The sequence below is a fragment of the Gambusia affinis genome, linkage group LG03 (genome assembly GCF_019740435.1).
Source record: "Gambusia affinis linkage group LG03, SWU_Gaff_1.0, whole genome shotgun sequence".
NCBI classification, from domain to species: domain Eukaryota; kingdom Metazoa; phylum Chordata; class Actinopteri; order Cyprinodontiformes; family Poeciliidae; genus Gambusia; species Gambusia affinis.
This window is the reverse complement of record NC_057870.1, coordinates 10,761,537-10,815,817: the sequence shown is the minus strand read 5'-3', so window position 1 is coordinate 10,815,817 and position 54,281 is coordinate 10,761,537. Positions and strand designations below refer to the sequence as shown.

Below are 54,281 nucleotides of genomic sequence, written 5' to 3'. Positions count from 1 at the left end.
TTTTTAGTTGATTTCAGTTGTCACTGGTTCGCTTTCATGAACTTCAGTTCCCCTTTTGTGCCAAATGCATTGAGGTAAAGGAAGCAATGGGTTTATGTCTCACTCTGTAGACATGGCATGTGTGTGTTTATCTGCACAATTAACTTTTACGAAATACATATGTGGTGTTTGTGAAAGAGTCTAAAGGTCTGTCTGCAAATGTCGTATCCTCCTGCATTTGAACTCTTCTGCAGACTTACCCTGCACTGCATTAGGGTTCCTATGCTGTTGAATATTGATGAGCTGAATGGCTGACTTTGACACAACTGTCAAAGGAGATAGATGGTACTCTATAACTAATCAGAGAGCTAGTTATGCCGTGATGACACATGTATCTACTTATTTGGAAGACATTACTACAAAAGAGATCTGATTTACACAGTACTAATAGATTAGCGCTTTTGTTTTTATGCATCCCCCTTCACTGGATAATGGCAGAGCGACTGCCATTAACTCTCTGTAATATTTTACCACCCCCCCCCCACCAAAAAAAAAAAACCTCCCAAATATGACACCTAGACCAGAGCCTTTGCGTTTTTCTTTCCGGTTCTTTCAATCCCCACCCAGTCGTCAGTAATTCTTTCACACACCGAGCTTGGTTCTGCAGCAAATTTATTCCAGTTCAAATGGAGTGGATCCTTCCCATTGTTCCCAAATGTTTGCTCAGGATGAGGTATTACTTAAAAGTCAACAGTTTGATCTGTTTTACTGGGCTTCCTCAGATTAATAACTTTTTTTTTTACCTAATCACATCACACAAACGACAGAATATGCAATCTACTGCAATAAATTGTAATGTAACTCAGACTGAAATGTATTGTACAACATTTTCTATCAAAATCTGACTCTATTGTCTAAACTCTATTTTAATGAATTGTATTCATTGAAACTGACTTTAACCTGTGCATCTTGTTGGGAGATAATGTATGTCGTGAATTGGCATAATGGAAAAAATGCAATTGAATATCACCCACAGTAGCCACCAGATAAAGGCTGATCAGAAAAAAAAAAAACTTGCTGTCACTCTATTAAAGGGCAAGTGGTTGAGTTTGCAGCTGCCTCTCATGTGCACATATGGTCTGGGCAGTGGTTAGGAAGGAGGGGGTGGAAAGGAGCACATGGCCCCTGCAGTCACATTTCTGACAGACATAGCTAAAGAATAAGGGACTCTCGGTGTTTGTGGATCTCTACAAATTTGACATCAACTTCGATGCAAGAGTCTGAAAAGATCCCTCTGCAATGTGAAATGATATGCAATATGTTACTCTCAATTTATGGCAATAACACTTACTTATAAATACTAGGTAGTATTTATAGTTAGTGGAACTCCATTTGAAGGCATCACAGCCTAACACTGCATCACCAAGGTTTTGAATTAAATGCAGAAATGTTTTTTTTTTTGATTAAATAAAATTAAATAAAGTTAGATTAAACTCAGCCAAAAGCTGAATTATTGTGAATTAATCATGTGCTTTTATGTTAATTCAGGGGGATTTCAAAGGCTAATGTAAGGAAAGCTTGTATACTTTATTAGTGTATTGTACAGGAAGCCCACTGCGGCATGCAGCAAATGAAAACCAATACCTCTTAAAAAATAATCTTAAAACTGATCAACTATCAGTAAAAAAAAAAAAAACACATTTAAGTTGAGAATAAAATGTATCTCTTACTGTGGTTAACAAGCCCAGAGTAGTTTCCAGTCTTTTAGGTAAATGTAATGCTCAGAACGTTCCTTTTTATGTGACGCGCCAATTTTCACTCATCTCGGAGGATCAATAGAGGGAGGGGAAGAAAAGAAACTGAACGATGAAGCATTTTTACTGTATTAAAATGCAGCATGTGGCTCAATGCCCAGGTTTGAGGTTGATTATAAGATGATGTCACCCTGGCACCTGTGGTCTGGGGTGGTTTCTTTTCCCGTCTAAGGATGCTTTAAGGGATGAACAGCAGCTCCCTAGAGAGCCTTGAATGACTTTGTCATTAAAGATACTTCCTGTAAAAAGTTACTTAGAAATATAAGCCATGAGACACACCTGTGTGGGCGTGGACGTGTGTGTGTAAGAGCATGAGAAAATGAATAATATTTCCTACTGTACAAAGGTTTAGAAGACTATGCATGCATATTTGCACTAAAAATAATATCTTAATCCTGAAGAATTAGAATTGCCTAATATTATTATCATACACAGAGTTGTCAAAGATTGCCTTAAGTCTATGTACAGAGTTTGTCCATCTTTATTTTTTCATTTTCTTAAACTTGATGAGATTGTTTACTTGATTCTTTTATAGCTTGCAGCTATAGTGTGTCGGCCGGCGGCGTCATCTGATGAGTCACTGCCCAAATGAGGTTATCCCATCAATTCAGATATGCGGGCGGAAACCAGAAGCTCCTCACTGCCCAGCCTATTTTATCAACAGCTGAGAAATAACACACCCCGCTGCCTGTCCACCGACTGCATGACATCATCTCTACTCCTGTATTTTATATGCATGCATGAGGGATTAGTGTCTCTTTGGCAATATTACCGCTGCTATTCCTCTTTTAGCTATTGCTTAAATGTTAGACGTAAATTCATCTAATCCCTTCAGCCACTCTTGTCTCTGTTGTTCTTCTTCATAAAGAATCCCTTTTCTCCACTCTCTTGTCTGTCTCCTTGTTCCTTCCTGCCTCCCTCAACTCCTTTTTAGCCCTCAGGTTACATGAACATGTGCGCCGCAATCTGCACCCTCCGTACTCTACTATGTCCTCAGGCCTCCCCATCACCCTGCACCCCCCGCCCCTCTTGTGCTTTTAGGTCCTTCTGTTTAATTCATAAGCTTCCTGTGGCTCCTGTCATGTCTCATCGGGGCCACAGGAAGGCAAGCTGTAAATAATGGAGCATCCCCAAAGACATGTTCAATGCTAACTGTCACAGCAGTGCACTGTACGCTCACATGGAAAAGACAGGGTAGTAGTGCATCCTGGTTCTTTTCTAACATGTTTTAAAAGCTCATAATTAATATAAAGATTTCCACACATAAGGTGTCTATACATCATAAGAAAATAATTTGTGTGTCTTGGCACATGTTGTATTCATTCCCTTTAAAGAGATTTTCTCTTGGACTATTTTATTTTAGATTTATGCATGTGCATCTCAGTAAGTGGAATGTGATCAAAAAGTGAATTTATTTTGACAAATAAAAAAAAAAAAATGAAGCTCATATAAGTTACAGTTTTCCTACAAACAATGTTTTATTCGCTCTAAGTTTGATGATTACGACTTGATCAGGTCTTCTTTTAGATGAATTACTGCAACAGTGCAGCTTGGTGTGGAGCCTCAGGCTCTGCTGGAGTGTTAAGAAAGCCCAGTTTGCTTTAATGGTGGCCTTCAGTTCAAGTCGTAACTGTCAGCAGTCTTCCATGTGATTCTGTGGGGCACAATATAACATTTCCAAATTAAAAATAACATTCAAATGTGGAAAAAAACACTCCGTGGACTTCCATAAGCTCTAGATCACAATCATCAAAATTAACAAAAATAAACTGTGTGTGTAATATGGCCATATGTAGGTGTGTCTTTTTGACATCAGTTACTAAAATGAATCAACATTTCAGTGATATTCTAATTTGCTAAGACACAGCTCAATGTCCCACATTTACTTTCGAATGTTTTCAGGCAGTACCTATTTTATTTTAGCTGGCAGTTTAATTTACTATAAACCCAATAAGACAAAAAGGTGCATTTGTCTCAAACAAACTTAATATCCTCTCTATGCTACAATCTTTACTATTTATCACCTCTGGGTGTTTTATTGACATTTTTACCACGGAGGTGAACCTGGAAAAAAAACATCTTATTACTGATCTTCTTCAGATGACCTCCTTAAACCCAACAACCGAATAAATAAATCAATTTCAAGGTGAGCCAAAAATAAGAAACCGGAGAATGGCAGGAGGAAGAAATGATTCTTAATTTCCAGAGGCTTGACTGTGACCTGCTTATTATACGTGCTATTGATGAGCACCAATGATTACTTTTTTATCCTCAGATATGAAGAGCATGTTTTACACGCATCAATGAAAAATAGATGTGTGGAGGGAATTTAGTCTAGATGGAAATGTAGACATCCATGAATCGTACTAAGTACATGTTTAAAAAGTAATTAGCTTTTGTACTAAGAGTGTTGCCACCTCTGTGGAATATTATCAGTTGTCAATGGATCAACCATATGATCAAAACCTCCCTTTTTAAATAAAAACTCACATCTAAACAGAAATGTATCAGTTCAATAAAGTTAAGAAAAGCCAGTTTAGACAACAGACACTGTCATACATCAGCACTGTGGTCAAATGCAAGCAGCAAGCTTTTGTCATTTATTTATGCAGAATTGTGCTGATATGGATGTTATAAAAACTGTGCTACCTGGAATGTGATAAAGCTAGGTATCAAGAGATCAGCTCCCATGGGGTCTGTTGGAGGATTTGTCTTATGTTAAGCAGAGAAGCGTTGGAGGATTAGACACTGCGATGAAAAATAAGGGCACTCCAGGTGAGGATATCTGGGCCGAGCCTTTAGTATATGAGAAATGTTTATTCCCTGTGCACAATCCACATAGCCACCATATGAGACATAAAAAAAAATGCTATTTTTGTTAAAGCAAGCCGATTTGACTCATGTGTACATCTTTCCTTTTGTCAGCACTGCAGTCATTGTTACTAAATCAGCCAGGCAACAAATCTGTGCTGTTACAGTACTTTGAAAAAGTATTCATACCCTGTGATCCCCCATTTTGCTATGTTACAAACAAAAAAACTTCCAAGTGTGTCATTATTTGATGTAATGGACAGACACAAAGGAGAACTATACATGGCTTTCACAACAAAAACATTTAAAATTTAAATTGGTTTTGCATTAAAATTAAATTTTGTCAAAATTTAACCCTCTTTAGTTAGAAATCAAGAACAATCAAATGAGTGTTGTTAGAGAATAACAGAACCATTAAACTCAATGAACACATCAGAGAGGTCAGGGGTAAAGTTGCAAAAAAAGTTTAAAGCAGGACTGTCATCTAAAACGATATCTCAAGCTTTGAGCAGCACTGTTCATCCACCATCCTAAAGCAGAAAGAGAATGGCACAAATCAAGACGTAGCTCTCTATTTAAACAGAGAGGCTGGGCAAGAACAGCATAAATCATTGAAGCAAGCAAGAAATCCATAATAACTATCTGCCAGTTGCTTAGCTTTTCCCGGACAGCAACTGAGGTGGGAGAAACTGTTCACAGGACAAGTATTCATTATGTGAAAGCAGTTATCAGGTCTTAGCTGTTCAGAGTTTTGTTTGTGGAAAAACCTGAAAAATTGTGTATCCTTTTTTCTATGCACTACTCAAATACACACTGCTTTGTGTCGGTGCATCGTACAAACTTTTATGTAACAAACCTGTGCTGTGACGCTACAAATAGTACAAATATTAAAGAGGCACTTTTTTTTATTGTGATGGACTTTTTGCAGACTATACGACTGAACTATGTTGAATGATAGAGACCAGGAGACTGTAGCTCCACCACAGGCCAACCTTCTCAAGATGACAATAAAACACAGATGAAACTTTGTTGCAAATTATTTAAAAAGTGTATGAGGTAAATACACTGGTTTAATTTAATTATTATGGCTGAGATTTGTGACCATCTTCCAAGAGATACAAACACAAAAAGTGTAATACAAATTTTCTGCCTTGTTGGCAAAGTCACTTTATCTTCTTATGCAACTGACTTTAAAGTTTTCCTTGCGTTTGCAAAAGCTTTTAGAGATTGAAAATAAATCAGCAGAATGATTTATAAAAATGCTTAAGTGCTGTTTTCTGTTAATGTCTGAATTAGTCTAAGATTCCTCATTTTGCCCTGATGTTTTCTTTTTTTTTAAAGAAAATAAAATCCAGCCTATGTCATGATTCGCTGTGGTTTCATCATTCCTGGTCAGACAGGAAGCAGTTTTATTCCTCCCTTTTCACTCTCTTTCACAAAACCAGAGAGAAACAGTATTGAACACTGTTTGCGGTGCAGTGAATGGAGCTGTTTGGCTGTACATCCCAGTTCACCCTTTACAACAACGGCGGTTGTTCAATTCATAACCGGAGACAGCAGAAGCACTCACGCAGATGACATTTTGTATTGTGAGCAAACTGAGGTTTCATCATTTCTGAGGAAACTGACTGAAGACAAAACTACAGTTGCAGCTGAATGTAAGTGATAGAAGCATGTCTGCAGTGGAAGACCATATGGGAAGGGCCAACAGCAAAGACTGCAACTGTGGATGCCCTTTGACCTGCGAGTGCTGTTTGTCTGTCTTTCTTTGCTTATTTCTTTCTTGATTCATTCCTTTCTTCTTTACGCCCCTTCTCTCTTTCTTTCTTTTTTTCCTTTCTTTCTTCCAACACATGCTTCCCAGTATGTATCCGAAAGGCTTGTTTCATAAACACCATAATAAGATGCAAAGCTCTACATTTAGTGCTGATCCACTGGGAGCCTCTCTACATAACTGGGCTTAGATTTATACCCCATCCCATTGGAAAGGCTTATGAAAACTCATGATGCATGAGTAAAAAGAAGCGAAACAAACAAAAAAGCTAACAGACGGCTACTATTAGAAAGGAGAGGAACAGTCTGCAGTATGAGAAGAAAAAGGGATTGTTTTGGCCGTCAACGAAGAGCTTAATGTCAAGATATTCCGAGTTGATGTTTCAAACTGCTGCAAAGCGGCCTGGTTTTGAAGACACTCGTGAATACATTCAGCTGTATATTTAAGGCTGTTAATTTAACATATAGTTTGTTTCAGTTTCACGATGGTTGAGAAAAGGGCTTTATAGTTTCCCTGTTTTTATATTTTAAACCAAATCTAATTTCAAATACTAAAAAGTGTGGATACAGCCCCCTCGTCTGGTCAGAGTTGGCAACTGAAAACAACAAAAGTCTTACTAATTTTGAACGCCCAACACAACAATTTAGCGCACTGCTTTTTGGATTTATCATTTATCATTACAATTATCATTTCATGTCTCCTTCTTTATGCTGATGTTTTTTTTTTTTTTTTTTGCATTGACGTAAAGGGACAACAGTGCTAACAATCACAGAGTTTCAATGTGAGGAAGCCACACGGTAAGGGTCCAGCTCACACAGTCACTGTCATGTGGTCAGATGGCTCGATGGAGAGATGGGAACAAAGAAAGACTCTGTAGCTGTTGAAACAAGCAGGCATGGTACACTGGATCACATGTTCAAAACCATCTTCTCTTCGACCACCAACCTGCCAAATAAAGAAAACCTCTGTCAAGCCAAAAGATGGCACTATAACATCAAACTGCAAAATGACACAGAAGGAAGAAGCTGTATAGTATGGATATATTTAGATCATAGGAGATAGAATGCCTTGTAAAACCTTAAAGCTGAAAACCATGACATGTTTTTATTGGCTTTTTATGTGGTAGGCCTTCACAAAGTGGAACATGAAACAAAAATCATTCAAGGTTTTGTATTCTTTTACCGCAATAAATACAGACGTTCAGTAAATGCATCAGAAATTTGCTTTACAGAACATTAAGCATTTAGCACTGCTAAAGACCAAACAAATACACTGGACAGGTCAGGAATAAAATTGTAGTGAAATTTAGATTAAGTTCAGGTTACAAAATTATATCTTCATCTTTGAACAACTCAAAGAACACTAGATTATTGTCTAATGGCAAACTCTGTAAGACATGGCCATCCACCCAAGCTGACAGGGTTGGAAAGAAAAGTTGATCAGAGAAATAGCCCAGAGGAAACAGTGGAGGAGCCGAAAAGCTCCAAAACTTTGATGGAAATTCTATCAAGAAGACAACTATTAGCTATAAACTGTACAAATTAGGCCTTTGTAAATAAAATTCTGTCAGGAGTTTGCCTCAGGTTTTTTAGTAATTCAGCAGGCTGTAGAGGAAGTGATCTGAGATTAAAATGGACCCTTTCTGCTTCCATGCATCATGTTTGGTACAAAACTCCCACTCTTTACTTACGTCCCCTATGGACAGAGAAACTGGTCTGATCATATTTTAGCCAGAAGCTGGTTTCTCAGTTTCTAATTCCAGAAAATAGGTTGCAAAATACAAGAGACTGAGGCAGAGATTTAACTTTCAGCAAGCACAAAAAATACTAAGCATAGAACTACAATGGGATGAAGTAGTTCAAAGTACGCCCCGGTGTTATAATGTCCTGGTCAAAATCCAGGCAGAAATGCAGTCAGTCATTTGTGCCAGAACTTGGAAATTGTTATTCACAACCCCTATAAAACCTACATTTTCACTAACATAACCAACAAAAAATTTAATAATTCATAAATACTATGTGTTAGGGAGGTCCAAGGATGGAAATGCAGGAAATTATTTTGCAGGAAAAAATTTGGGATTAAAAAAGTTAATTTTAACTTGCAAAGTTATTAAAAAAACAATTTAATGTTTTTCTTTCACTTTCTTTTATTTGTGTTGATCTATTTCAGCAAATATATCCACTTAAGTAGATCTATTTAAATGGATTAGGAGTACCTTGAATGGAATGCACCACTGGTGCTGACAGTAGTGGAAATTGTGCGTTGACAGAAGATTAGAGAAATATCGCTGCTATGTTTTACTGCAAAAAAAACATCTAGAAACCATTATTGATCTAATACAGACTACATAAACGTTCAGCACTCCCTAATAAAACATGCGGTCCACATTCCTGGTCCTTTTGTTCTCTGGTTTTGCTAACAATGTGAAATAAAGGACAGGCATTACGACCTTTTTGTTTGACTCATGCTGTTGTAAAAGTCCCTCTTGCCCGCTCCATGCAGCACTAAATAACAGCTAATTGTGCAAAAGCTTAATTAAATGACATAAATTCTGTTTACGACGCTTGGCTTTTACAGAGCAGTTGAGTCGTGGCTGTGCAGACAGCAACTAAAGGCTCAGTGTGTCTCTTCCTAATCTCTCTTTCTGTAAAACTTTGGGAACTCGGAGTAATAATTTATCTCATTTATTATAATCTCGATGGGTTCCTGTGTGTTTATGAGGCTATCAACTAAGCAGCCTTGGTATTCCACACCACAGATAACTCAGACGGTTCAGTCGAGCGTCCATCACCCTGCGACCCAAATAGAACTTATTTAATCAGCAAAGGCAGTGGATCAAACGCACACACAGAGTTAAGGATGTCCTTACGTTTGAGGATATATAACAATAATCTATTTAGGCAGGTCAGGTTCAGTTCTCGGTTTTGATGGAGATGTTAAAAAGAGAAAGGAGATAATTAAGTTCCTCAGTCGATTCATAAAAGCATTGCGTCTACACAGATCCTAAAACAGAACCTGCTTCCATCTATTTGTCTCAGCAAGTTTCACCCAGCGAACACAATCTCCTGTGATTGATCGATATTAGGCTGAGCTAGCTGAATGTTGTTTCGGCACCGTTGACTTCGGCAAGAGCTGCAGCTGGAGATTACAACACTGATTGCATTTCAATTTTTAATGGGAAGTGCCAGAATATCTAAAGTTCCTACCGGTGAGTTCAGTCAGAGTGTTTTACGCCATTAGCAACTCTCACAAAGACAAATTGGTCACATTAGCAGCCGCCTAATGTTCATTCATTCATTATTTGCATTAATAAAGTGGCACATATTTGCTCTCCCCTGAAATTTGAAATCGCGCAGCAAGGCGTTCCTTGATAGAGGATGAGGCTTTTTTCAGAGCCCCATAAGTCATTTGAGTTTTTTCTATCTCTCTGTGGGACTGAGCCTTCTTTGTTTAAATTTTGTGGAACATATTAAGACACAGTAGGTGTCATAATAACTTTGGTTTTAGAATGTAGATGATGATAAATAGTGTTGCATTCAGTACAAGCAGAGTATGAGGTGACGGTTGCTGATGCAAAAGAATGGACTATTTAGTTTAGGTTATGATATGGGTGATATATCTCACTGCTCAGGGAGTGTGTGTGTGTGTGTGTGTTGCAAAAAATATGTAATCTTTTTTGCTCTTATTATTATTTTCAGTCAGCACAGAGGCAGCTGGCCAATGAAGTCAGCATACAATTATAGATTTCTCTTTGGCGCTAAGTTAAATCTAGATGATTTATTCAGAATAATTTTCCCACAAATCTTTTGTTTCATTAATTTAAAAAAACACATTTAGCCTTTTTTTTTTTTTTGTAAACTTGTGTAGTAAACAGTAAACTGGCTGTGACACCCCACATTGCATCAAATCACTCTGAGTTGTCTTGAAAGTATGATTAAAATTTCTCCTCAGCTTTGTTTTTGAGAAGTTAATATTTTATGTTTTACATCGGGCCCAGAAGGAGAGGATCACCCAGCATGGCATTATGCTACAATCCCCTTGAGATCCATCCATTTTCAATTTAAAAATTACCACTGGGCTGCTATCTTTCTAACGCTGCTCCTTTCAGTGGGCCACAATGAAAGACAGAAGCAAAAAGCAGAGAGCCACAATTTCGGAAGTTCCAAGAGAATCAAGCTAGCCAGTGAAAGATCTAAATCATCTCTGTAGTAATGTGCAAGATGAATAATTCACCAGCACAAATGGTACTGTTCTCACTAATACATCTTCAGCTTTCTCTCTGGCACACCATACAGTCGTGAGGCAGCCCATAATTGCTCAGGGCATGAAATAGTACTTAAAGCCCGGAACGATGTAGATCAGGGTGCAGTGCACACCACAAAATGACAGGCACAACCAGCGACTAGTCCATCATGCTAACCTCTTTACAGTGGCAGATGAAAAAGTTAAAGGCCCATAATACTGTGATGCTGCTTGCACTTCACTATGGTTTATATTCAACATTCACCGTCGGCAAAAAAGAAAAAAGAAAAAAAAAAAAAAAAGGTGCTGAGAAGAAAGGAGCTTTTGAGTCTTGGGGAAGAGAATTATAGCTTTAGTTAGAATTTAATGAAGGCGCATAAAGTGGAAATCTCAGTGTTCGAGACCTCAATGAACTGCTAGCTGGAAGGAAAGAATTGCAGCCAAAAGCACCACGAGGAAGACTTTGATCCGGCTGGAGCCAATCTTTAAACTGATTTGAGAGTTCACGGTGCAGAAATGGCATTGTGGTTCACTTTTTAGCAGTGAGATAAACGATTTCTCACATAATAACCAGAGCTTTAGGACTCAGAGATCATGTATAAGTAGAGAACTCTACAGGAATGCTCAAGTTGGCTTCTTTATGCTCTTATCTTCTTCGGCGGTGTGCCGGCGAAGCACTTCTCAGCAGCAACTGTGAAAAACCCCCCAAAATGATGTCCAGTGCTCAAAACAGCAGTGAGCCCTCAGCCCCACCATTACATCTCAGTGGATTATTATTGAATGAAGCTATTCTTTGAAAGGTCAAGAGAAGTGATTTGTCTCTCTGCTGTTTCAATCTTTCCCTTGCTCTAAATCCCACTGGTGTCTGGGTGGAGATGATAGAACAGCCCATTCCATCTCTCCCAAACTCCCCAACACCCTCCGCCCCTCCCCCATCCGGCTGTTACTCACTCCGCTGCTCAATTACATGTAAATTAATGTGAGAATGCACATTTAGTTGTTTTTTTTTTTTAGTTTTATAATTTAGAGGCCACACACATAGCCATAGCTCATGGCGTTGTTTCACACAGCTTATTGCATTTCTCTCGTGGTATTCCTGGTACTGGTCATGCTCATGTATTTTTTATGAATATGCTTAGCCTTGTGGGGAAAGGCCGAGGATAGTGGGGGGGGGGGGAGTTAACCGAATATCCAGTCACCTCTTTTCTTAGCATACTAACAGTTAGGAACGATTTCCCTCTCCTGTTGAAAAGCGGCTCTTCTTCTTTTTTTTTTTCCTTCTCTTCTCTTCCTTGTAACTCCCAGGACGGTAAATTTTCTGCTCCTGCAGCTGGTAGTGGATATTTGATTCAGCATTTCCTGAGTTCCCAAACTCCCCTTTGCTTGTTCTCTCAGCCCTGCTCGGAGATAACTGCTGAAGAGGCTTCAGGGACGCTGCATCTTTGGAAGACCAGCTGGCTGGACGCTTGGCTGTGTTGCGAGATTATGAAACCCTACCAACTCCAATTTGTTTTGCTTCGACTGGCTTGTTTATTAACCTGAGTCGGAGCGTGTTTGTTGTAAGAATTAAGTACCTTGTGCAAGAAGGTACTTAAAACATAAGGTCAGCAGAACACTGGTGGAAAATCAACATCCTAAAGATCAAGGAACACAGCTGGGATAAAGTTGCAGAAGGTTAACAGTATTCCACACTTCAAAGACCATTGTGCAGTATATCATCTAAACATAGGAAGAGTAATAGACAATCAAAAACCTACTAAGACATTGTGTCCACCTAAACTGTTAGGCTGGGAAAGAAAAACATTCAGCAACGAAGACGTCCATAGTCATTCTAGACTCTAGTTCCACATTTCAAATGCGAGAACCTGTCGACATATGTTTGTTTGCACACTACACATTTTGGCTCATATGATTGGCCAGAAGAAAGGCGTTGTGTGAGGACAGTCAAAAGAAGTCCCATTTGCTCTTTTGTCACAAACCATGTATGGAAACAGTGGAAACAAGCGCTCTGATCAAATCAGAGCAAAACTGAAATTTTTCTCCAACATGCAAAACAATAGATGAGGCAGGAAACTAACAACCCAAAAGCACGGTGGCTATAGTGAAACACGTAGGGGGCAGCATTATGCTGTGGGGATGTCTCTGTCCACCAGGTGATTCCAATTAGCAGAAAAGAAAAGAAAAACCTGAAAAATCCTTTAATTCCAAATTATTCTGTAATACTTTAGGTATTTTTGATATTGGTCTATCACAAGTGCTTAAAATAAAATACATTTAGGTTTGTGATTGTGGCATGACAAAATATAAAAGCGTTCAAAGGGGTATGAATACTTTTGCAAGGCACTGTATGTGCAGAAGGTTTTGCCGTTGTATTGGTTGAAAATGTGGCTTTTAACATCATCAGTGAGATTCTGCAGATCTTAACTTAACTATACAATAATGATGTGAGCAATGTACAAATATTTAACTTCTCACTTTTGCAGACTGTAAGTGACTTAATGTGATAACCCCGGGTTAAAACTTTCAAAGCTTTGTAGGAGACGCAGTTAATGTTTTTTTTTTTTTTTTTCCTTTCTCATTTATGTGCCCCTGAATAAATGGAATGTAAATTAGATTTATTCTCTATGAGTGAGTCATTAAAGAAAAGGCAGAGGTTAAATACAATGGTGGAGGGCGAAGTTTAATTAGACCATCCTTTCCCGTTCTGTAAGGCAAGTCTTTCACTTCCTTGCTACCTTCTTGGAGTCTAAAGGAGACGAGGCTGCGAATACGCGGCAGAAAATTCCCAGCCTGTTTAAAAAGGGAGTACCGGGGAAATTTGTTGAAAGGATGTCGAAGCTAAAAATCCCATTTAGAACTGTTCTTTCTAAATATCTGCATTTCTGCTGTGGCCTCTGATTATTGAGGGAATACAAAGGTTTCTTTCTTTCCACCTGGTAATGAGGTGTTTGACAACAGGGCAATCACTGACAAGCAACGTGTAATAAAATGCCATTTTAAACAGATTCGAAAATGCAATTAACTTGCCAGAATAGGAATCCAGGACGAGGACACTTCAGAAAAAAAATAAATAAAAATCGCTTTTTAAGTTAAACAGCAGAACTTAATTGTGTTAGCTGACTTTGAAGCTAGGTGGAATCCAATTTTCTTCTTTAAGAGACCATAGCTGCATCAAATTAAGCCTGCATACTGTGCTCAACCTATTGCAATGAAAATTACACCGAAGTAATGAAATATTATGCCATGGCCAACGGGGGGGGGAGCTTTTCAAGGATAGATGAAAACATTTATACAGAACAAGAGAACTCTCTAATATGATGACACTGCATCAAGATAATACTGCTGAGAATGTGTTCGTTAACAGCTTGCAGCGTTGAGCTAGATTGCCGTGGTAAATGATGAAACAGCTGTGAAATTCTTGAAATGTGTGGCTAAAGTTCTGTGAGAGGTTACTGCTCACATTAAGCCCACTAGTCAAAACTTTTAGAAATGAATTTACTCCATGCTGATTTGGGGTTATAGTTACTGGTGTTCCTGGAGATGTTTCCAACACACACACACACACACGATCTGTTTTGCTTTTTTCCAATCTCAAACAGCATTCTTCCACTGTTCATGATTCAGCCCTCGTGAGACCTCTGGGGTCTCCGTGTTTGTTTTGCCTTTAGAGCTTCCAGGTGAAAGGGAGCTACAAGCTTTCTTCACAGTTTTGAAAGTTGGGAAGGAGCTCTCCCTTCATTTAAACTGTACTAAGCTAGATCATTAATGATACCATGAGCATGTGTGCCTCGGAAAGAAAATTATATCCTTTGAGCTTTTTTACATTTTATTGCTTTGTGGCCACACAGAACAATATAGTGCATAACTGTGAAGTGGAAAAACTATAATACTATATTTTCTTTTTTCTAAAAATAAAAACCTGAAAGTGCAACCTTTTGCTTTTAGAGTCGCCTAATTACTAAACAGAGTTAATAGAGAAGCTAAACCCAGGGTTATATAATAGAACAACATCCTAAGCTTTGAACTTCTTGTAAAAGAACTGTTGAATCTATCATCCGAAAGAACAGAAAGAGCACGGGACAACTGCAGACCCACCAAGACATGGCAGTCCATTTAAACTAACAGACTGTTTAAGAAAAACATTAACTGGAGAAAAGGCCAACAGGCTCATCAATCAATCAATCAATCAATCAATCAATCAATCAATCAATCAATCAATCAATCAATCAATCAATCAATCAATCAATCAATCAATCAATCAATCAATCAATCAATCAATCAATCAATCAATCAATCAATCAATCAATCAATCAAATAAATTTTATTTGTATAGCACATAAGAGCTCATGGCATCTCTGGAGGAGCTGCAGAGACTCGCAGTTCTGAATCTGTAAACAAGACAACTATTAGTCATCCACTCTGCAATTCTGGACTTTAAAGAAGAGAGGCAAGAAGAAAACTGTCGACTGAAAGAAAGTCATAAGAAGTTCTGCTCAAAGATTTGTATAGTATATAAGATAAAGTATAGAAGATAGTCTAACTAGATTGGAACCATCTGAACTAACATACCCGACTGGAAAATGCAACATGGAGTAGTAGAATCACAGCCTGGTCACTGCCGTCCTATAAGCAAATGTGCTTGATTGTCATTGCTCTTCAGTGCGCCATGTGGGATTTCTCCCATTGAACTTGATTTCTCCGGTTGAATTTCAACTGAAACTTTTGCAGCCAAAAATTTGATTTCATGAAAGATTGTGTCAACAAAGCAGGTAGTATGCAAAAAAAAAAAAAAAAGACTTTATAAAATCATGTTAATTACTGTATTAGCGTAATCTTGTTTTAAATGTTGCACACACATTTACATTTTTTATTTTCATACCTAAGTATTATTTTCTTTGGAGCGTATGAGGTCAGTGGGAAACCAGTGGCTTTACGTACTGCCACTGGTCTCCCAGTTTAATTTGTGCATGAGAACATCGTGATGCATAAACGGTAGCATCGGACATTAAACACGATTTGGATCTTTATTTATGCCCTTAAAAAAATCTTGAAATAAAACAATGAATTAAAAAAAAAACACCCCTCTGAAGTTGGAAACCATGGCCATTGTAAATCCAATGGCCTCTGCAAGTTTATTTTATCTTTATTGTGCTCTAATTGATCCTATTACAGATTCAGGAACTGCTTTGTTTACTCAGCCCCATTTCTTGCAATGCAAGGCAGCTGTCAGGAAACAGCAATCCTTCCTTCTGTCTTCAAATCATTCTCTCATTTGCCCCCGCTCCTTTGTCCATCTTTTTCCTATAAGACTCCCATTCCCACCAACACTCTGATCTACAAATTAATCTGGGGATATAAATTATAATTAGTCTAAGCAGGTGGAATTTCATCTTTAACCTCCCTCCATAATTGAATATCTTGACCTGTTCTATCAGTTTGAAAGGAGCCTTCGGATGGTTTTGTTTCCGCATACTTCCAAATGCCTGAGCTGAAATCAGCAGGTGTGATTTCATCAGAAGACCGCTTTTCTCTCCAAGCCTCAAAGATTCATAATTGCAAAGAGGAAAAGTAAATGTAACCCTGGCTGATAAGCTGAAAGATTGGATGAGATGGAGAATTTTGAAGTGGTCTACATCATAGTGAAAAGTGAAAGGCAATTAAAGTTCTATGACATGAAAATATTGCTGGAGAAAGTAAAGTTTTGCTCTTCATCAAATTTTCAAGAAATCTTTATTGACAGTACTTGTGGGTTTTTGGGAAGATTTCAACTAACAGGATGAAACCATTTTGACAGAATTAATACTATTATGGCACCTCATTTGCTCCAACACGAGCCCCTTCTCTTTTATTTATGTTGTCTGGAATAAAGGGAATTATATATATGTGGATGATATTATCACATGTCTTTTGTAATTTTCCTCAGGCTTGTTTTAGTTTCTCCTGTTTTCTCTGCTCACGTAAACTGCATTTTGGAATAGTTACTACTAATAGTTAGCTACTCTTACTTTTATATTTTATTGCTGTTTGCATCAGAAAACAAGATGAAAATTCTCATTGAAACTGGTCCATTTAGACAAGGCTTGTAAATGTGGTCAGGTTTTGTGAGACCTTTTGAAAAAGTCCTGAACTGAGCTCCACCCACTTCAAGTTTGTCTTGTAAAATATGTAATTCAGTTCAAAGTCCTGAAAAACAAAAGTGTGCTGCACATATGAACAAGGTAGGGAGTAACACCACGCATTATTCAAGACAATGTGGGGTGATCAGAATAGATCTGATGCGATTCATGAGTTCACCATTTCAGTATGACATAAAATTTGATAATGTCAAAGATACAATTCAAGATGATCCAATTATCCAAGATCAGATCTAATGCAATACAAAATGTAATGAAAAATTACACGACGCAATGAGAAACAATCTAACTATCCAACTATGATACCATACGATACAGTCACTTTTGCTATAACTGCATACAAATTAAAATGATACAATTCAATATATAGGACACAATACTATTCATCATGCTACGATGCGATATCAAAAGATGCTGCTGGAATAAACATAATTCAAGAAGACCCAATACAATTTGATATAATACAGTAAAATAAGATGTACAACACTGATTGACACAACAAAATTTAAGCTCTAATATCATACAAGATAATCTGATACAATACCATACAAATTGTGTAAAATGATGGTATATGGTACAATGTGACACAACAATGATCCACTTTCTCCATTCAACAAATGAAAGGAACAAAAGACAAATAAAAAATGCAAATAAACAAAACACACGTTGTTCAATTGATAAACAAATATAAAGTTAGTCCAACAGAGCTTTGTATCTGGGGCACTGGTCACCATGTGGTTCACCAGGGCTTTGAAAGGCACCATTCACCAAGTGAATCCAGGCCAACGCCAATTGCACGTCTTTGTTGCATCCAAACATCTGCCGTGTCAAAGGAACATCCTGGAGGAGACTGGTCCGTAGAAAAATAGACCATTCTAAGCGCCCTGTGCCTTCCTCAGCCACATGCTTCTCTCTTTTGCCTCTGTGGACAGACAATGGCAATTCATTCACATTTGCCCTGCGCCACCAGTGTTGTCCTTGTCACTTCTATTGCATCTTTGTGATGCTCTGTTCCTGTGCTCAAAGGAAACAATCTTCCCCTGCTGGGTGACAAAAAAACAAACAAACAAAAAAATCCCGGCAAAAAAGAAAAACTCATAATGTTTGTTTGGACTTCCATTATTCTACCGTGAGTCACATAATATTTGTATGAACATCTCACCTGTCCTGAGGAATTTATTATTGATTAAAAAGTATGACAAAAGAAATAAGCGAAGCAAATGTTGACTTCTGCTGCAACTTTGCATGGAAATGTGTTTTGTAATCCACAGCACTTATCAGTTTGTTTTTCTCCAGATGGGGGAGCTCTCAGGCTACCCAGGAGCACTGTGGCGGTGCCTAACCGTCCTGCTTCCATACCTCTGTACTTCTGCAACCATGTCCTGGGAGACTACTGCAGAGCTGCACAGTAAATCTTGCAAAAATGGTAAACAGAGCAGCAAAACCCATACAAAGTGCTGACTCTTCGAGTTCATGGCACTGTTTGTTTGCATGGGGAGACAGCTGTAAAATTACAATTCCTTTACCATGAGTGCTTGCAAGCCTTTGTCTGTGATATGTGTCTGTCAGCACCTTTCTGTAGTCTTCAAAACGTCTGTCTGTAAATAGATCTGGGATTGATCTATTTAACAAAGAGTGTGAATGGATTCTTGTGTGTGAGGTTTTTTTTTTTTTTTCCAGTATTTTGTTTACAGGTTTAAGCTTAACTCTAGCAAATTTACTTGAACCACGTTGATGTCCTTTTTACTGAGCTTCTGTTCATGCAGACGCGCATGTAAATATGCAAGTTTGTGGCACATGCCTGTCAGTGGGGATTGAATCTCTTCTCAGAGAAAGTAATAAGGGAAAGAAACCACTGGGGAGCAACAGACACAGAGAAAAGGTTGAAAAATATATATATATATATCTATATATATATATATATATAGATATATATATATCTATATACAGTATATCTTTTTTTCTCAGACTGTGAAAAAAAAACGTAGCAGAGAAAACAACCACAAATATTTAACTAAAAATTCCCTTTTCCCCTGGCTTGGCTCATCCTCTATTTCTGGTAGTTTGACATTGTCAGACCTTATCCTCTGACTGCATCTCCTTCCCAGAACAAATCAATGGAGATGTTTCATTTGAGTGAAAAAAACAAACAAAAAACAAACAAACAAAAAAAATAAAACAGAAAACCGTTCACAGTTTTCTGCGTGCCTGACATCAGGTCTAAAAAAGGCAAGCTCTGGTGAAACTGAGTGAGATGTTCGTTGCACATCACTATTTAATTGGCAAATGTATTTAAAAACCGAGTAAGCGAAAAAAGATTCATGTAACAAACAAATAACTTAAAAAATAGCTTTTAAATTGAGCTTACTTAATCAGAGCAGAAAGATATCTGGATTAAAAAGTATTGTGTTGCTGTTTATTTATTTTTTTTCTTTATCAAATCAAAAGTAACAGAATTATTACAACTTCAAAACAAAACATCCAAAAATCAAAACAAAAGAAGAAAACCCTTTGTTGTACCTGTGTTTTAGTAGACTGGAACTACGTGCTTTGGTCCAATTAGAGCACAACTGAGCTTTTCACCAACAGCCACGCTAAGTGGGTTTGGAACAAATGAAACAAATGATGACTGTGTGGAAAAGCAAAGCAGGACCTGTGTAAGTAGAGAAACTGTAAAACTTACATTTGTAAGTGCTGTAATGTTGTGGGCAATATGCCTCTTGTGACAGAATTTTTTATTCCCCTGGGAGCCTTATTTCATGGTCCCAATGACATACAAACATGTTTCAAAGATTAATCTTGTGGCTTTTGTCAGAAAACTCAAAACATCTTTCAGGATACTGACACAAAGCATGAGCAAATCATTAGAAATGTGGCCTATCAGTCCACAGACGTAAGTGCTCTAGAAAAACCTGTGGGATGAGAAGAGAGAATAAGAGAGGAACCAGAACTCTGAATGATTTTGTTTAAAGATGAAATGTCAAATATTCATGTCTCTGCATGATCCAGTCTTGTAAAACGTTTAGGAAAAGACTAAGTGCTGTCCTATTAGCAAAAACGGACAGAACAATGTATTGTTAGTGTTGCCAATAATTATGCCAATGATAATTTCGTAATTTGGTTGAAAAGAAATATTGGTGGTCTTTCTACTTTTGCCTTTGCAATATTATGCTATTAAAGTAAAAAGTGAATGAATTTGAAGGCTTTTTATGCATCTTTGCTAGGGCTGCTGATAAATATGGCCAACTCTGTAAAAGCAATTAGTAAACTAAAATAAACATAAAGCATCATGGTTTATGATACATTTGTGCCACAATTATGTGCCTTTAGGGAGAGATCTTGGGTTTAATGTTTTTGAGCTGTTTTACTTCTCTCATCCTGAACTTACCAGGAAAATTAAGAAGCTTTCAATAAATAAAACCCACATTTCCAGATCAAGCATTAGCATGAGGCCCAGAGCAGGAGACCATGACTCTGGTTGGCACAGTTATATTAAAATGAAATCTCTGTTCACCCTGAAATTGCCTAATAAATGTGGCAGTTTAGTGTTTCATTACTGAATGAAAATCTGTTATGGGATCTAAAGTCTTCAGGAGGGGGACATGGATATTATGCCAGCTTCTGAATCTTGGCAAGGACTGCTGCCAAGTCTCTGCAACACTTGCTTTTATTTTAGATTTTATATGCAAAAACTGTTCAAACATGGAATATTTTTCTCCTCTGGCCTTTCAGGTTTCATTGTTATTTGCCAAAACATCGCTGGCCTCTTTAAAGTGATTCAGTATCTGCTTTTGTAGGAACATTAATGAATACGGAAGGAGAAATATTCTGCAATAACACACCCTTCTTGCTCGACTCCTTTGAAAGGTGCAGTAAAACTAGTTCACAGGGTTTCTCTGTTTGCTGCTTGCCATCTAAAGTTACAATATCCCTCTTGTGACTGAACTTTTCTCTTCTTTTTTTTCTCAGTGACATACAAACACATGTACATAGACAAATGTGATCTCACTGGGACATTTATCTCCCAGGAGCAGCCTTACTCTGGAGGTCCTGGACTAATTGTGTGGAATTCCTGGCCGAGGTGGTGGAGGCCCACGTTGACAAAGTGGGAGGTGCATGTACACTTCATCTTCCCGCGCTGACAAGTCCTCGCTTCTCCTCAAGTCAGCATCTTTAAGGAAACGCACTGCAAACAGAGTCGGCTGGGAGAGGGAACGAGCCTCGCTGGAAGAGAAGGACTTCGTCGCGGCCTTGAAACTTTGTTGAGTGGCAGCGCTGTTCGGCAACTGTAGACAACTGCTCCCTCCTCTTTCTGTCATCATGCCCCATGTGATGGCATAGTAGACACAACGTGCAACTCTCTATACCTCAACAGAGTGATTAGCGATATGATTGAATGCGGCTGTGTAAGTTGTTTGTGTGTGCTGATTAGGACTCATGCAGGGCATCCAGAAGGGTTATTTACCCTCCGGATTACATGACAGACATCTTACTCGCGTACAGATTAAGTAGATGTTTATATAGCTCTCAATACACTGCCGAGTCTGCTCACACTAGCTAGAACTTACAAACAAAAAATTGTTTGACTATTGCTAATGCTAAATGCTACCGAAATCAAAAGAACCACTGGGTGTCTTTTCTGAGATGGAAGAGCGAGCTTTACACCAAGCTGAGGCTCCACTCTGAAGTGCAAATGAGCCTATAATTAGATTCCACACAGGAGCTGCTCAACAGCCCACAGGGTTTGCAATCAATGGCCTAAAACATCGAAAATAACATGACAAACAGGTTTGCAAGAACATTTTTTTTGTACAGAAGTTACATTCTTATTTTAACAAGGAATTGTACAACTTTTTTCAGATTTTGCTATGTAACAACTACAAACTTTAATGTGTTATTGTGGTAGACCAACAGAAAGTAGTCAGAAACAGAAATGATAAGAAAATAATGAATGACTTCCAAATTTTTTTTTCACAAATAAAATCATTCCTTAAAATCTGCAATGCAGCTACTGTAAACAATCATTGTAATTCATATGCTGGTGTAGACTTGCTCAAATGTCATGAATTAAAAAAAAAAAAAAAACTTGTGATGACTAGTATACTGTAAGGGTATGAAAAAGGGCTAAACTACAAATACCTCCCACTTTCCTTTCCATCATGCTTATTTAACGGACTCAGTTCAAAAATCTCCTTTAAGAGACTGTGCATTCTCTCATGAGGCGTTCTCTTATAATGTCTTCTTTTTTCCACTCTGCCCCACTTTCCATTCCCTGTGACCACTAAGAGCGACGCTCTGCATGGAGAGTCCATCTAAATTATGCGATGTGGACTGCTGTGGACAACCCCTCTGCAAAGCGCTGCGTGCCAGCCAACACCCTTATGTACCTTTCATAAGATGCCAGAACTGCACTGCAGCTTGGTCCCCATCCAGATAACACTGCTGCGCGTAATTGGCCCTCGCTGCTGGACCCTGGCATCAACTAGGATTCCTAAAAGCTCCGGTTAGAGTACATAATGGCAGAGAATAGATCATTTATGCTGATAATAAAAGGATTGGCTACTCAGGACGTGTTTTTTTTTTACTCTTGGGTGATTCAATAATGTGAAATTCTTGTATGACCCAGTAGCCCTGCTGGTCTATATTTGTACTCTCAGTAGAAAGGGAGCACACGAACTTAAACTGTTTTTCTTTTCCAAAGACGAGAAGGTTGGGGGCGTTCCAAAATTGGCACCACGTGTTGCTGCACCGATTTGCTACATTTGCAGTAGGTGTTGAATGTTTGATTAGCCCCATCAAAACTTTGGGGTACTAAAAGGAAGGTTTAAATTATTTAGTTTTATCAAAAATGGAGTCAAATACAAGGAACAAACTTACACGCTTTTCAACAGCCATTAAAGGCCCTAAAGCAATCCCTGCAGCAGCTTTACTGACTTGTCACATATTTGGGCGGCAAGCATTGACTTTTTGCAGACACCTTTCAAACAAAGGTGCTTCATTTTCAGAAAAATACAATTTTGAAAGGGGTATCACTTCAAAGAGGCTTATTTATCTCTAATGGCACTTGAAAGCTCATTCTGTCTCTTTGAACAAGCGCGGTGATCTTTGAGATCCACTCACAGCAACGTAGTGTGAAGTATGGCTCGTGTCAGAAGCTGAAGGATGTCAATTATCTCACAGTTCATCACAAATTCTTGTAATTAATTGCTGAACAGGGGTCACCAGGCAAAACATGTCAGTTTACAATCCAGTTTGTGCTGCACTGTCACCTTGGGGTATGTTTAAACACGACAGGCACTGATGTTGTTTGGAGGTTTAAATGTTTCAAGTCAACTCCCCTCCCACTGCTGACTTATACATCGATGAAATATCACACCTCAGTCCTGACTGACCCGCCATCGACCCCAGTATCAGCCTATTAACTTCATCATCACTAAGCAAAAGTTACATGATCTGAATACATTTTTCTTTCTATAAACGCCTACAGGCATAAACAACATGCCATTAAAAATGCCAGCGTGTAAAACCACCTGACAGCTTTACTACATGCTTTGAGTCGTTTGTCCTAAGATTGAGTGTGAAGGTCACACTGAAAAATAAGGTCTCTTTCAGTGTATTAGAATATCATCGAAAAAGTTATCTATTTAATTAATCAGATTTTAAAGTGGAAGCTCATGTATTTTCATAAAACACTTATGACTATGACATAGAGCTAAAGAAATCTTAATATTCAGTTACAAATTCCATTCAATTGCAGATCAATAAAACTGGACTTTCAATATATAAATATATTATGACCAACATAATTATGGGGGAAATTGATGACAGCGGTCCAGAACCAAGTTATTAACAGATTTAAAGACCTCAGACAAAGGTACGCCACAAAAGATGTCAGCTACTCTATCAGACTGAATGCAGTTATTTTAACGGAAAACTGAGTGGAAGGAGAAAGTATAGTAAGAAAAAAGGTGCACAAGCAACAGAATGCAAACCCATTCAAAAGTCTAGGACTAAAGTGATGACTGAGACTGGAGTCTGACCTTTAACCCCTTAACTGTCATCTTCAAAACAGTTACATGTCAGATATGAATTATGCAGATGACAGTTCACCACACAGACAAACCCAGGACATGAACTGCTTCTGTTGGATGTCTGCTGTAAAGCCAGTTCTCAATCAGAAGCCGTGTGGAAGAATGGAGATGCATAGAAGTAGAGAGCAAAGTCTTCACCCTCAGTATTTTGATTTGGAAAGCCGAGTCATCCTCTGATACTCGTTTGTATTTGATCAAATCTTAAGTCATCACAGCCTGATTCGCATTGCTGAAAGGCTCTAGATAACATTTTCTGGGGGGACTTGGCACCTACCTACACTGCAAAAAGTATCAATACCGGGTTTAACGACCATGGAATCAATCTGCTTGAGTTGGCCAACAACACCTGATCCTAAAACCCAAAAATCTTGTTTCATCAAGCAGAGGAGACTCATCAAAGGTTACTAATAAAGCAACCTAGGCTTCTTCCAACATCTTGTCAGTCATGGGCTGATTCCCTTCATACCACACACACACCACTAATGCAGTAATTCATACAAACTTATTGAGGCATATACCCAGGGCCAGCCCTCGAAACATTAGTGAGATTTTGTGTGACATCAATGAATGCAAAATATTTTACATCAGTTTCATATTTTAAATTGCTAATATAATTGGTCAACATAGTATTTGTATTTAAGCTGTTCAAGTTAAGATACATCTGCAAAAGTTTTTTTTTTTTTTTTTTAGCTCATCACCACACAAAACAAAGTAAGAGAATGCTTCCAAAGTCTAAAATAAAACTAACCTTGGCTGATTGCTAAAAACTGACTTTAGCTATTATTCCCTTGCACCAACTCAGCAGGCACAAACACCCAGTTTTAATACTTTGCCCTTGGATAATTATAACTAGAAGAACAGGGTTAATTGAACCGAGAAAGGTTATCCAAGCTTAGCTGCGGAGCGAAGAAATAATACCTGTCAGAGTCCTCAGACCTCCACACAAATTTCAGGTGAGCCACCTCATCCTTTTGAAACGATTACTTTAAGAGTGATGTTTAGATGTTGCACTTTAATAAATCATCTGCCAAGTATCGGGAGCATTGCTATTTTCTACATAACAAGCCCACATTACAGTTAACACCGTAGAACATCCCTCAATTAATATATATTTTTCTGGACCTGATCCACAACAGATTTTATTATGAAGATAATATGTATGGTTACCAATAGTACAGCAGTTAAGGGACTTAGGTCCACTTCACAATGGATTAAACCTTTTCAAAGTAATGACATATACATGTCTTGCAAGAGAGAAATAAAGAGACACATTCATATTTAAGGTAACTTTATTTACAAACAAAAATAGGTGAATCCCATTCTTTTGCAAAGATTGAACGCAGATGGATAAATGTGTTCCAGCTGACAACCTGCGGGAAAAACGGGACACAAAGTGATAAGATGACTTGCATACATCTTGATGTCAGAAAAGCAATTTCTTAGTAAACACCAGAGCAGATAAATGTGACAACACCTCAAAACAGATTACACCTGATACACACTGACGCTTATAATAAACTGTCACATTAATTTGCCCGAGTGGGAGCTGATCTGCAGAATACGGCTGCCACTTGACATCTGTTACTATTGCATTCAAGCGTACGGTAATATATTTAAGAAATGCCATGCAGCGAAAGGCTAAAGAGGTGCAGGGAAAAGCCTGACTGCCAGTGCCCACTTTACCAAGCAATATTGCAGCAAATGCCACATCATCCTGACATTTTAATAAAAGCAGATATGCTGGATCAAAATGGCAGCCATAATTACCTCGGAGGCAGAGTAACAACACTGTGCCATTTCACTTCTTCAGCAGCTGATGCCTGACAACAATGAAGGGGAACGTAAAGCCGCTGCCAAAGAACAGGACCATCATGCCCAGCAGACGCCACTTGTTTTCCACAGAGAAGGGTAGGTTCTGTGGAGGGGGAGGAACCCAGATAAGTTGCAATCTATGGTCAAAGTGCTTATTTGTAAACTGCTTTTATGATATCTGGAAACCATTTTTTAGCAAATTTTTCCATTTATAAGTTCTTACTACACTTAGGATTTAAGAGAAGTAAATTTATAATAAATATTTTCAATAAGCTGCTTCTGATCATTGAGAATAAACTTGTCTATGTAAACATTAAAAACCATCAGTGGTCACTATGATGTTGTTGTAACGTTACGCAAAGACTGGGTCTTTCTGTGATGCTTGCAATGCAGATAAGAATTTTGAGAGACGCCTCTTTAGACAGACATGCTTTGAAGCTATGTTTGTATTGATTTCACTAAAAAAAATTCAAAAGTAAAAAAGTAAAAATCATCACACTCTTGCAAGGATTAATAATGCTTTTGGGTTTTTAACCTACTAATGCCATTTGGATTTCAGTTGCACTTTTCTTCTAATCAAAGTAATAATAGTTTTTAGCTATTATTAATAACTGCAAACTATTTTCTCCTTATGCAATAAATGTACACTTCCTATACAGTCTGCTGTTCTTACTCTCGGTTATAAATTTACCTTGGAGTGAATCTGCATGCCTCGATCTACCCGTCGATGCACAGCTACTCAATCTGAATTTCCGTTACTGAGGGACAATAAAGGTTTTCTATTTTTCTCTATCAACGTTAGCGCTCTATAGTTTACCTATACAAAAACGGTCAAAAGTAGGACACAAATAGGATTTACAAACAAATCACACATCTTTGCCGTAACTATGTTATAAAAATATACATTTGGCATAAAAAGAACAATTCGTGTCAATATGTTTTCCTGGTTCGTGTCATTTTATCTACGGCTTTGACCTTAACTGTCACAGTGGTTTACCGGAAGTAAAAAGAAGAAAAAAAAGTCGGATGAAAAATCAATCAATTTTGGAAATGCATCAACGTATGTGCCTTTAGTTACACACACTTTTCAAATGAAATATGATAATAAAGCATGTATCGTTAAAAAGGCGGTTTTAGAAGTAGTTTGCTAGCTATTAGCTTGACATTGTTAGCCCTATGTTGTATATATACATAGAATATCAGAATTAAAAGTATAAATACCACATTGGATATACATTTGAAATTAAATAAGGTTTAATGTGAACAAGTTGTATCAAAACTATTTATGTTATCTTTAATAGAACTGTCATATTCTTGTCAACTAAACATGACCTCTATGTAGCACTAGCTTAGCTAACACCAGGCTTGGGACATCGACAGGGCCAAATCTCATTTGAAACAACACTGTTTCTCTAAGGAGATAAACTCACCTTCCCTGGTCCTTCAGCATAGTGTGAAGATCGGACAGCAGATGTAGCGAATCGCCTCACAGCTTGTCCCAGCATAATTGTTGTCTGGTTTACTCCGTGTCTCAGTATACTGGTTCTGTTTGCTGCTAATCGCGACCGTCTTGCGTCTGTCTCAACGCAAAGGACCTTGGGAAATGAACCGAAGGTGTGCTGTGGGAAATGTAGTTTCAATACATCCACTATGACCGCTATGTGGTTGGTTTTTGTAGGTGGTCTACAACCGTGCAGTTTGTCTTTCTACACAAAGGTGGAAAAATAATACATGGACTCAGAAATGATTACCTTATAATTTAATACTTATAAGGTAAATAAACTTACCTTAGAAAAGATAGGTTTATTTACATAATAGCTTTATTTATATGTTCAAATGATTTAAATCACTGAGCCCTGGATATTTAATCACTTAATAACAATGAAAATAATATCTTATTTTCATATATATATATATATATATATATATATATATATATATATATATATATATATATATATATATATATATATATATATATAATGCGTGTTAACATGCATGTCAACAATTTTTATGTATTGTATAAAAATCTCCAGAGCAACGACTAAATAAAAAAAATTGTTTATTTCAACTTGACATGTATTTTTTACTATCCTTTTAAAAAATTTCTAACAAAAATCAAGTATAGTATGCTTTCTTTTTGCAATATTACAACAGCACACACACCCTTTAATTATGAATTATCTGATGAGTCAGCTTGTTTTTATGTTTTATATAAAGTTAACATAACTGTTTGGCGAAGATTAACACTGTCTCACTTGTATGTAGAATATTGAAACTACAAATGCTTTAGATTTAAGTAGTATTTCTTTCATATTTAATGACACCAATCTCCCTTCATTGGTGTGGATCACATGCTATATTTTAACTGGTTTAAAACATGAGACACATAGTAGCAGGTGGTCAAACTCTCTAATCATCAGTAGTCTGATGATCTGACTGTCCTTGAACTCTTTTTGAATGTCCATTGAGTCTTGTTTGGCATCTTTCCAGTTACTGCTGTGTCTGGTTCTCATCTGCTGCTCAGACACACCTGATGGAAATGGCAGTTTCTGTCTTAAGTCAGAGATCAGAAACAATCTGAAAGGAAACCATTTGACAAAGCTCAAATTTAAGGAAAGTCATTAATCCGCAACAGATTTGGTCAATGTGAACAAAAAGAACAAGCGAATAAATAAATACAGCAATATTTCAGTTTTGTTCCTCATTGAAAAATGAAGCCAATGACATGTTGTCATACTTTAAAAGATTGAGCTTTTTCAATCTGTCAATGTTAAGAGAAAAGTAGCTATGATAACTTTTGTTAAACTTATTTTATTTGAAACCTGTTTTGAAATACACAACAATCTCAGGGAAAAAGATTATGAAGTATTCTTTGAAAAAATACACTTTTATTTAAAATATTGACTGCTGCATTTACAATAACTTAATTTACTATTAAATACTATCACTAACCAGTTCTAGCTTTGTTAAAAAATTGCAAATACAATTTGGTAGATGCAAAAAAGGGAAAAAGAATCAGCTTAGTTACAGTATTTCACACAAAAACAAATATTCTTAATTAAAACTAAACCCAAAAAGGGCTATTTTAGAAGAGAGCTCTTTCTTTTAACTACTCAAATTTTTGACAATATAAAGTGAACTACTTTACATTTTTTCATTTGTTAAAAATGTGTAATGAAACAAGTGAAGGTAAAATCACCCTCCAACATGCTATAATAATCTAAAAATCCCTGGAACATCTCTATTCAAAGTAATTGTTATGACAGCATTGTCAGCTTGTACCGTTCTCTTTGCTGGTTGTGTTGAAGCTCCGACAAATTATCTCCTGTGATGCTGGCAGCTGCGTCAGGCTGGTTACCCATCGTCTCATCCATCAGTGCAGGGTCATCACCTGGCCTGCTGCCATTTGTTTGCCCTCACAATGCCACAGCAATCTGTTTAAAAAGCATTGAGGGATCGGGAATCATACTGTAGCTGGATGACAAATAATGTCATCAGACCCCAGCAATAAATATTGATGTTATCTTATGCTTGCCACAAAAAGCTGGAGGCCCAGTTCTGAAACGCACCGTTTGTGATATTGTCAGATTAATCCATTCTGTAGATTAATTTCTTATTGTTGTCGACTGCCTTATTGTCTGGTTACTGACCTTTCTTGGATGATGAAAAAGGTGTATTCATCATAAATTCATGCTGGTTGAAGAGTGAGATTCTTGGAAGAATAAATATAAATACAAATGATACTGCACACGGTTATTAAGGTGACTTCCAGATTCACTTGAGGCTCCTAATTGGCAGCCAGTGATACTGAACTCTACTATGTGAAATTCACCAAATCAATCATGCATTTATGTTGATATAGTTGGTTATATGCATGTTAATTTATACAGATGGCACACACTATGTAGAAAATAATTTATAGATTTAAAACAAAAATACTTGTGAAGAATCAAAATATTATAATGCATTCTTCCTCAGTTAGTTAATCATTTGTGCTCCTACAGTAACTTACAAAAGTTTTCATACCAGTTCAACCTTTCTACTTTGAGTCGATCCTTAGATAAACCAGTTTCAGCAGCAAAAATGTTAGAACCTGTGTGTGAATCTTTTGTTGCTCAAGCACATACAGAATTGATGGAAAGCTTTCGGGAACATAAATGTTCAAAACTCGTAACAGATTCTGTTGGATTTTGGTCTGTACTTTGTACTATTCTTGCCATGCAGTTATATAAAAGTTCACTCACTCAGTGTTTTTTGAGTAGGGGGGCACCAGGTAGCGCTAGGGAGGCCACAGAATGCTGGAAGAAGATGAGAAGAAAAATGTAAAGCAAAAAAAAAAGAAGAAAATCTGATGATTTTTTAGTTTGTCAGATAAATAAAAAAAAAAAAAATTCTGCATCACAATTTTGATGATAAAATCTAATTAATTTTTGACTTAATATTATAAAATAAACATTAAATGTTATTTACCATGCTCATCTTTCTGATTGACTGCCAGTCAAATTTATCAAGCTGCTTTACTGCTTAAACCAGCCTTGCAAATGCAAAATAAATAAGTATTTGAAAAGAAAAAGACCAAATGGCCTGTCTACCAGCCTTGATGTGGAGTACACTGCTCCAAAAACCCTAAGAGCTCATGGCCAACAAAATTAGAAGGTATGAGGCAATATTTATGCTAATAATAATTGAACAGTGAGTAAAAGTGAGAATAAACAATCTTAAATTTTATGTTTCTTCACATATTTTGTAGCATTTGCTGTGGATTTCCAAAGAGGGTCCTTATCCAGAAGCTAATGCTGTGCAGTTAAGACTTTGTGTGACTTTCTTTTATCAGTGACTTTCATCTTGCCAATATCACAAAGGCCAGAACTGTGGAGCGTATGAATAATAGTCAACAGTCTTTCATCTGGGCTGTGGATCTCTGCAGCTCCTTCAGAGTTGCAATAGGTTACCTGGTTGCTTCTGTGAATACTGCTCTCGTTGCCCAGGTCTGCAGTTCTGTCTTACTCTTTCTATTTTCAGATGGGTTGAACTGTGGTCTGTGAGATGTTCAAAGCTTGGATATTGGCTTAGAAACCCTGAGTTTGGGATTCTATACCATTTAATGGTTGTATTAATTCACTCTGATTGAATACAACCATGCTGTATATTGTGTTACTTGGTTTATGATGCTGTTTGTTCACTAATCATCTCCTAAATGTGACAATTGTTTGATTTCATTTTTGAAAACCAGGTATTCTCTTTGTCTACTTCATAAAATGACTTTTTGTTGGTTTGGCACTAATATTTCCTTAGTCCATGCTAACATTTGTTGTTGTGACATTAATCCTTTTGCAAGGCACTGTATTTACCACCCTTCTGCAGCACATGATGAATAGTAGGACGGATCGCCAAAGTACACAACACCTCTCTCCTTGTCTAGATTTGCAATAATGTTCCACAGAGAAGAGGAGGGGAAATAATGGATAGCATTGATCAGAGGTGACAGTTCATTTTGGCAGCAGCACTTTGGAGTTTAAACTGCCTTGTGATGTTAGCAATGATGAAGGAAATTTGTAGTTTACTTTGTGAAAAGTGAAAGACTGCAGTTAATTGTCATTCAGAATGTGATATTTACTTCTTGTAGCTTACATGGGCGTTTACAGTAAACGGTTTGTGACCATTTTTCGTGTCTCTTTCATTTGGTATTGCCTCGTTCTGTAAAAATCTTTCCATTTCTGTCTTTTACCCTCACAGACTGTTTTGTGTCGATAAAAATGTGCCTCTCCATGTCCATTTTTAGGGTCAGCATGTGTCCTCGCAGTTCAAGAGGGGGAATCCTACATGTTTATTGTTAAGTGCACATGCACAGTTATGCATGCAGCGTGTAAAGCAGAGACACACACAGCCTGCAGCAAGGTCATGCTGGTAGATCATAGCATGCACAGAGTGACATGATTTGATATTAATCTTTAAAGTGGATTAGGGGGAAATTGCTTGGACTTGTGCTGACCTAGTGCCCCTTGGGATGACCAGCCTGTAGCCCTGTAAGTTCACTGAAAGGTTTCTTAAACAACAAGCAATCTAACTGGGATTTGTATTTATGAAACATTGCTCCTCGTCTTAGTCAATGAGATATTTTAATACTGTATAACAAACAAGCCTTCAGCCCCTCACCACTCTCTCTGCAACTGCTATTCTTCACCAGCAAAATGGACAATGATGATTGGATTCTGTGCCAAACCTGCCAGGCTTGAAAGAGAATTAGATAGAGAATTACTCTGCAGGCCCGAGGTAAACATGACTAATTTCTGTCATTTCATTTCTTTTTGTTCTCTCTCTTTTTCTTTTATTTTTGCGTGAGCCCCGGGATACTTCCAATCTTTGTGTTTCTTTATGGGGTTCTTTTGTGAAAGTTTCTTTGAATTATGCAGAAGGAAATCTCTTGTTCATTTTTAGAAACTGTCAGTGTTTTTTTTCTCAACATTTTTGTATTTTACCACGATCACAACACTGTTAGTTGTTGGAGATGAGGGTAAGATATTATTATGAGGCCCCATCGTGTGTATTTGAAGCCTCACAGCTGTGTGAAGAATTGAGACTCTTAATTTGAACAAAGAAATAAAGTAGTGTATGAGACACAAGCAAAGCTGTTGTGGATTCTTCTCCGGGTGGTATTATCTGAATTAAATTCTTTTATAGATTAGATGGAAACTGGACAATGATAAAACATCCACATTCTGTGTGCACATATGGGCTAACAGCTGCTGCTGCGTCTCCTTTATACTGCGTCCCCTTTTTTCCACTTTCCATTATTATCCTTGACAGTGCACAGTGGTTACGGGGTTATAACTACCTCTTGAGGTGGATCCGGAGGTACTAATTAAAAATGGTGGATTAGTTTCAACCCCCTTTTCCATGAGGAGACCTTTCAGTTGATTTAAAAATGTCTTAAACATGTGTAGAATAGAAGAATTAAATGATGATCTGAAACGGGCCACCGACCGACAAAATATGAGCAAAGCCTAAGCACTGAACAAAAACAGTGCTGTACAACAACCCGGTCATGCTAACGTTAAAGTTTCCACCTGAGTCGCGGCTTCCTGTTGGCAGTTCAGTTAATGGATAACTCTGGACTGGATTTAGTACAGAATTCAAAATAATTTGACTGGTCAAATGTGAGAAGGATGTAATAATAATTCTGCAGTAACTACCATTCTGGTATTTTCAACGAGTGGCATCAGGACAAAACTGCAGTCAAAATTCTTGCTTTTTTAAACATTTTTGTTTTATAATGTAAGTCCTGAGTGCTCGCTTGTTTTTTGGTATCTATCTTGCCACGTGCACTAAAAATTGGTGGCTTCCTTTTCTCTTTTTGCATTAATTTCTGTGTTTTTTTTCACTTGTGGCATTGTTTCTTAGTCATGCTGACTTAGTCAAGCTAGTTGTTACTTATTATCTTCCTTTTGTCTCTAGTTTTCCATTCCATGGAGTTGACTATTTTTTTTCTCCTTAATTTCTCCCAGATTGTTCATTAGTCTCATTTAATCCACATCGAGTAATGACCGCAATAGCTTAAATATTTTTCTGTTTTGTCAGGACTTCGCCTGATCCCTCAGTTTTTCCTGCCTGTCATGCAAAAACCTTAATGGTTTCAGTATCTCTAAATGTTTCCTTTCGACATGATTATGCCTTTATGCAGCTTGACTTTAGTTGTGCAGTCATCACCATTTAGAGCCAAATGTTGAAGTTTATGGAGCGTATTCTATTTGTCAAAGAGCTAACATGTAGAAAAGTGGAATTCTTCAATTTCTCATAAATATTGTTAAAGTTTTTAGTTTTATTTAGTCTGGTCTGGTAATGTTGTCTTATCTTGTGAGAGAAACATGTACTTTAAATTCCATACTTAAATTAAAATTAGTAATCAAAATATTTTATTTTTAGCCATCATTTTTATCCATCATAAAAAGATTCAATTTCATCCTCTTTCTATTTCTTTACCCTAAAACCTAAAATAGCAAAAGTCCAAAAGCCAACAGGAATGCTCCATCCATACATATAATATTATATTTGCTCAAAAATATTTCAGAAACAAAGATTCACTTTGTGTAATAATTCTAAAAAAGGTTTTTAACCAATTTTAGGATTCAAATGCTTCTGTTTTGTAAAGTGCAGTGAGAGGATTTGTTTTGAATTGACTCTGAATAGATGAAGTGAACTGAAATACTGGTTTAACTTTTTGAAAAATATATAAGGTTATATACAGAATACAGCATATTTTTTTTACCGTATAATTTCTTTTTAGATGACTGAACTTTTTGTAACAAGATTGTGCATGGAAGCTCATAGAAAAGTCTTATCTAGAACACATTGTACAGAAGTAGAAAGAGAATAAAGAAAATAAAGGTTTCTTTACATGGTCACTCTTTTATGTTCCTTAGACACTTTCACACCACCGGGCAATCTGCTTTTCTTTTCAAACTCCTTGGATGCACAGGATTATCACTCATGAATTACTTGTAAACCCAATTCTCTCACCCTTGAGGCATTGCAAAAACTTCAAAAGAAAATCATGTAACTTTTATTCAGTCAGACAGTACTTATATATTTATAAATGGTTGCTGGTTGGGAGGCAGAATGAGAACTGAACGTTTTGAGGTTTGTGCTGCAACCGATGACAGAATCTCCACTCCAAAACAAAACCAGACCCGTCAAAGAAAACGCCTCTCATTAAATGGACACTCATTAAATACAGGTACATTTTGGGGTGTAAAGTCACTTTTCTAATATAATGTCATTTTTGACCAAATACAACTTTTTATTTATTTATTTTTTCCTAATCATGTCTTAGAGAAAAATGACTCAGTTCATTATTTTAGGAAAGTGGAAATATGAATGTAATTTTTTTTACTTTTTTTCTTACATAAATATAATTGGTTACATAAATATGGTGTGTTTATTTAAACAAACATTTAGTGTCAATGTGTTTGCCTTAAAATTAACCTGAAAAGCAGAACAAGTGAATCCTTAATTAACATTTAGCAGTGAAGAAAAAAACAATTGATGTTCCTCTTTAGAAAGTGTATGTAAATATCTGATTTTAATGTGATTTTTCTAAGCAATATCTAAATGTTGTAAAAGCTTTCACTGTCAGACATGTGAACGACAGCTCTTCTTTATGGATAAAATCTAGTTTTCCGCTCTCTGTACAGTCATATGTTTACACAACAGTTGTTTGCCAGTATTTGTGTCTGTGGAATATGTATTGTCCTTGGCAATCCAAGCAGCCCATTCAGAATGAACTGCTGCTTTGCCACCCTGTCAAACATGAGACAGAGTGCCACAAAGCCACCTGTCAGTGGTCCGTTAAGCAAAGCTCCAGGCTGACCAAGGACTGACCGGGAGCATCTGTGCCACTGTTCGCCTCTAATACGCTAATGAGAGTTGTCAAGCTGTCAAATGCACTCTGGTTGCCCTCTGGCACTAACAATGGCACCTTCAATTTGGTTGTCTTGAGTGACATTAACAAACACAGCTGCATTGGGGAACAGACTTGTTCGACATCACGCTGCGCACTGACATGCTCACAAACAAATCAAACAAGCTGGAGCGACAGCCAAAATAAAACCCTTAACACACACGCAGAATGGCAAACAAAGAGGGGGAAGCTAAAAATGATAGTTTTAATAATGTAGTTGGGCTGGTGCATGTTCCTGCGTCCTTACCACCCCATTTGTTTTTCTGTTTGTGCCACCAAAAGAAGTCAGTGGTACTTAGTTACCCTAATCGAAACATGTCTCCAGTATAACAGCATTTAAACAAGCCTAGAAATATCTAGCAGCGCATTTTTTTCCAGAACAACGCCATTAGGAAAAAAAAATAACTCATCCCAGCCTGTTTCACCGATTCCACATGAGAATTCTTGATTGATGCCATGCATCAAGGCAGTGCAACCCTCTGTCACCTCATGAAAAGCGCAGCACGTGCCAGTCGCTCAAGTGTTTGCATGCGCGTGTGCGAGTGTGTGAGAAGTCGTGGGGCACTTCACTCTAAACCTGCCAAGCATCCATCAAGCTCACTCTGGCTCCTCTCGGCTCCCTTAACATGTTTCTCCCTGCAGAATTACGAGGCTCTGACCTTGTTCCGCAACAACAAAATCTTCCTGGCAAGACATAAAAACACACACAAAAACGGATAAATTGGAAAAGTTGGATTCCACTTTAAAGTGAAGGCTGACATGCTGACTGCACTATCCAGACGCTCAGTAAACAAGATGATCATGACTGAATGGCTGTACCTTAGAGCACAGAGATGCTGGCCCTGCACTTGTTATTGTATTTGAGGTTATGCATGTCAGGCTGGATTGGGTTTGTTTTATTTGCTGGTTTATTGCTTATGGCTTTTTTTTTTGTTGTTGTTGTTTTGTTCTTTAAAACCCAAATGTTTTATATAGGGTGGCACATTTTACAGAGACAGTATACTATTATATAATAGTGATAACAATGCCAGGCCTCATCATCATCTGGGGTTTTCCTAATTATTTAAAATGTATTTATGTATGTAACCATTATTTAACTAGGTGTGTCATGTTTATATCAAAAATATCTTTGTCAAGCTAATATAAATTATATCTGATCTCAAAAAGGAAAAGATATTTACATTCACTGTTATTTTGTCTTTTGAAATATGTTATTTACTGTCATTCATTTCTTTTTGTTTTACTGTTTTGCTGTAAAATAAGGAGAAAATCTGCTCTCCCACATAAAAGCTAACATAGGTAGAGAACTTTGGTGACATTACAAGAAGGGTCAGACATTTATCTTCTCACCATCTTTCTATTCACTCTTTATTTGCTTGAATTTTTATCAAAATCCATTAAACATGTTTATTTGTATTCTGTCTAGCAGCAAAAAAAATAAAAAAAATTCAAGCCATATGTGTGAAGCCTTCATGGAAATAAGGAACATTTGAAGACTATAAAACACGTGGAAAAGGGTTCTGACAAGGCTGTGGCAGAAACCGATGGACAGATTTTATTGTCAAAGATCTGCAATAATCATTTTGAGCTAAACTGTAATCAGGACCATGTGGTCTGGTCAATGTGTTTCATTTAGATCTTAAATCCAAGCAGAACTCCTGCGTCATCCACCATTGGGAAAATTTTTACCATGCGGACAGATTTCCACTCAGGCCAGTCCTTCGCATGAATCTCAAAATTCACCACCTTCATAAATACTGTTGAGATGTTTTAAAACAAGTTGGGTTTGCTGTGTTTTGTTACGGAAATTAGTTTAAAAAAAATCTCATGCATGACCACTGCATGTTTGATTAGTAAAGATGAGCAAATTCCAAATTAGAAAATTAAGCAAACAGGTTCAATGAAGTCAGCATTTCAAGTGCTTTTCGATCTCTAACTTACGTATATATGGCTGCCATGGTTGTTGTGAAAAACTGTGTGCATTTACTGAATACAAATTTATTAGTGAAATAAATCTAAAGAGAAATATGTTTAAGAAATGTGCAACTGTTGGCTACCATTAACATAGATAAATGCAGTGTAAGTATATAAGTGTAAGTACAGTATGAGCAGCATTTTCAGGTTTCTGTTAAAAGACAGGCTTGCCAAACATACAGTAGCACATAAAGTTGACCAAGCATGAAATGTTTTTTTTATTATTATTTGTTGCATATTTAAAAAGAAAGTGTTCCTAAACTTTCTGTATCTTGCCTAAACATTACTACAGATGTTAACTGTTTGTTGAATTGTGGATATTACAAATCCATTGGTGTGACATCCTCTTCCAGATTGCAGGAGAAGCTCAAGGATTTATATATATATATATATATATATATATATATATAGATAGATATATATCTATATCTATCTATATATATATATATATAGATAGATACTCTACAAGAAAACAAGAAAATATCAAGGTCAACCATGTGGACCCTCCTAGGTTTTGACAGTGTGCCACTGAAGTAAAAAAAAATAAAATAATACTTTCGTGTTTATAATTCAGAAACGTGTACAGTACATGAAGTTTTGGGAACTGTTCAATTAAATTTGGTTGCTGTGTGATCTTCTCTACACAACCCAGCATCAGACCCACCTGGAGGGAAGCAGGTGGCTGCTGTGGGAATCAAAGTCTTTGGAGAGATCAAGGCTGCCAGGGACTGACAGATCGTTTTTATTTTGCCAAAGATCAGACTCTTTATCTGGGCTTTAGGAAGAGAAGCAAATGTCGGCTGGTGAGAACACAGGTGGGACTGTCTCACAGTCAGATCGGAAGTGATTGTGATCGATTTGCCTTGTTTAGGTGGGTTTTAAGCGGCTGGAACTCCTGACATACGGTGGCGACAGGTGCATCAGAGACAGCACGAGTGACAAGCATCTGTGCAGCGCTCCTCTTTGCCCCCTCTAATGACGATTGGTTGACATTCAGGAAATGTATTGGCAGCATATGCACAGGTAGCTCAGGAGCTTCTGAAAGCATAATGGATCTAATTTAATGTGGTTCTTTATCCTAAAGTTTGCTTACACATGTAAGCAGAATGGGCAATTAGGCTTCTTTTTCTCTGCTTTGTTCACAACAGTGTTGACAAATAAGGGGAGATAATTCTCACCGGCATGTAAATTTTAATAGCTGATCCATGTTTATCTGTTCAGTATAAAGGATTCAGACACAAGGCAAATCTTTTCCAGCTGCACCGGGTACTTCAAAGAGTCCAGCACCGTTGTAATTAAAGCCGACATAATATTCATTATTATGCTCATAAATCTCCCCTTGATTTCCCCTTGCTCAACATAAACTGGTTAAGTTGTTGGTCTGGAAAGCTCTCCTGCCTCACAGTTAAATATTAACCACTGAAGTAGGAACAGTAAACATTTGCTTGCCTTTCATTTAAATATTTTTAATAACTTGCCAAATGCAAATATTTACATTTGTGGATTTGAAGCTCCATGTCATTGAGGATGAAGAAACTCAATACAGTACAGTTCAAATGGGGATATCCACAGTGCCTTGCAAAAGCACCTGTTGAATCTTTTCAGATTTAGATGAGAAGAAATCACAAACTTCAGCGTATTTTCTTTGTTCGTTCCATGTTAGATCAACAGAAAGTTGACCATAATTCTGAAGCAGATGAAACATAATTCATAATTTGTAACCCTGTTTTATTAAATAAAATCTGAAAAGTGTGACATTGATCTCTGATCTGCTGTTCAAAAATATATGAAACATTTTAAAAATTAAAATATATGAGAAATAGCCACCAATTACCCGTCCAATGTTCAATGTCGTGTATCTCCAACTCCACGTTTTTCACTTCATTTTTCTCATTTGTCAACTCTGCTCTCCATAATGACAGTCAGTCAGTGGCACATGCAAACTTCTCGTCTAAGCAGAGGTCTGCACCGCATTAGCATGTAAAGTCGATTGCAATCTTTGTGTACCTACTGCAATTTTGTTTTGCTTGTGGAATTTAGTGCTTATTTGGAATTTCAACATCAGCTTTATTGTGTTTCTCCTCATGTGCAGTTTTGCACGTAGGCCAATGAGACAAATTTCATCGAACCTATAGGGCCTTTCTGTCTGCAGCTTCTCCTACTGGCTTTTGGCAAACTGCACTCAGAATGTCTTATGGCTTCCTTTCAACAAACAGTTTCTTCTCGCCTTGCCTGGTTTATCCTCAGGTAATCTGGCTTCCCCTTACAGTCCAAAGTTATCGCAGTTACATTAATAGGTCTTCCTAAACTGTACTTTGAATTGAGAATGAGCATGCACACCGTCCCTACTTAGTTATTTGGTAGCCAATATTTCTGTACCAAAGCAGAAATCTTCAATAAGGACATATCAGATTTTGATGGTCTGACCTCAGCCTACAGAGTCAAGATGTTAAAAGTACGGCATAATTCAGACTAAGCTTTGCAAAAGCAACTTGAGATAGATGTGTGGAACGAGCAGCTGTGTGAGACGGCAAAAATCAAGGCTGCAGCATCAGAAGGAAGCAACGTCCTTATCTGAAATCAGGGAGGAGAAAAAGAAAAAAAGGAGATTCACACCCATCTTCTACACGTATGCTGTGTTTCATTTCACACAATTATGCCCAACCATTTGCCTGCAGTTATATTCATTGAAAATCCATCCCTGTGTTAATGGAGTTATAATGATGTAGTGTATGTCATGGCACCTAATCAAATGGAATTGATTTAAGTTGCTTTTGGCCTGTAGCCCTGCAGCTCAAGGGTATGTGTCTTCTTTTTCTCTGATGGACTCAGCCTTCAGGGAACATGGCTGTTTGAAGCAGGATTTGTGTGTGTGTTCACACGGCGGTGTGTACATCAGCATATTAATGGGCTTGTTCACTGTTTCTTGGTGGTAATGCTTAGAATGCTTTTGATTTTGATTTAAGAATGATGTTGTCCTTCTGTATTTTTTTTTCTTAAAGAAATATCTGGAACAGAAGAAGTGGGACGGAAAACAAATTTTTTGCCACGTTGGCCAACAACATCTCTTAAGATTTCAAAAATATTTAAGTACACAAAAACCAGTCATGTCAGCAATAGCTTTAACACCTAACTTTTTGAGCTGATGATATGCATACAGTGATAATATTATGGCATATGAAAGAAAAAATTAAGAACTTGATCTTGGTAAGAAATAAAGCTGACAGGATATTCATGACAAGCTGTGAGGCTTGATCTTTTCCTTTTCAATATCAAGTAGGGTTTTTTTCTTTTTCCTCCAGTGCATAAAATTACTGTTATATCTGAGAGAAATTACAATAAAAAAGTGACACAGGTAGGTGGTTGAAGAAGCACCCAAAGAAAAAACAAATTAATTTATCTGTCAAATAAAACACTGTCATTACAAAGAACACAAATGATAAAAAAGACTTTTAACTAGAGATTAAATATAAAATGATTTGTTTATGATTAAATCAATATTGGCATAAAATAGTATTATAAAGTCATGAAGATCAAATAAAAAGTCAAAGACAAAAAATAAATACAAATGGGATTGCATCAGCAAAATGAGAAAAATAGCAAGCAAAATGAATTTAGCGTGTCTGCTTCATGAAAATGCAAAACATATGCTGATCGTCAGAGATTGGAAAATACTGGGAGGAGGATAAGCAAGTGTGATGACTTGCCACCCGCAATGCAATTTAGTAAATCTACAGCAGAAGTTGTTGAAGTTGCTGTTGCTTCTTCAATTTGCATGTTGGAAAAGCAGGTGCAAACTGGCACACAGAAACGTCTGCGGTCACTGTGGCAAGACAGGAGGCGATGACAGAATATACGGCTTGTCAGGTATTTTAAATATTTTAAAAATACAAAAACCAAACTAACATAAAAATAGATGAGGAATATTTTTCCGCAATGGCAATTTTCAGCAGCAGAATTACAGAATAATTCCAGCGCACTATCACCAAATGGCAGCACACGTCTTAATGCTCTGCAGAAGCATGAATATATAGTCTAGAAAAGGTGCTGCAGATTATATTAATCTGCTGCACTTTTAATCTGTTCCACAAATTGAGCCAGCAAAAGATTAATGCCGCCGGACTGCTAACAATGTTTGTGCAGTTAAACTGACATGAAAAGCATCACTGCTTAACTTAAATATTATACGCTGTTGCTTAACAAATAAAACTAAACACTGTTAGGCAGCAGAAACCAGAAATTCTTCAAAGTGTGAAAGGGATATTGAAGATAAAACAAATAAAAAATAAATGTTATGAGAATGTTTTTCCTCTCAAAGTTCCTTCGCAGGCTTGTATGAAACATATTCATGTTGTGACAAATTGATTGTACTTTGATTTGTAAACATTATTCATGTTTAACTATAGCATGTGATTTAAATGACTGAATATACTTCGCTGTTACAGCAAACCGGTTGGTAACTTGTTTGTGGGTCGGTTGATAATCCATATTTGCATGTAAAACCAATATCTGTAATCCCATCACTGATGATGGATTTTAACACGAAATGCGAATGGTTTTTACTAAACATGTTTTCTTCTTTCAAAAGCAGCCAGGAATGCATCAGTGCCAGACCTGAGCAAGGTTTCTGAGAATCTATGTTCATTTTAGTTCACTGAGCGAACTCACTGTAACATTACACACATAGGAGCAGTTCTATATAAAGAAAAGCATGTATTTTGTTGTGATTTGCCACTGCAGTGTTTGAAAAGTGAATAAACTGTGAAGAAAGAAATAATCAATCTGCACACAGAATCAACAACTAAAATGTTCCAAAAATCTTTTTTTTATTATTATCTTATCAAAATCTGAAAAGGTAAAAGCCACCTTGAGCAATTTATGACCATTAGAGCCTCAACTGTAGCTGACCACTTACCTTCTCAATTTAGTAACAATTCTGTTTTGCAAACCAATTTTACATAGCAAGGTTGAAGACTACATTCATCACTGTCACCGGCCTTCTGAGAATGCTTTCATAGGGGCTCCTCATCAGAACAAGAAAAGGCACTCTGAATAAAAGACGTCCTTGTGTAAAAAAAAGCAAACATCTCCTTCAATTAAAGTCGCATTCAGCATAGATATAAGTGAGCTACATAACTGAAGAGTGGATGGAATCTGCATAGCATACATTTTGACCAATCAGAATGTGTGAATAACTCGGCGTTGGAAGTAGAGTTCAGCAAAATGAGAAGCCAACACCGAGATAAAATGCTTTGCCACATATAGGGAGGAATGTTGTATGTATATAAAAGCTTCTTCATGCAACTGTGCTCTCAAATTCTAGCAGTGATTAGGGGAGTCAGATAGAGCACAGGCCTTGCCGGCGGACACATTTCTGTTTTCTTTGCTTTCTAAAAAGCATTCAGCAAACTGCATGTAAAAATATTTGGAAATTTTTGCAATGCCCTTTGCAGAACTTGTGGGGGGAAAACACTGGTTTTATGCCCTTTTCTTCTTTCCCCTTATTGTGGACACCCAGATTTTATTTCCTGGAAGCTGTTCAAACAGAAAAAGGTATGCAGTGACATTTATTGGACGTAGGTGTATTTGTATTCCATCTCTTCCTTCAGTGTGTGTCAGCTTTTATGAGCTCACTCAGGCAAAACATTAAAGAAGCTCATTCTTTATTAATCTTCACAATGACAATTCAAAGCTTCCAATGTACCGACTTTCCTGTGTGCGCTTGCACTTTCCACGTTGAGAAATCAGGTTGCTGTCATTATTTTTTAAACAATCCCTGGCAGTTGGTCTATATGAAGTTTTGCATTGCTTTGGCTTTTCCATTTCGTCAAATGGGACAAATAGGAAGAATTGCTCTGCGTGAAGACTAGAAGTTTGTGGGGTTTGCGACACTGATAACATTCGAAAACCTCAATTCATAAAAAGTCGCATAAGAACCACACTCAGCTGGGTTAATGGCCAATGAGTTATTTCACTGTGCTCTGCTAATCTAGCTTGCTTAATGCTTAAGCACATTTATTATGGAATTCATTACAACCTGACAAATTCAGACTTCAAGTTTTGCTTGCTAGCAGAATTGTACGGGAAAACCGACACATTTTGCAGCAGGTCCAATTTTCTTGGAAAAAAATCTAAATCCTTGTTAACAAAATCCTTGTTAGAAAAATATTTCCTATGTAAAATTCAATGGGCCATGTTGATTGTAGGTGATTCTATTGAAAAAAGAAGGCAGCTAAATCATTTTTCTGGCTGTGTATCAACACTGAGCCAACAACATCAAGAGATCGACAATAACCTTCGAGAAACACTTGTTGTTGCCCATCAATCTTAAATTGTTTCTAAGGCCATTTCCAGATAATTTGAGGGCCGTCACTCAACACAGAGAAATATTTATTTTACAGATAAAAAAAACTTTTTTGATAACCACCCAGAGAGGGGACACATGAAACTGGAGATGTATCCCAAGGTCAGACTGTGCAGCCCACAGAGGAAGTGTATAAAAGAGCTACGACGCTTTGATACAGGTCAGCTAAATTCCTGACAGTACAGTTTACTGTAAGACAAAAAGAAAATGGGTTGTTTGAAAGGCTTGTGTGGAGAGAATTTATATAGATACATACATGCATACTGTGCATTCATTTTCTAAATACTAGTAAAGATAACTGTTTTGTCACTGACATTAGTAGTTTTAATTTTCAAACATTTCATTGAATCTCAGCATCGGCGTCAGTCTGGGAATCTTCACAAGAAATAAAAGGACAAAATCCTTCATATGTGTCTTCCATCCATATCTTTATTGATCATATTTCCTGCTGGACTAAAATAGTTTATGTGCTGCCAGAATCAGAACCAGCCATGCCAACAAACCAGCTTCTCTGGTTTGACATGTGCAACCAGGGATATAACAGGGGTAAAGGGGAGTAAAAAAGTGGTTCATGATTTTTTTTTTTCCTTCTTGTTTTTTATTTATTTATTTATTTGCTGGTTGCCCTACTTTCAGGAGGAAAGGAGCTACAGGCAGGTTTAGAATTAGTTTTTTTTATTATTATTATTTGTGCCAGCAGAGTGCATTGCAATATAAAGTGAATAAAACACATATTCAACTTGAAATGCCCTGCTAACTTTTCCCCCACCAAAATAATCCCCTCACCAGAACCTGTTAGTTAATTGAATGCTGTGTTAGTGTAGTGTTGGGTTAGTGGTAGTGAACCAATACAGGAAAAAGACTTAGATAATATTGTGTTGTTGTTGTTTTTGTCATTGAAAGTAAGCTCAACAAGTGCAAATATGTAATTACTGCTAAATCAATTCTTTTTAACTTTGCAACATGATTAGGCTTTATTACTTAGTCTGCATTTACACACGCTCCTGTTTGTTTTCTTTTTATTTCAGCAACACGTCACAAACCAATTTTTGGTTCTTGAATGTCGATTTAGTAAATTTAGTAGCATTAGTCAATTTCTCTTATGCTATTTCATTCGTTCTCTTGATGCACCTAATGCAGCAAAGATGATTCAAATGTAAAAATAAAAAAATAATAATCAAAAACTCCCACTTCCAAACACTTGCAAACAAACAATTTGCTGATAAGCAAACATGCTGATTAATTTTTGACTTTAACTGTTTCAATAAAGTTCAGTGATTATTTAGTCCATGCTGAACAGGGTGGAGGAGGTAGAGGTGAGGGGTTGAGATGGTCTCTATTCTAAGACATAATGATGGATTATGACTAAACCAGGCTGCACGGTGAAGTGCACAATCAGCTGAATGTAGGCCAGCGGCTGAGCTTTTCATAAATATGTATGGCAGTTCACATATTGTTGGGAGCCTGCGGTGAATTACAGATCAGCGTTATCAATCCAAAAATACATAGTTCTGCTGAGCTTCACTTTAAAAAGAGCTCGCTTGATGAGATGCAAATATGACAAAATAGTCTCAGAACAGCAGTCGTACCTTAAGTACTACACTTGACTTTCAGTTTGACTCAGAATGAGTTCAAGTGACATTTTGTCGCTGTGGCTTTCACCTATCAAAGTACAATTTTAAGAATCCTCCCCCAAGGAGACTTCATTGCGCTATGATAAGAAACTTGTATAAGAAAGTTTGTGGCAGAAATCCTTGATAGAGGGCACTGGGGCAAAAACCAGGGAGCAGAATCAGCAGCAAGTCCTCCTACAATCTTCTTTTTTTTCCCCCTGTTTCGGTTCTGAAGCAATCACGCACCAGCAGAGCACAACAGTAATGCAATTAAGCTGTCTGCGATTTTTAATTAAAACTAAGAGGCGTGATTTGTCTAAAACTTTGTTTGCCTTTCAGGCAGCACAAGTTATCATCATCTTAATGGATATGATTATAGTGACTCTTGAAATAAAATCACATTATGATTATATTTTCTAATACGAAAGGTAAGACAGACAAAGGCGTAGGTTCTGGTTTCTTCTGTCGCCTCTGCCGGTGCCAAGCATTGTTACAATTAGGACAATACATTTAATAGATACATGAATTATTCAGCGGCGTGAAGCGGTTTCAGTGGGTCCAATCAATAGAACATCTGACTCCTTTGCTGAGGCAAAGTCCATTACAAGTTCTAATACATCTGAGGAGCTTCTGAACCAAAAAGCAATTTAATGTTTATATCTCCTGGGACTCCACGAGAAAGCTCGAGAAAGGCCAGTAAACAAAGCGAACACAGGAGCAACCCTGAGGAATGTAAGCCTTCACTGTACAAAACTTTTCACCCTGATATTGACAAAGTGAACATCAAAACTGTAGCTATTTTTAAGATTCACTCACAAGGTACATGATTGGATCAAACAACAGATGGTCCAGAGAAGAAAGATGAGAAAGCAAGACTTGTCCAACAGAATAAAACAAAATCCTCACACAAGCAAAAAACATCCTGTTTTCTGCTTTTTGTTCCTTCTCCCCAGTTCCATGACAGGAGGCTCCAATGATCAATTAAGACAAAGTCCATGCTGAACAGGGTGTCGAAGAAGACAAAAAGTTCTCAAAGTTTCAAAATTAAAAAGTTGTAAATGCAAACTGCTCGATATTTAATTTTAAGTTGGGATGAACGGAATCCTGCAATAAAAAACAAAACAAAAATAAAAACGATTTTCTAATTAATTTCATAGTTCAAACAATATCAAAATAAACACAAAATAGCCAGTGAGGTGCAAATTGGAAGAATAATTATTCATGATTTTTAAAATATTTCTAAACATAAAATTGCAAAGTGTGGCTAGTAAATGTATTCTTTAGTGGTATACTCTTTTGTAAAATACAGTGCAGGTTCTATTGTCATACCAAAGCTTGACAACATAATTGCATATTGCCTGTTTTTCTCATGTCATGCACCCAAAATAAATGAAACATTTTTTATTTATTCTTTCTACATTTTCCAGTCTAAGATTATGCTACTTTAATAAAAGATTCTTTTATAGGTATTTTTCTACATCTTTACTCACTCCACAATTCTGAATCTTTATTTATTTTAATCATTCTAGTTAAATCATTAAAATATATTACTACTATTTGAAAGCCTGTCTAACAACCTGAAATGGATTAGTCTTCCCTCAAAAGAGTGATGTAACCTCTTTTAGTTATCATCTATATTGGGTAAATTGTATGGGTTTTTTATTGTTTGTAGACTTATAGCCTCAGGAGACGGCTGGTGTAGGTTCAACGGGTTGTAGCGGTGTAGCACAGCAGGAGTAATGTGCAAACATACAAAGTCATAATTTCTACAGATGCATGGGGAGGCAATACATGTATTTACCTCAAATGTAGCTGTGTGAGAGGCTGTTGACAGATATAGATATGTTTTCCTGTAAAGACTGCTTTCTGTTATTGTACTGAGCAGCTCATGGCCTAAGTAGTTATTGAAAAAATGCTCCATAATATATGCTGATCTATACCGCAAAGTTTTTTTTTTTTTATTATGAATGATTCCCTGCTGCAGCCACAAATCAGCAACATATTCAGTGCGGCTTGCGTTTCCTTATATCAGCAAATTACTTCCATTAACTCCAAAACACCCAAGATCGATTAACTCTGCAAAGAGAAATAACCCCATTTGAAAAATTCAAATGTGAGCTCTGCCCTGAAGTGAAAACAATCAAACAGATGTATTAGTCAGTGCTCCTCCTACATTCCTCTGCTATTTCCCTTACGATTTTCACTTAACTCCCAAGGACTCGTGGTCTTTCTGGACCATCGGCTGCAGATATTAGAAACTTGTTAACAGGGAGATGAAATGTAATTCATCAGGGTTGACATCAAATCTTCAAAATGACAAGATGTCCGCTAGATCTAAGACTTTATTGGCTGGGAGACAGATGGACCAGAGGGGTAATTCAAAGTGAGAAATCAGCCCCTTGAGAGTTAGATTCTCTTATTTCAGCCACAGTGAAAAATTTCTATTAGAAAATCGAACAGTTTTTCTTCACCGCTCTAATTTACAGTTGGCAGTTAGGCAACACACTATGTCTTAACTGTGCAATCCAGTTGCTTCAACTAAGATTGATTGTGATGGTAGTAAAAAAAAAAAACAGTAATAATTTCTTCACATTTGAGGAATCTGTTGTCCTGCTTTCGTCCATCTTTTACAACATAAGTGTCAAAGAAATGAATGCAGTCATTGGCCCTGTATTACCAATTATTTTTAAACACGAATTTTAGAATGACATGGCATTTGGCACAGTTGCAGTGCTGAACTCCTTAGAAGAGAAGATCAGTAGTTTGAATCTCAGTCAGGGCGAGCCTCCAGCAGCTTCAGAATCTGCATGAGCGGGAGATATAGTCGAAGCCCTGCAGGCTAGGATGTCAGCTGGATTAACAAGGCCTGCATCAAATGTTTGGGGACCAGGACAAGCTGATAAGGAGCTGACTGCTGGAAAAAAAAAAAAAAGACTTGGCAAAAAGAAATGCAAAATGTGGAACTCTAACATAGACAGTAAAGCTGGGGACACACTACATAATTTTTTTGGCAGATTTTTCACCCGATTCCCAGTCGGGAAAAGTCTGCACTAGTTGTAGTCAGTTGGCATCCTTTAGCGAGTGAGTGGATGATTACTGCAGAATCGACCCGAGCTCAATTACAGCCAAACAAACATGTTCGAATATTTTCTTTCCTTTTGATGAATCTGGATGCAGGTGGTAGAGTGAACTGATTATTGATCACAAGCTGACAGCCAATGTAAAAGGGAGACTGGGACACATTAGCTGCAAGGTGGCTTTTTTTTTTTTTCACTTGAAACTATTTAACATTGTAGTCAGGGTTTAAAACGCACCAGCCTGCGGTGCTGCTGGGTTTCCAGCTTCAAAACTAAGCAGGCTGTTGATCCGTTCCAACCCAACTATAGTGAATTGACTATTGCAGATGAGAGTTGAAGCTCATGTTGTTTAGTCCAAATACTAACAGTAAAGCAGATTGTAGAAAGTAACAAGCAGTTTGGTTTTTGAATCAAATCAAATGGAGTGGGGACAAGCAGGGGTGAACTGGTGCTAGTGACTGGCCCAAGACTGTCCTAATTTAACCAAATAAATATTAGACATAATTTTGCTTGACCTTGACAGTCCATTGGTTGATTTTCTTGAAGGACTTTGGGCTAATTCAATGAAATCTCTCAGTCCTCCTTGGCTCACCCCTTCCTTCTCCTTTGACCAAATTAATTTGATTTTGTTATGTTAGATGTTAGATGAACGGACGTGGTGAGAAGTGAGTGGCAGTGGGTAAATTGTAAAAGCGCAAGGGGTGTAAGAAAAAATGGCTGAAAAACTTGCAAATTGACTCAGCAAAATGCACCAAAATAACCAACAGGGGGGATAGTTAGCATGCAGTCAGACAGAGACTGGAATGACAGAAATGATTTTTTGCTTCGTTTGTGATAACAAACCCTGGTCCATTTAACATTGAACAAATGTGTTCAAATGTCTGCAATGTCTACAGCCATCTTACATTTTAAATCATAAACTAACATGTTTCATTTGTTACATTTTAAATTGTGTATTCATATTTTATTCATTAGTTATTAGTTAGCACTAATAACTAAACTATCAAAACACACGAGGTCTATCAAGCAATTAAAGAAGTGTCTGCAAATAAATCTATAGGAATGGATCTTATTTCAGCTGAACATCTCAAATTTGCCAGTTCAAGGGTAGTCCCTCTGCTTGCCTTGTGTTTCACTGGTTTTATTATGCATGGTTTTATTCCTGAAGCCTTGATGAATGTTCTTCTACTTCCTGTGATTAAAAACAAAGCTGGTAAAATTGGCAGCTCTGATAACTACAGACCTATAGCCCAACTAGTACACCATCTAAAGTCTTTGAACTAATTCTTTTGCCAAAATTTGCAAAGATAGTAATATCTACTGACAATCAATTTGGGTTCAAGTCCAAACATGGGACCGACATTTGTATAAAGGCCTAAAAGAATTACTGAAAAATTATAACAGCAAAAACTTTACGGTTTTTCTGTGTTTTTTTGACACCACTAAGGCTTTTGATCGTGTAAATTATAGAAAACTATTTTTAAAATTGTGCCAAGCTGGTGTTCCTAAGTTTATAGTAAGATGTCTGTCCTACTGGTATGCTAATCAAACTATGCAAGTGAAATGGGACAACTGTGTATCTGCATCCTTTCGTGTCGGCAAGGGAGTCAGACAAGAAAGCATTTTATCTCCTATGTCGTTTCATTTTTATATGAATGACCTCAGAATGAACTGGCTGCATGGTTGGTGATACTATTATTAATCATTTAATGTATGCTGATGACCTAGTGGTTTTTAGTCCAAGTTCAGCTGGTCTTCAGAAGCTGCTTAATGTCTGTTCAGCATATGGTGAGTTACATGATGTCAAATTCAATCCATCAAAAAGTATCATCTTGATTTGTCGCACTAAGGAGGACAAAAATAGAGTATTTCCAAATTTCAAACTGTCTGGGACTTTATTAAATGTCTCAAATGAAGTAAAATATCTTGGTCTGTTGACAGACTGTCTGTCTGATGATGAGGACATTTACCGTGAGGTTCAAAGGTTATACGCTCAGGCAAATATCCTTGTCCGTAAGTTTGAATTCTGTTCCGATGAAGTGAAACTGAACTTGTTTAGCTCATATTGTACATCATATTGTATTCTGCACATTTGTGGTGCAACTTCAAAAAAGCCAGTCTTCAAAGATTGAAGGTGACTTATATTGATGTATTAAGACTTTTGTTAAATAAACCCAGATGGTCCAGTGCCAGTGAACTGTTTGTATCTGCTTGAGTCAGCACTTTGATGGCTGTTTTAAGAAAGCTTATGTATAAATGTATTTGTCGTTTAAACGAGTCCTGCCATGTGTGGTGTGTTAGGAATCATCCGGTCCACTTGGAAGGACCACAGCAATCTAAAATTGTGGATATTCAACATGTTGAAATGTCCTGACAAAACAACAAACGAGCCAGTTAAATGAGACTTTTACCTAATCAGAAAGTGAGGTGAGGGGAAGGGAGGTGAACAGAAAAGATAAACAAATTTGCATGGCACACCAAATTGTCCAGTGCAGACACCTTTTTCATCTGTATTTTTCTGTTAAACATAGTTCACACACTATCATCATCGCATCTTCCCAGTCTGCCACGTTTGTTTATTCTGAAACCATTCTTGGTCTCAAAAGGTTTGGCGAGATTTTCTGTTTGTCATCTGAATGTTGGTGAGTGAAATCTGTTTGTGTGTGGCTGTACAAGATACACTGTAGAACCAAACCTGTTGCACCTAAGCGTCTTCATCATCATGCGAGGAGTCTATCAGGTTTTGAACGTCAGCTGACAATTTAAAAATCCTGAAGTGTGGACCAGGCAGTAGTTGTCTTCTCCACTTTTGTTACACACCTGTTCAGTGTAACGGATGTCTGTAAGGTTAATAACACCATCACCAGCACGACTAAATCCACTGTTGATAGTTGCTCATTCAGGAAGATGCATTGCTGCAAGAAACAATTTTCTTGTTTCTTCCTAACAAGAAAATCTTTTGACAACTTTTATAGCTAGGATTGAAGCAGAAGATGTGTAATTGACTTTGAATCTGTCTATATGACTGGACTGAAAGGACTATATTTCTGAATGCAAATTGGATTTTTCAAGTTCCTTAAAATGACATTTGTTTTGATTTGTTGCTGTATAAATAAACCGAACTGAATTTAAATAAAACAAGTTGCTCAGAAAACAAGAACTTCAGATACACAATATCTGCGCACAACTCACTAGACACTGAGTGTCTTTTTTTTATATCAAACTACCCCAAGAAGGAGATTAATTTAAGACCTGTACACTGTTCGATTTGTAACAGCTGTTATTTGGTGCAGCTGTATGAAATGCATATAAAGAAAAACACCAGAAAACTGGTCATCTCTTCCTCTGTACATGTATTATGTCTGCTTCACTGAAGAGCTGGCTGCCCACCTTTTGAAAAAATGAATCATGTGATGATTATCATCAATTCCTATTATTCTGTGGCATTTAGAAAACAGAAAAGACATGATCTTCTTGTGCGCTCCCTCCTCACCTTTTCTCGAAGATTTATGGGCACTGAGAAAAAGATGAGTCACCTGTACAAGCCAGCTAAGTGGAAGAAGATGAAAATGGCATATAACAAAAAGTAAAATTCATTGCTGAATTAGATTTAAAAAGACAAACACTAAACTCTTGTGTAGGATTCACATCATTGAATATTTTGTTGATTATCATTGATTATTTTGCTCTTTATGCAAATTCAAACCTCCAACCAAAGTGACCTACATGTTGTTCATACCTTATTCTGTGGTCTCCTGCCTTTCTTCCATTATTCCAGAGTTAATCTCTCACTAGGGTTGATTTTGTGAAACTAAAAGAAATGCTCTCAACCTCACCATCCTGCTTATTTTTTTGTTTGAGACTTTGCAATATTTTTTGATGACTTGCCTAAATATTAGGAAAAAATATAAAAATAAAACACTTATTTTAAATCTACATGTTGGATTATGCACACACTTTTTCAGTCAAATGGTATGGAGGGAATATTTACTGTCTCCTTTTCGATTGTAACTCAAATGTAACACTTCACTGACCTGGAGTTGTGTGTTTGAGAAACCCAGAAGTGAGGCTAAATGTTCATTTTCAATTTTCCACTTATTGCAGACAAAGCATTTATCCATTTGTAAAGATACTGTCAAGGCCAACTGCTTAACCAACGGAGAAAGCTCAAAATGAGCTGGATGGGAAATGGATTGGATTTATTTCTTTATGTTTTTGGACAAAAGAAGCGAATATTTGACTGACAGCGCTTTGCATTTTTTTTCCCCCTTCTGTCGAACAAAATCCATTGAAAATAGCTGTGGGAGCAGTCTACATCAACACAAGATGTCAAACCATATGGAATCATGACGAACCATTTATGCAGAATTTCCCAGGACAGTGTCACTTGTCGAGTCCCGTGTATCCAAAAGGGGGGAGGTGACGATATGCAGAACAATTGGATTGAAGTTTTTTTTTTTTTTCTTAAATAAAAATACTCTGCATTCAATTTCAATTGCTGATTAACCAATAGCTAATGAATATCCAAGCAACTTCCTTAGCAACAAGCTTTAAGTCTTGTGGTCAGCCTTTGAAGTCAAATTAAATAATAAAGTTTATAATTACAAGGTTGATTTTTAAGATGAATGTTAGATGATATAAAAATGGTACCTGCAAAACATAAAAGCAATACATTGGGTTTTGATGATGCCTGCATTATAATTATACATTAGGATGCAATTTCTGAAGTTAGAAGCTGAAATGTTTGCTGTGTAGATTTCTGATAAACTAAAGGGCTGTTTTATCTGATCAGATCATAGTTCAAAATTTCAAATATTAACATAGTTATTGTTTCTGAAAACCATTTTAAGAAAAACAAATAATATGCTTTCTCATGCATCATCATGCTGAATTATGTCATTGCACACCTATTTTGTTTATGGAAATATTTAGACCTTAATTGTCTGAAATGCCAGTGATTTTCTCCAAAAATGTTTTGGTGTAGTGTTTCTCAAAAAAGTACAAATTTTAAAAAATCTAATAATTCCCCACAAAATTATTAGACCGCATTTATGTGGCAGGTGCAGTAATTTCCTTTGTGGGACACCATGCTTTGTTCTCTTTGAAAGCTTTCCCTCTGTGCACAGATTGTGTAATTTAATGTGTTTATTCAAGGGGCCTTGCACACATTCTCTTTTAATCACTGGTAAATAACAACTCCTGTCGTGCCATTGTGACACAACAGGCACAATAATGGGCTTGTTTCACATTTATTCATTCAATTTTGGTCTTAAAAACTGCTTTTAAAACATTATCAAGTTTCTATGTGGAGGTGGAGTGGCGCTTTCTCTAACAAAGCCTCTTATTCAGAGTCCTATCTAAGAAGTCAATCGCCACAGTGCTGCGGGTATGTGCATACAATTGCTTATGTTGTGAGACCAATGCTTTCATTTCTTGATGAAAATTATTCATTTTTGCTGTCAAAATCTTTGAGGTCAGTATTAGAGACGCACAGATCTGACAGTAATATCTGTATTAGTCCTGATGTTGAAAAAAATGATTGCGTGGGTATTTTGTGACAATGTGCCCAATCCATAAAGGCAGATCTATTCAGTCTAATTCTATGCTTTATGCTCTGAGCAATACTTTCTTATTTATTTTACATTATAAAATTCCTAATTGCAGTTTCTAAACCATTTGAAAGAAGGTTTTGTTGCATCTTATTTTTACCTGCTTGTCCTGTGTAGTCAACCTATTGTTTTTCGTCAGTGTCTTTATTATTTTTTTTACATTGGCTCTTATACTCCTAGTTGCACTGGCTTAACAAATTAAAGTTTTTACTTGTTTTACCAAGCTTGTGAAGATAATGTTGTGTAGAGTTATCAGATAAATTTGTAATTCAGTATTAAAAAACATTTTAAGTCAATTCAGCACTGTCTTACTGGATCTGATAGGTATTGGCTGATACTACGCCTCAGACATCTGTATTGTATTGGAAGTGAAAAAAGTGTATCATTAGTCAACATAATGTAAGCACTGTTTGCTGATGCAAACATATTATGTATTATATGCTTTACTTTCTACAAATGAGAAAATATGACTAGCTTTATTGTTGCAGTAAAAATCTTGAGGCTACATTTTCTGTTGAAATGGAGCA

At 37.0% G+C, this 54,281-nt stretch overlaps 1 protein-coding gene and 2 long non-coding RNA genes across 3 annotated transcripts; 1 reads left to right on the top strand and 2 right to left on the bottom strand.

The window, feature by feature from the left end:
* Positions 1-16,607: 16,607 nt before the first annotated feature.
* Positions 16,608-21,527, bottom strand: LOC122826179. Its single transcript, XR_006369746.1, has 2 exons — positions 20,795-21,527; positions 16,608-17,676 (listed from the first exon to the last, which is right to left on the bottom strand). It is a non-coding gene; the product is annotated as an uncharacterized LOC122826179 (long non-coding RNA).
* On the top strand, positions 19,270-20,799 carry LOC122826182. The gene is made up of 3 exons (XR_006369747.1): positions 19,270-19,411; positions 20,552-20,621; positions 20,724-20,799. It is a non-coding gene; the product is annotated as an uncharacterized LOC122826182 (long non-coding RNA).
* A 3,589-nt stretch (positions 21,528-25,116) lies between the features above and the next one.
* On the bottom strand, positions 25,117-27,306 carry LOC122826171 (cytochrome c oxidase subunit 7C, mitochondrial). The gene is made up of 3 exons (XM_044107720.1): positions 27,088-27,306; positions 25,613-25,760; positions 25,117-25,215 (listed from the first exon to the last, which is right to left on the bottom strand). The coding sequence occupies exons 1-2, from the start codon at positions 27,160-27,162 to the stop codon at positions 25,644-25,646; spliced, it is 192 nt and encodes a 63-aa protein (XP_043963655.1). The 5' UTR covers positions 27,163-27,306; the 3' UTR covers positions 25,117-25,215; positions 25,613-25,643.
* Positions 27,307-54,281: the final 26,975 nt, after the last annotated feature.

Excerpts from the sequence above, each read along its gene's own strand:
- LOC122826171 (XM_044107720.1), bottom strand. The coding sequence starts at position 27,162 with ATGCTGGGACAAGCTGTGAGGCGATTCGCTACATCTGCTGTCCGATCT. Across the intron at positions 25,761-27,087 it reads ATGCTGAAGGACCAGGGAAG|AACCTACCCTTCTCTGTGGA; the intron begins GTGAGTTTATCT and ends CCCCCTCCACAG.